Source organism: Nicotiana tabacum, chromosome 7 (assembly GCF_000715075.1).
Source record: "Nicotiana tabacum cultivar K326 chromosome 7, ASM71507v2, whole genome shotgun sequence".
Classification (NCBI taxonomy): domain Eukaryota; kingdom Viridiplantae; phylum Streptophyta; class Magnoliopsida; order Solanales; family Solanaceae; genus Nicotiana; species Nicotiana tabacum.
The window spans coordinates 59,565,572-59,637,660 of NC_134086.1; the positions used below are offsets into that span (position 1 = coordinate 59,565,572).

The 72,089-nt window shown below is 37.1% G+C and overlaps 4 protein-coding genes and 1 long non-coding RNA gene across 9 annotated transcripts; 2 read left to right on the plus strand and 3 right to left on the minus strand.

Annotated features, from left to right (window-relative positions):
* Window positions 1-15,288: 15,288 nt before the first annotated feature.
* Window positions 15,289-16,718, plus strand: LOC107806496 (uncharacterized). The gene has a single exon (XM_016630656.2). It carries the CDS (start codon window positions 15,523-15,525, stop codon window positions 16,360-16,362), a length of 840 nt encoding a protein of 279 aa, XP_016486142.1. The 5' UTR covers window positions 15,289-15,522; the 3' UTR covers window positions 16,363-16,718.
* Window positions 16,719-16,973: 255 nt separating this feature from the next.
* Window positions 16,974-19,551, minus strand: LOC107806495 (putative GPI-anchored protein At3g06035). The gene is made up of 2 exons (XM_016630655.2): window positions 19,393-19,551; window positions 16,974-17,602 (listed from the first exon to the last, which is right to left on the minus strand). The coding sequence occupies exons 1-2, from the start codon at window positions 19,469-19,471 to the stop codon at window positions 17,097-17,099; spliced, it is 585 nt and encodes a 194-aa protein (XP_016486141.1). The 5' UTR covers window positions 19,472-19,551; the 3' UTR covers window positions 16,974-17,096.
* Window positions 19,552-24,747: 5,196 nt separating this feature from the next.
* Window positions 24,748-32,201, minus strand: LOC142182696 (uncharacterized). The gene is made up of 2 exons (XR_012711654.1): window positions 31,437-32,201; window positions 24,748-24,841 (listed from the first exon to the last, which is right to left on the minus strand). It is a non-coding gene; the product is annotated as an uncharacterized LOC142182696 (long non-coding RNA).
* A 12,609-nt stretch (window positions 32,202-44,810) lies between these two features.
* LOC107806492 (glucose-1-phosphate adenylyltransferase large subunit 3, chloroplastic/amyloplastic-like) lies at window positions 44,811-49,879 on the plus strand. Of its 2 annotated transcripts, NM_001325786.1 has the most exon segments (17): window positions 44,959-45,177; window positions 45,672-45,785; window positions 45,859-46,032; window positions 46,114-46,206; window positions 47,081-47,164; window positions 47,264-47,319; window positions 47,458-47,551; window positions 47,639-47,723; window positions 47,725-47,728; window positions 47,730-47,746; window positions 47,988-48,064; window positions 48,271-48,351; window positions 48,525-48,611; window positions 48,695-48,799; window positions 49,300-49,406; window positions 49,510-49,570; window positions 49,680-49,781. In NM_001325786.1, coding segments are annotated over 17 exon segments (1,560 nt in total).
* A 607-nt stretch (window positions 49,880-50,486) lies between these two features.
* On the minus strand, window positions 50,487-57,329 carry LOC107806493 (DEAD-box ATP-dependent RNA helicase 58, chloroplastic). Of its 4 annotated transcripts, none has more exons than XM_016630652.2 (10): window positions 56,946-57,327; window positions 56,254-56,347; window positions 54,067-54,180; window positions 53,839-53,961; window positions 52,875-52,979; window positions 52,336-52,494; window positions 52,168-52,236; window positions 51,735-51,824; window positions 50,940-51,080; window positions 50,487-50,806 (listed from the first exon to the last, which is right to left on the minus strand). In XM_016630652.2, the coding sequence occupies exons 1-10, from the start codon at window positions 57,185-57,187 to the stop codon at window positions 50,543-50,545; spliced, it is 1,401 nt and encodes a 466-aa protein (XP_016486138.1). In that variant the 5' UTR covers window positions 57,188-57,327; the 3' UTR covers window positions 50,487-50,542. The 4 variants fall into 4 exon arrangements, with proteins under 4 accessions (XP_016486138.1, XP_016486140.1, XP_075113344.1 ...); XM_016630654.2 differs by having other exon boundaries at window positions 54,067-54,176; window positions 56,946-57,317; XM_075257243.1 differs by having other exon boundaries at window positions 56,254-56,439; window positions 56,946-57,084.
* Window positions 57,330-72,089: the final 14,760 nt, after the last annotated feature.

A 72,089-nucleotide genomic window follows, 5' to 3' on the forward strand; every position in this document is an offset into this window, starting at 1 on the left:
TGTTAGGCCTGATTCTCTTAGTCCCAATCTCCTTTCTTTGCAAAGTTGAGAGAGGGCAGATATCAACTCCGGATCCGCCATCTAGCATGACTCTATTCACATAGTATCCCTCATATTTAACTATCAGATGGAGGGCTTTGTTGTCGGCAGACCCTTCCGGGGGAAAATCATTTTTGCTAAAGGAAATCCGATTAACTGCGAAGAATCTTTCCGCCATCTTTTCCAGTTGTTCCACAGTGGTTTCAATCGGAACATAAGCTTCATTGAGGGTTTTTATCAACACTTTCTGATACTCAGTTGAATTCATTAACAGATACAATAAAGAGACCTGAGCAGGAGACTTTCGGAGTTGGTGAATTATCTCGTAGTCCACAGTTTTTATTTTTTGGAAGAACTCTTCTGCTTCTTCGGCACTAACTGGTTTCTTGATTGGGAAGCGTTTCTGCTTGGCATTGTTCACTTCTCCCACATTAAAGTATTTCTCAGCTGGGTTAGTTTCATTTGTTTCTCCCAAGATCTCTTTTCCCCTGTAGGTTATTACCGCCTTGTTGTAATTCTATGGGATGACAGTAGATTTGTCATAGGCCTCTGCGATGCGCGGCCAATAACCACGGGATCATTCAGCCTTAGTAAAATTACTGGCCCTCGTACCACATAGGTCCCTTTAGGAACGTACATCTTAGATCCCTTGTTCAGCTCAAACCTTCTTGGAGGGCTCAAAGTCATTTGTTCTTTCTTGTGACCCCGGGGAACATACAAAATGGCATCTTTTAGGGGTGCTGCCCCAGTTTTGGTTTTCACTGTCTTTTCAGTATTTTGAAGGGTGGGTTTACTCTTATTATCCCCCTTGTCTTGTTTTGCAGTAGCCTTTGGCTTCTTCTCGACATCAGCAATTGCAATTATGACTTTTAAAGTAGGATCAAACTCCTTATCCTCGCAAATCATTCCTATAACTGGCTTGTTGTTGTGAGCGGTAATGAGTTGTTGGTCACATTAGGAATGTCTTCATCCTTTAGCACTATCCGTTTTTGTTCTATGAGATTTTCAATAGCCCTTTTTAGAGTCCAACTATCTTCAGTATCATGCCCTTCTGCTCCCGAATGGTAAGCACATCGAGCATTGGCTCGATAGGAGGGCGACTCTAGGTTTTTCCTGGTTTGGGGTACGGGTTGCAACAGACCCATTTGGACTAGTTTAGGGAAAAGACTAGAGTATGACTCACCAATAAGTGTGAAATTCGTTCTCCTTGGTGGATCTCGAGCATGGGCATTGTTGGGGAAGTTATTTTTTGGAGGTCGGGGATTATACTAAGCTTGGTGAGGCGGGTTGTTTTTGGGAAATGGAGCTCGGTTTTGGTTGAACTATGGTTATGGCCGAGCGTATGGATGGGCGTTCATTACTGTGTACGTCTGAGGTGCCATAGCATAGGCCTGATGAGGATAATAATGTTGTGGAGTGTTTGAAGGGAAGTAATTTTTGGGTGGACGGGGGTTTCTTACACTTGAAGTTGTCATCGCCACCTCTTTTTTCTTCTTTCTGTTTACTACACCTCCGGACCAGCCTTGAATTGCTTGGGATGTAGCTCTTATGGCAGATTGGCTCAATATGCACCCCGTTTTCAGACCATTCTCGACCATCTCACCAATCTTGATGGCCTCAGCAAACGGTTTCCCCATTGCGGACATCATATTCTGAAAGTAGTCAGCCTCTTGGGCTTGTAGAAAGACACTCACCATTTCTATTTCATCCATTGGAGGCTTGACCCTGGCCACTTGTTCGCGCCATTTGATAGCATATTCTCAGAAACTTTTCGAGGACTTCTTCTTTATACTGAAACTGTCTGACAAAATCCCGAGCTAGATCATCCCAAATATGCCAACGAGATATATCCTGATCTATGTACCACTCAGATGTGATGCGACCAGACTCCCTCCAAAATAAGCCATGAGAAGCTCCTCTTTTCCACCTGTTCCTCTCAGTTGATTGCAGTACCTTTTGAGGTGGGCTATGGAATCCCCATGCCCATCATACTTTTCCAACTTTAGGGTCTTGAAACCCAGGGGTAAATGCACATGTGGGAACATACATAAATCAGCGTAGGATACGCTCTTTTGTCCGCTCAAGCCCTGTATATTCTTAAGGCTCTGTTCCATTTTCCTCATCTTCCGAGTGATTTCCTCCTGCTCGGGGTTCTTGGTAGTTTTCTCTTGTCCCGTGGTAAACTCGTACCGGAGTTGTTGAGGGTAAGAATTGGTGGCGAACTGGGTAAGTTCTGGTGGAAAGGATGGTACTTGGAAGGTGAAGGATGATGGATCAAAGCTAAGCCTGGGCAAAGTGGGTTGCACCATAGCCGAAGTTGGCTGAGCGGTGAACATGTTGGAGGCCACTCTTGAAATCACCTAGGGGAGAACCTCAGAAGGTGTTCCAACGAAGTGAGCTGAGATGGTGGGGTATCCAAGTGGGGTGTTCGGGTAGCTTATTGGGACGTTGGAGTTTCCACTTGCCCTGGGAAGTAACTCGGGGAAACCAAGTATGGCGCTTGGATGCTCCCTACCATTGGACCAGGCATCCCATATTTCCAACCACACGGAGGTGCAGTACCCTATTCTCCTCAGTAGTTGCTGACTCGGAGGCTGGGATAACAGATAGTAGGCTATCCTCCGGGATAGGAACAATTGGCAGATGACTTTCTGACGACATTTCAACACTTCCTTTTGATCTTGTAAAGTACGGATGTGAAGCCAGATTACCACAAAACCAACCACCTTAATATAGAACCTAAACTCAATAGTAGACAACAAACCGGTTAGTTTGAAGCAATTAACACATAGGTAATCGCACATTGGGGGTGTGATGCACATATACAGTTAAATGTATTTCTACATGTTTTGCACCGATTGCATGTCTTATCCCGGCTTTTGTTTATCTCCCTGATCTTCTCTCTTGCTCTTTTTGCACTCTCATTTTCTCATCTTTTTTTTATTTTTTTTTTGGTTTTTTCTTTTGGCTTTATCTTTCTTTTCTTTTGGTTTTTCTTTCGGTTCTTTCCTTCCCACATTCCTCTTTTATTTGAGTTATTTACAAAATCATGACCGGATCCGATGAAGATTGCCTACGTATCACGACGCCGCGTGAATCAGATCATCACGTAGTTCAAGAAATAAATGCGAAAAAATAAAGAAACAATTTTTTGGGATTTTCTAGTTTTCATTAATAAAAACTCTTAAACTTTTCTATTACAAAAGACTCCAACATACTCTTTCTAGGAATTTAAAAACTACAAACGGACTTGAAACATACTTTAAACTAGAAACTGAAATACAGACTCAAAATAAAAATAAGAACAAATCAAGAGTACATAAGTGATTCTACTCCAGGGGCCTGTGAGACATCGGTTGGTTTTACCACGGGTCTATGTGCAAGATTCCCTTAAAGACGTTCCAAGTCACTCATTATTTGGCGAACAAAGGTCATTACCGCAGCAAAGAAAGTGGTTCGAGTCATATCTTCACATTCATGGCACTTCATGACGATGTAATCAGCAATTGCTCTAACCCTCTCCCTAATAATACCCTTTTCTTGGAGCAAACGCCTGATTTGCTGAGACAGTTGTTGCATATCTTCCTCTACTTGGGACATTAAGGCATAACAATGTTCCCTTTCGGCTTTAAAGTTCCTAGCTTGTTTGGCCATCTCATTTTCGAGGGTAATTAGTTTTTTCTTCAAATCTGTGATTGTTCCCTCGTATTTTCTTTTCAACTGTCGTACAAACTCCGCCCGTCCCTCTGCATTCTTTGTCAGCTCTGCTCGGACTCTTGCTAGATTAGCCTTGAATTTTTCTAAGTCATCTTGATACTCAGATACTTTCCTTCTAAGACCACTTATGAGCCTTTCATCTGCCCGGCTTCTTTCCTGGTTCTCGACAGTTATTTTCATTTTTTGGATCTAGGCTCAAAGGGTTTTGTTTTCTTGAACCAGCTTCTTCTTTTCCCCTTCATCGGCAGCAGCTTGTACGCTATTATCAAATTTGAGCTCCTTGATTTGTCCCTCCAATTTTCTTATCTTGGCCCTGTAATTTGCCTCTTTTGCCAACCAGTCCCATTGCTCTCGCGAATCGCCAGTGAATTGCTGGATGTGGGGTCTTTTAGTAGGCCGTTTGGGCTTTCGAGGGATTTGAAACCTCTTACCAAACCAAGTCATGTAATTAGGGTCTAACTTGCCTTTAGATAAATCCCACACCTGAGTATTTAGTTCTAGAAATCTGCACTCATTCCAAATCTGACGAACTTTTCCTTTTGGGAATACAGCCTTTGGACCCAATTTGATGACTTGTCGGCTCAGATCTTTGTCATGTGGGATAGTTTGAAACCTGCCTAGTTGTCTCAGCACCCTATGAGGAGCATATGGCTGGATGCTCCGGAGACCCATTAAGAGAAAATAGCACACCTCGGCTAACATGTAAATGACTTCAGTGACAAGGAGCCAACCGAAAGTCCACTCAATTTTGTCCGAAGTTAAGAAACTCAAATGCGCAAACCAAGACTTTGTACCTTCTGGAAATTCACAACCTACCACTCGGTTTTCATACTCTTTAATGCAATTCAGACCAGTCATGTCGTAGTTCATGTACCCCAAGAGGTGACAAAGATGTTCTTGTATCCAAAGTTGTAGGATCAAGTTACAGCCCTGGAAGAATTTTCCCCCTTCTCGGCAGATGGTTAAAGCTCGGTAAATCACCGCTAAGATCATTGGAACAAGGGTGCCATTAGTTTTTTTAATCATGACGTCGACCATTCCCACAAGACCCAATTCTATGTTTCCATCTTTTCTTGGGCAGATTATAAAACCCAAGAATGCTACTATTAAAGCTAAACCCCGTCGTGCCTCCCATTTGTCTTTGTTTCCTGAATGAGTTAGGTCAGTATCTGGTGCCTCAAAACCGTGAGGATTGCCATAGCACTGGTACAAGAAATGGAATGTGCAAAATCCTTCGGATAGATTCCCATCTTGAACCTCCCAACTAATGCTCAATAGATCTAGAAACTTGTGAGGAGATACTGTTCTTGGAGCCACCAGGCACCGACTTCTAAGGTTCCCACTAAGACCGGCATAGCCCGCTATTTCCTCCAATGTGGGGGTGAGCTCAAAATCAGAAAAGTGAAACACATTATGAGTTGGGTCCCAGAAAGATATCAAAGCCTCAATCACATCCAACCTTGGTTTGATTTTCAAAAGTCCCACAAGATCACCCAAAACTTTTACCACAATCTCTCTACTGACCTTTCCTAAGTCGTTCCACCACATATGGAGTTGTAATGGGATTTTCTCAAGAACTGTGAAGGGTTCATTTTAATTTGTGCTCATCCTGCACATTTATTAGGGTGATTTGGTTAAAAGATCATGATTTATTTCGACACAAGAGGGGGTTATCAATTTTTCAAAATTTTTTATTTCAAAACAAAAATCTAGCCTTGCAAATACGGCCTTTCAGCACTTCAGGAAAGAAGATTTTAAGGTTGTGTTTGCTAATCGGCCAAAAATTTGAAAAAGGAACCATATGTGGTTGTTCTTGCAAAAATAGCCTTTCGGCGCCCTTTTGGGGACATTTTGGCTATTTAGACAAGAATGGCACCACCTAACTTATTTATGACAAAACAATAAAGTTTTGTTCTTTTTTGGGTTCTTTTTGCAAAAAATCGAGTTGGACCCGGCGAGTGTTGCCTACGTATCCCACATCCGGTGAGAATCAAACTTGCGTAGTTCGGGTAGTTTGACATAATATAAACAATACCACATGTTTTCTTGAAACAAAAATTCTTTCTTCTTTTTTTTCAAAATTTCAGCAGAGTTTCAGTACTTTTGGACGTCGGGTTTTTCAAAACAGGTAATTATCTCTCTCAGCCCTCAAATTGATTTTTCTCTTTCCCAACTTTTCTCCATTATTCATAAGCCGGTCAACATACAATCTGAAGCAAATAAATGCACAAGTAGAATGCATCAGGATGGACTTTTTATTTCGGGTACACCTATCCTAGATAGACTCAACCCATGTGTTGAGTCGCCGAAGTCAAATGCACGTGATGCAAACAAGCGTTCCTACTAGGGATCCGGCATGAGGCTTTGTTATACTAGGTTTAAAAACTTAGGTATATTGTTCTAGACCTGGCTTACCCGAGCGGACAGCTCGAGCCGAGGGGGGCAGCGTATCGGGAATACAGAAGTTTTACCGGCTTTGCAACTTGTCTGAACCTCGTTCTAAATTTAGGATATGACTCTAACAGAAAAGAAGTTACATGAAGTGCACACTTCCCAGATGATTTAGAAAACTTAGAGAGAAGAGAGTTTCGTAGCAATTTATATACAGTCCAAACAATATCAAAGCGGTAAAAGCGACATTTAGCACATTAGGCTCAACATGTACAAATCAGATAATAAATAAAGCCAACTATAACAGTTATTCTAAGCTCGAATTCTTAAACCTTGGTTCAGGGTTTGGATCCCTAGCAAAGTCGCCAGAGCTGTCACACCTCCTTTTTACACCCCTGAGGGTATATAGGGAGTTTTCTCACTTTAAGTGACATTATTCGAAATGGGATTGTTTATTAAATTCAGAGTCGCCACTTGGAATAGTTTAATTGGCGTTCCATGTCACCGATTTATTTTTAAATCCCAAGTCGAGGAAATTCGACTTTCGTTTTAAAGTTTGCAAACCACAAATTCTAAGTAAGGAATTCTGTTAACCCGGGAGAAGGTGTTAGGCATTTCCGGGTTCCATAGTTCTAACACGGTCGCTTAAACTTATTAAAATTGGCCTATTATCCGATTTATTACATGTTTTAGCCTATGGTGCATTTTTAACTTATTAACCGCTTTAAATTATTTTAGGAAGATTCAACTTTATTTAAAACATGCCTTGAACCACACCATATAAAATGCATCGGCGGTTCGCGACACGTTCTATTTAACATTGTTAAGAATTGAAATTGGGTCACATGAAATGTACACTCCGAGTTCAGTAATTAAAGGAAAGTCAATTTAAAGAACGCACCTAAAGCAACTACGAAAATTCAAATTAAAAACAATGTTTGCGAGGGCCATGAAAAATTAAATTGATGGCACACCCCGATTTTAAAGGGTTAGTACTAATTATATGAGGGCCATGGACTTAGGGGTTTTATTCGGCATGACGCGCCTCAAATTACTTCTATTAAAAGGGTTTCTTAATCTAGTCTTGTGATAGCCATAAATTATTGGTTTTAATAACATGGCATACCTCAATCTAAATTAAAAGAGTCTAATTAATCAACGAAGACTAAGGGAATTCGAATTTATCCTAAACTAATGCTCAAACTAACCTAATAAATAATGGACTTGCGTTGAATTGAAATCAAGCATTTGGCTCTTGAAAAGGACTAAGGCCAGCAGTGGGCCTCATTACCTCAAACATAAAAGGCCCAACTGGAACTTCCGGTGTCTTAAGTAAAAGAACACATGGGGGGAGGTTGGATTTCGAACTCACCACTTGGCATGGATGAGCAACCTTTCAGCAATTTAGCTGGGCCCAAAATGAGCCTAACACGTTTCATTAGCCCTCGATCCAAACCTCAAAAATAGGCCAGACTTAGGCCCAACAATTAACGACCAAGCACATATACAGCAGGGGTAAGGGAATTGATTACAAGCCAAGCTAATTGTTAACACATGATAGCATCAAAATCATAATCCATATTTGTTTATCATACCACCACTTTTATGCAGTGGAACCTCCTTACTCAAGGAATTAAAATATGCTACAGCTCTTGAAACCATTGAGCCTATAACTCATGACCATTCATGCTATCAGACATGCTAAACTACCACTCCAACTTTAAACAAACATCCTCAACATGCAATGTATATGACCCTCGAAAGCCTTATGAATCACTGTTATTATCTATTTCAACCATAAGATTCTAAATTATATAAAAAAAAAAACTAATAGTCAATTTCACAATGACTCAATGCCATTAATCATATTAAGATATCACCTTCTGAAATTTACTCAAAATCAACATTATAACATTCACATACATCATCATGCTCACAATATTAAAAGTTGAACTTTCATCCAAAAACAAACTTTGAAAGAAACAGTTCCCAAATAATTACTACTAGGTACAACAAGACTATAAGAAAAGCTCACTGTAGACTGATTGTCATTACTAGTTTGGGAAACAATTCAATCAAACATCACCAAATAAGATGTTACTCGTCTATAATAAACCATGCTACAACAGTCCAAATTAAGTACATGACAAAGAGAGTTCAAATACAGTCCAAAATGCACTATCTAAGCATGATTGAATATAATAAATTTCAAAATAGTAAGGCTAATTCAATATGGAACAACCAGGTAAACTTTGAAGAACATAAACTAGTATTCAGCTAACATTCATCCACAACTATTTGAATCAATTATGGGGCTTCCAAATACACTTCACATATTAACGAGATCCAAGAAATACCTGGTTACAGCAACAAAATAACAAGAAAATAGCCTGAGGTTAGGAGGAAGCAGCAGCAATATATCAGCAACACCAACACAGCAAAAACCAGCTTTTATACCATTTTTGGATCCAAAATGAACCAGAAATCCTTTGAAGGTTTCAAAGTTAAGAAGATTAAAAGAAGACCCTAAGCCAATTTCGAACAAAGAATGCAGAAATTTCAGTATTCTTTCAGAGTATTCCTTCAGCCGTTTCTAAATTTCAGTATATGTCAAAAACTCTACTCATTTCACTGAAAACCAGCCTTATATATAGGGCTTTTAGGGCAACAAAATTGGTTTCCCTATATTATCAATCAATCCTTCCCCAATTTTTATTTTTTCACTTTTAACCTTGAATTTTTAAACCATTTACTGAACTAACCCAAACCCCTCTTTCCTGGAAGTTTCCCATTCAGTATTTAAAAGATTCTCTCAATTAAATTCCCCCAAATACCCTTTAACCCCCTGTTATTTACCCTCATAAACCAAACATGGGTCAAGCTAATCCAAAAATCAAACCAAAACCCTGGGCTCACGACCCGAATGGACCCTCCCCTCTTTGGGCTTCTAACCAACGAAGCCCAAAGTTTTAATTCGAAACAAAACCCATGAAAAGAATAAGCCACCGAAGTTACAAAAACTCCTGAAATCGATAATTCCAAAGAAGACAAAATAAAGGGAGACTGAGCAAATCAGACCATGAAATCAAATGTACTAAACAACATGCTAACCCAACTTAATCCTAAAATGCAAACAAAACAGTTCAAAACAAAAAATAAGAAAGAGAAGGAAAGAATCAGAAAGAGACGAAGACGAGAATAAAATCAAAGATGAAAACCAAAAAACGGAAATACCTAAAATAGGCAGACGGACAATGAGCTTAGACGGAACTCCGATGTTTTCTGATTTAAACCAAAAATAAGTGTTAATTGGCTTGTTCTTGTGAGAACAACCGTCTAACACTCGTTTCAGGCCAAATTTTTCTTCAAAGATGGGAGAATCATGGACTCAGGCCTTTGCATGATGAGTCAGAGGCGGGAATGGATCTAGGGTTCGTTTTAGATCTGAAATTAAAGGAAACTGGTGGGGATTTTGGGAAAATTGACGATGGCTCAGTGTTTGAGGGAGTCTGGGGAGTGTGTGGTGAAATTTTGGTGGGATTTCGAGATTCAACACCGGCGGAAATGGCGGAAGTTTGAAGGGCGGCGGGCTAGGTTTGGAGGTCTAAGAGATAAGGGAAGTGAAGTGAAACAGGGTACTAAGTTTTCTAATAAGGTTTGGACAGTTTTAAACGAGAAATGGCGAAGCATCAGGGTCGTTGGATGGAAGCAAATGAAGGGCTCGGGTCTACTTTTAACCCTTGAACTCTAAAAGACGTAGTTTTAGTTCCATACTACGTCGTTTGAGTTGTCTAAGTGACTGAATGGTTGGACCGGGTTAGGGGCGTGGTTTGGGCCGGATCTTGAACGGGTCTGGGGGGAAATTACTTGGGTTGTGCCAAATTGGCCCAAAAATCAACAGCCTTCTCTTGAACCTTTTTTTTCTTTTCAATTTCCAATTTTCCTTTTTCTTTTCAAATTAATTTAAGACCAAAATTAACTCTTAAACTAAATTAATTTACCAAATTAAGATAATTACTCGTCATAGTATTTACAAAAATTAATTAACTCCTAAATTAAAAGAAGAACTAAAAAATTTAAAATTAAAAAGTTGAAAATGCAAAGTGAGTCATTTTTTGTGATATTTTTCATATTTATAAAAAAACTAATTTACTAATTAACCTAAAAATGTAAAAATAAATCCTAAATGCAAATGTAGAGTATTTTTGTATTTTCATGATTTAAATAAAATTAAACATGCACAGAAAAATGCAAATAATTAAGAAAAATCTACAAAAATTCCTAAAATGGCAAATAATTAAAAGAAAAATCTATTTCTTGGGGATTCTGTAGAAGTAATTCATATATGGCAAAAATCACGTGCTCACATATGCTTCGATAGTTCTGCAATTGATCATTCTCGTACTATTCTTCCTACTTTTCTTGTTTTTCCTCATCCCTTTACCCTTCTTTTCTGGAAAATCTCCAGTTACGCCATCGGTGTTAATTAGAATGAGCACATTTACACAGAATACAATATTCTAAGAACCCAATGAGAAACAACATAGTAGCTCAGCACTGCAAGCGCGCTAGAAGTCACCCTTATTGTGCTGTCCAGGGAGCTATTGACTAATGATCTAAAAAAAATGCGTGAAGCAACATTAAATTGCCCTCTTCATGCTCTTTTAGCCATATCCTCAACTTGAGTAAACTTTTTTTTTATAGATACTTTTCACAGCTATCCAAGGATCCTTTGTTGCGGGGTCTCTTGCATTTATGGCTGCTTTATTTTATGAAAGTGTCAACCATGTTAGAGTTGTCTTGTCGTATGAAAGAATAAAACATGTGATAGACTTTATGCATCAGTTGAGAAAACTACTTTATGTTCAAGGGAAGAAGATCAAGTTGCAGGTAATTATTTTTGAAGAGATAGCTTCATTAAAGCTAAAAACATTTGATGCTTAGAGTTTTATCCAATATTTGGAATCACAAACCTCAATAGGATAGCAGCTGGTATTGGAGGAAACTTAACTTTCAAAAAGAGGAAATGAAGGATTTGTACCAACATAATAGATTCACCCTAAGCATAGGGGATGAGTATTCTATTTCGAACTGCTACAATGTCATTATTGGGGTGCATGGAAGACTGGAAACGGCATGACTTCTTTGGACTGCTGTAGCTCAACCTAAGCACAGATTCATAGCTTGGCTTGCTCTACAAGGTAGACTGTTGCTGAAGGAGAGATTAATCAAGCTACATATTCCAGTGGAAGATATTAATTGTTGTTTATATGATGATAATGCCAAGGAATCCCATCAGCGCTTATTTGTGGACTGTAATTGGGCACAACAATTCGTAATTCCCTATTCCAATGGACTAGTGTTCACAACTCGATTGGTAACTATCAGCAAGCATTAGCCAACATAAAAAGGAAGCACCGGAAGCAAGGTAAAAAGGAAATGGTGGTTGCAATGTGGGAAGCGAGTATATATCATACATGGAGGGCTAGGAACTGGAGAATCTTAAGATGGCAAACTGTGCAAAGAGAGCTAGTAATTGCACAGATTAAAAAGGAACTGTTAGGAAGAATAGATAAACTTAACAAGTCTAGGAAGATGAATCGAAGTAGGAGTTCATACAGAAATCCACATGGAACAACCTGAAGGGTTTGTGGTTCCAGGTAAAGAAAAGAAGGTATGTGAACTTGTTAAATCCTTTTACGGACTAAAACAAGAAGCTAAATAATGGGATGCGAAATTTGACCAAATAATGTTGTCAAATGATTTTAAGATAAATGAATATGACAAATGTGTGTACATTAAAAATATTTCAAATCACATAGTCATTGTTTGCTTATATGTGGACGATATGCTGATAATGAGTAATGACAATGCGACATAAATGCTACTAAGCGTATGCTAACTAGCAAGTTTGATATGAAGGACTTGGGAGTTGCTGATTTAATTCTGGGAATTAAGATCCAGACTCCTCAAGGTCTGGCATTGTCACAATCTCATTATATTAAGAAAGTACTTGAAGCACTAAGGCTTTAAAGTTGCAAAGACTCCAATTGACGTGAATCTTGCATTAGCAAAGAACAAAGGCCAAAGTATATCACAACTGGATTATGCTTGTGTGTCGGGATGTTTAATGTACATCATGAATTGTACACGATCAGATATAGCTTGTGTTATAAGTAAATTGAGTCGATACACGAGCAATCCATGTCAATCTCATTGGATGGCAATGAAACGAGTTTTAGGATATTTAGAACATACCCAGGGCTTTGTTTTGCACTACAGTAAATATCCTGCAGTGATTGAGGGATACTGTGATGCAAATTGGATCACCGGTTCTACTGATTCTAAGTCCACAGAGGAGCGGTATCTTGGAGGTCATCCAAACAAACTTGTATTGTCCGCTCTACAATAGAGGCAGAATTCATAGCCTTAGATAAAGCCGGTGAAGAAGCTGAATGGATCCGAAATTTCTTGGAAGACATTCCATTTTGGCCTAAACCGTTGGCACCAATGTGCATACATTGCGATAGTCAAGCGGCAATTGAAAGGACTGGGAGCGTTATGTATAACGGTAAATCTCATCATATACGATGAAGACATAAAACCGTTAGGCAATTACTCTCTAGAGGAATTATCACGATTGATTATGTAACGTCAAGCGATAATGTAGCGGATCCACTTATAAAAGGCCTAACTAGAGAGATAGTTGAGAAATCATCAAAGAGAATGGAACTATGGCCGAGAACAAGTCATTGTGGCGGTAACTCTACCTAGAAGACTGTAGATCCCAAGATCTAGGTTCAAGGAGATCAAACAAAGTCATTAATGACGGTTCAATATTTCAACTAAAATTTTGGTCCATTCTCGTGATGAGACAATGTTCAGTACCAAGGATAAAGCGTTAAGACTTTTTAATGATTTCTAAATTTGGTACGGGGTATATCAAATAGTGTATCTACGGGATGACACGTTTAGGAATCACCTATGTAAGTGTGAAGTGTAAGCCGCTTCAAGGAGAATTTTGTAAGGCCAGTTCTTTATGCACTTATGAAACCAGGTGGTGTTCATGGCTGAAACGAACACAACAATGAGAACCAAAGACGGTTAAGGGTTGGTTGTGTGACTTATGGTTGTCTAGGTATACACCAAAGTTCGACGGTTCAAAGATATCAAATCTACCGATTGACCGAGTATATCCGACATAAGTTCACTACGGAAAGTTCAAAGGGAAACATATTTATCCAGATACAATTAATCCTTGTTTGCGAATCACACAGTTTTCATGCATATTTCCATGATATAGCCACTTCCCATTCATGTAGAGGATTGTTGGGGTTTTTAAGCATTAATATGGCTTAAAAGTGGGTGAATGGGAAATGAAGGGAAATAAAACTTTTAAGTGAAATTTTAAGTCTCCCCCTCCCCCCAATTGACAAAGGGACATTGTCCCATATTAGAAGAGGAAGAGGTTTTTGATGGGTATATAAGCAATTGCTCTTCTTCTAGCTCTTAGAGAGTTGAGAATAAGGCAAGCCTCACGCCGTCATCGTCGTCGCTCGCTCGGCTCGGCTTCGGCTTCGACTTCGGATTTGGATTTGGATTTAGATTTGGTCAAATGATTGATTGATTAATTTTTTGGACCAAATTTATTTGTTAATAGTAAATATTAACAACAATGTTATTAAATATTCGTTTTAATAACAGAATATTAATATTAATATTAAAATCCAACAAAACCGTTTTCAATTTTTCAGTTGTGTAACTGAAAATTAAACTTCCCTCTTCAATTCCCGATTTATTAATTTATAAATTAGCCATTTATGTTATGGCATTTATGTTATGGCCGTTTTGCATAAACAGTCATTCTGAAGAGTTGCACCTCTTCAGTTTTCAGCCCAACGTTGGCTATAAATAGAAGTCCATTCTCTCAGAATTTTCATACGATTTTCTAAGTTCTCCTCCTTCTTCTGCATTGTTTTATTTTCAAAGAAAGCAACAGTAAGTGTGATTAGCTACCGAGCTTTGTGTTCGCTGAAACATTGGGGTTTGAAGTACCACTACACCAGTGTGTAATTCGTTCTATCCTGGGAGGAAATAATCCATAACCTTGGGTACTAGGAGGGGATTAAAATTCCTTAAGGAAACACTGTGAATTCAGTGGGCTCGGATTAACTTTTGTTTCATTTACATTTTCTGTTTATATGTTATTCTATTTTTTCCAAAATTAGTTTATAAATATAGTATACTAATACATTTTTTAAAAGCACTTTTGAAAAAACTACTTTCAAAATAGCTGATTTCTCCAGTTTGGTCAAACCTGCTATTAGGCTAATGAGCAGCAACTCTTTCGCTAATCAAAATTCTACATAGTAAGCTTATTTTGTTTCTTTGTTTATCTTCCAGTGTTGTAAAGGATAACTTTTCACAATCTCAGTCTCATTATATTTATCCTTTTATCTTATGCTAGCTTTTCTTAAAGATTTTAAGTTACACGTAGGAGTGACAATTTGAGTCCAAACCTATTTGACCCATTTAAGATTGGGCTGGTCATTGATCCGCCCATTTGTTGAACTTAACACATTTTGACCTAGCCCATTTCAATTCTTTTAAAGTTGGGCTAATTTAGCTCAAATTGATCTACAAATAACTTTGCTAAAGTATCTTTAAAATAATTTTTTTTTTGTTTGATATGTTATATACGATCATTACAAAAGAAAAAAAGTCTTATTCGATAATTAAACAATTCATAAGAATATAATAAACATTAATTAAAGATTGATAAGAGTTGGACGGGTTGGGCTATGACCAAATGTTAGCCCAACTTGACCCAACCTATCTCAACCCAAGTTACTTTTAAGGAAATCCGCTCTTTTATTGACTCAACCCATTTTGACCCACTTAAAATCAGTTTAACCCGCTCATTTGACACCCCTAGTTACGTACAACTGATAATAATCATTATTTTACACTTTTTAATATAATTTAACTTATTATAACAAGTTGTGTATTATTTATTTTAGGTTATCAATTAATAGAGTAAATAAGAGTTATCTTATAAATAATATGAGGGCAAACATATATGTTACTTGGTCAATGCACAAAACTTAAACCCAACTCTTTTCTTTTTTTTTTTTTTTTTTGGGGAGGAAACAAGGCTAAAGAAGCCTATTAGAGACTCTGACCCAACCTTACCTTCCTAGACCCAATTACAGACAGATATGGGTTCCAAAAGCCTTACAACTCCCAAATGGAAAGAAATTGATGATCCTCATCTCTCCACGCCTCTGTAATTCTAAAGATAACACTTAAAGAGGAACAAGTACAAAAACAAAAGATAGAGAGGTTAAGTAAAGAAACAAATTTTGAGATCTGGAAATGGCGAGGGGAATTGGGGCATTTTTCATGGCCACACTGGTCATTTGGGTCGTCTCAGTATTATTCTTTATACTATTCAACAAACGCACCGAACTGCTCCCAATCGTTGCGGGCTTCATATTCTACCAATCAGCCAATTGGGTCATCCGCAATTTCTCATCCTCTCGTAATAATCCGCTCTTCGTTAACACCTCTGTATCTCTCCTCCACTCTTCTACTACTTCAGCTTCAATACTCTTCATTTTAGCCAATCAATGGATAGTTATGACGTCATCAAGTGACGTAATTAATCAGATGTTTGAGCACTCACAGCTTGTTGTGCACACGTGGCCGGGGGCGTACACAGCTTTGTGCTTTTCGTGTGGTTATTTTGCTTATGACCAATTAGATATGCTTCTCTATAATCTATATACTAGCCCTTCGATTCTGGTGCATCATTTGTTGCTACTTGTCTGCTTCACACTTGCCTTGTATAAAAATGTCACGATTAATTACCTTATTCTGACTCTAATTTGTGAGCTGCATTCTGTTTTTCTGCATCTGCGTAAAGTGCGACGAATGGCTGGTTTTCGTGATTCGACAAGTAATTTTGTGAAGGTAGAATGGGTTCTTAATTTGACGAGTTTTGTGGTAGCAAGAGTTGGATGTCATGTTCTCATCACTGTGAAACTGATTAGAGATGGTTCTAAGTTTGAAAAGGGTGGTGTGGAGCTTCCTCTTGCACTTTTTGGTATGGCTGGGATGAACTTGCTTAATGTTTTTTTAGGAGTTGATCTATTTAAAGCTTACAGGAGAGAGATGAATCCTCAGAGGAGGAGTTATGAGAATCATCATGATTGACAAGAGAATGATTTTTCCCATGTTCTATAAACAATTGAAGTTAATCGGCCATTCTTGTTCATAGTGGTTGAGAGGTCAAGAGTTCGAGGCTGGTAAGCTGCCAAACAATAAGGACTTTTCAGAAGATTTCAACTTAATGGCCGAACTCTATGACATTCTATCTAAATTTAGTGGATTTGAAATTATTATTATTTGTACTTATTTATTGAATTTTTCAGCACTAGTCTTAAGCCAAAATTACTATAAACGCGCAGCTTGTTGACTAGATTTGCATTTGCAGTGTTAGTGTACTTGGGCTTTGTTTGGCAATGCGAGTTGTAACTTTCAAAGTCAACATTCTCAAAGAATTTTATTAGGCACTATGACCGGGCGTTTAATTCCATGAATGTAGGTGTCATTTATTCTAACTGCCTAGCTATATTTATAAGAAAAAGTTGTAAATTTAAATCTTTCACAATTAGGAAATCCAAATGGGCAATAAGACTTATAGCTTTAGTCCAAAAACATTTGAGGCCTGAGATGAAATTATATCTGGAGAATGAAAGCAAGAAAATAACTGAGACAAGGGAATGTGCTTGTGGCACAGCTTTTAATGTACATTCTCATAGGAATAAATGAATAATAGCTGATAGTCTCGCTCTTTCAATTAGAATATCACAATTAAGAAATCACTTACAAACAACAAAATCAGGTGCCCAGGAAGGGAAAATATAATGTGTAAAGGTTCAGCATTTTCACAGAAAGAGGACAAATGCCGCAACTATCAACACTGCATGAGATATTAGACCAAGCCCAGAGATTAGGTTTGCTGAACTGGTATCTGGCGTAAAGCTTCCCTCTGGGTTGTTTGTGGTCAAAACTACTACTACCCAGTTATCATCAGAACCAATTCCAACACCACTAAACTTGGTATCATTGAGATAATTAGAGTACTGAGACTTCGTGTAGTTGGAAAGAACGAGGTCAGAGACAAGGTTGGGAATGCAAGCTGGCATTATCATTCCGTCTCTTGTGGTTGTGGCGTTCAAGTCGCATTTAGAAAGGAGTTTAGGATAGTCAGAAAACTGAGGTTCGGTGCCAGGTACAGTATTGGCACCTGTTGTATTTGTACATGGTTGATCTTTAAACTGGTCAGCCATTTCATCAGCAAGGCATTTTGCTTTGTCATTCTCGCGTAGAGCTGTCAAGTTTAGGGATGCCCTGTAGCTGTTAATACCTCGAAGAAGGTTGTCTTCCTCGTCTGCACCAAAGTGTCAAAGATGAAACTCCCAAGTGCAGATAATAAACTATATAAAAGATTAACAAGTAGGTTCTAAGGAGGTATAACTTCTAAAGGAAACCTAAACTGCACTCATAATATGGTGTAGAAGTGAATCACAAATTGATAAGATGTTCATAAAATGTTACAAAGCGGGAACAGGTGGTCACGTGTTTCCACTAGTAAACATGATACACCCTCTCTCTCTTTTGACACCAAAAAGAACCAAAAAAAAAAAAAAAGAAGAGAAAAACAGAATTATTCGAAGCTGAAAATAAGTTTCTGCTAAAAAACCCTTTTCACATTTCAATTATTGTCTATTTCTCAAAGCACAACATTAGCAAACTCCGGCCTCCTATGTCCGAGGGAGTTTGGAGTTGACTTGCTTGAGATACTCGTTAGTAAAAGTGCATATTGGTCAAATGAATTTCTCAAATGACTATGCCTTTCCTTTAGTGGAGAATGGTAGAAGATTGGTAAAAATGATCTACCGTGATCTAAGCATATGTTTGATACATATAATGAGCACAACTGGCTTAAAACCATTCATCCACTGAATTTCGAAAAAGTTCTGGTATCTCGGTTAAAAACCATACATCCTGGGGATTTCTGGGTTATCAATGGAAAAAAAAGAAAAAGAAAGAACCTCCGATAGAAAAAACTGACTGGTGTACATATGGCCCGTATATCACTGAAGATGGAGAACCTACAGATCAGATCTCATCACTTATGAAGAGATTAAGTTATATCAGTTGAACCCAAAGGATTGTTCCCTTAATAGAGCAAATGCCATTTTACTAGTGTAAGTTTTGCAACTTCCAAAATAAGGAAGTATTCCTCATTGAGAAGAAAATTGCTTGCAGTGAAAACCAAAAGTCATCAATCTAAAATAAGATTAGCTTTGAATTCAAGTCATAGAACATTTCCATTAATCAGAATACCTCTCCATAAAACCAGGCAAAATTTTCAGCAATTCCCACCCGTTTCTCACATTCCAATTCTGATATGCTAAAGAGGACAGGTCAGCCAGTTATAAACTATTTTTGATCAGTTTCATTTAGCTCAAGTAAAGATCTTGATAATTACTAAAAAAAGGTGATAATTAAACAAGTTTAGAGGCAAATCCCCTAAAGCCCCTCCTAATGTAGGTGAAAAATTTTACGCTAAAAATCCTTGTAGTACACTAAAACATGCCAATGATCTGAAAAGAATAACTGATTTCCAGAACCACTTTAAAGAATGACAACATAAAAGCAGAGATCTGTCTCATTCATCAAGTTTGATTAGCAGATCTAACCCTAATGGTAATATAATCCACACATATATACTTCAATAACTTAATACTAACGCTTGCTCAAGAAAAGCTCAAAACTTCTTAAATTTCCATATATAAATTGGTGTACCAGAAACTTAAGTGCACAATCAGAACACAACAACTTTAGTACTACAACTAGCAAGCTAAATAAAGAATATCAAATTAAACTAAACCACCCCAAATTTTTCAAATTACAAAATCTTGAAATGGGTTACTCAGTGAACTGTGAAACAGCAATACAAATCCAGATCTTTAACCCAAATGAAACAATAGAGCTAAACTGAACAAGCTCAACACTTCAAATGGACAACAGGAAAAAAATCCCATTTAGGAATCAAATCTTAAAATTGAAACAAATAAAGATATGATGAAGGACAAGTGATAATAAAAATTAGTAACTTTGACTCAAAATCAAGAATTCAGCAAAAAATAAAAAATAAAAAGGTGAAGAGTTTACCATCACATTTGACAATGGAGAAGAGAATGGAATGAACAAGAAGAAGAGAGATGAAAAGGTAACGTGGAAGAGACGCCATTTTTATTCTTACTGAATTGATGTTCCTACTTGATTGAGTTTGAGCTTATTGGTTATTTTATAAGAAAGGAAGAGGAAGAGGAAGTTTATATATGGGACAGAAAAGTACACCGAATTGGAAAGCGGCATGCCGACGCCCGAGAGATACGGCGTCGTACTATTTGCTCTTATTTTCTTCCAACATGTTTTGTTTAAAAGAAAGTTGGAAAAAACAAAAAAAGGAAAAGGAAACGACATTAATGGTTTTGATGATGAAGTCAATATTTAGTGCTTGGTTGCTAGATTAAAATGGGGAAAATGACTTCTTTCGCTTATGAATAGATGTTATTTTTCATATAATAATTTACTTTTAACTTTATATTACTTGTATTATTTTTCATATAATAATTTACTTTTAACTTTATATTACTTGTTCTAGTATAAATACCTTTCAATTTGCTAATATTATTATTAAATTTAATATACCTTTTTCTACAAAATATTTTTCTCTTGCCAACCAAACACTGATCCCAAAATTCCGTGAAAAATAACTTTCTTCCTACCACTTAATTAGTAAATGTTACTTATATTATTATTAATATTTGATATATATTTTTCAAAAAATATTTTTCTATCACCAACCAAATACTGATCCAAGAAATATATTTTTCACAAAAAATGACTTTCTTCATATTAAATACACAGTTAATTAGTGAAATTTCTCATTTACTAACCCGATTAAATTGATAGTCTCTTTAGTATCATGGGCATAAAACATGAAAAAGGAAAAAAGGATTGTCATTTTTTAATGACAGTGTTGCTTAGGCCAATTTTATAGTTGTATAGAATATATGTTCAAATAATTTAGTCAATGGAAAAGTTCGTGCGGTCTTGCACTATTAAGCGAGAAAAAAACTTATGGAATACACTTTTAAATACATATATCCTTTGTTCACGACTTCTTCTTGTGATAATTATGCTATCTTATTGTTGCTTATTTAAAAATGAAATAAACTTAGAAATCCAAGAATACTGTTCAAAAAATTCAAAACTACTGCTTATGATATATATCACAATAGTTAATGTCACACCTCCTTTTTCACTACACCCCCGAGAAGGAGTGTATAAGGAAGTTTTTTTCCAACTTAAAGTGACAATCGAAACGGGATTATTTTATTTAAACTCAGAGTCGCCACTTGGAATAATTTTATGGTGTCCCAAGTCACTAGTTCAAATCCTGAATCGAGGAAAAGATTGACTCTGTATTATAGTCCGCGAACACAGAAATCCGGGTAAGGAATTCTGTTAACCCGAAAGAAGGTGTTAGGCATTCCCGAGTTCCGTGGTTTCACCACGGTCGCTCAACTGTTTTATTGGCTTATTATCTGATTTTAACACACTTTTAAACCTATGTGTATTTTTAACTTTAGAACCGCTTTTATTTATTTAAAAAATTGATTCAAGGGTATTTAAAACACATCGCAAAGCCGCGCTACATGAAATGCACCCGTGATTCACGACACGTTCTATTTAACCTTGTTGGAAATTAAAACCAGGTCACATGAAATGCACCCCCGAATTTTAGAAATTAGGCATCACAACTACGTCACGGGAACCGTACTCGTAGCCATGACAATTTTAGTGATCGCACCTAAAGCAAGCTACGATGTTTATGAATATATTTTTTTGAGTTTAATTTTATTCACGTAATCTAATTCAAACTAAAATCAGAGCTCGACTTAATCATTATCAGTATCCAAAATGGACTAATTCAAAGTCGGGCACGAAAGCCAAGCGCTAGCATCACGATTTTACGGATTTAAAGCATTTGCATACATGGTCATAATCCCATTTCGATATTTTAATATTAGGAAATGGAAATCATAACCAATGCATTCATCACAGTAATCAATTAATTTCAACAGATATCTGATACTAATACTCGATATATTCTCCAACAGATATCTAATACTAAACCTCAACATATTTTACTAGACCATTTCATTCAACATATATTTACAAGTTAACCAAACAAAACAAGTACGCGATCAAGAATGTTGTTCACATTGAAATGATCTTACGTGTTAAGGACTACTATGTCTCTATTGAACTTAAGAGTTCAAGAATGAAGCCAACATGAAGAAATCAATAAAGTTGCAGCTTATAAACAGAAGCCTTATGCAGCAATTTAATCCAAATCAGTAAAACCTAACTTACTTATACAGGAAATTAAACATAATTTCAAGTTAAACCACAAATATTAGCACCCAAAAGAACATGTACCTGATATCCTCTCAGTTTGTTCGGCCTTATGAAATTTCAAGGCCTCAATCTTCAACAGGAGCACGATAAAGGAAAGCAACGACAACCCAAAGTCCAATTCCTCATACTCTGATGTCTCCCTTTTCAGTTAAACAAGAAATCGACAGAAGCTCAGCTACTTAACAGTGGAACCAACAGCAAAATCAACAACAATCAACAACACGGGGAAAAAAAACTCCATAAAAAAAACGAACAATTTTTTATTTAATTGAACTGGAGTGAAATCACAAATGAGCTATGCAAACTCGAGAACTCATGACAAGTGGAACCGGCGGCGAACTCGACTCGATCGGAAACGGAATGTCGCTGCAAACGACCTTGTCAACGTCTATTTTTGTGACTGGTTTAGGTGTTTTGAAGTGAGTTTTACAGCTGGATTTAGCTTAGAAACAGCTCCGATTTTTGGGTCTATGTTCCAAGCATGAAGAAGAAGCAAGACGGGTGGTCGATTTTTGGTGTTCGATGGCGCTGCTTCAGGTTTCATGAAGAGGAAGCTCGCTAGGGGGGATCCTGATGAAGAAGACCGACCAAAGGGGGCGGGGTCCTTCTGGTTGTTGATTTGTGAAGAAGAAGACGAACGGGAGGGTCTCTTTTTCAAAAAGTTGCGCTGATTCTCTCATCTCCCCTTTTTAGTGTATTAGGCATTACCTAATATAGGTCTAGGTTTAATGTGTATTTTTTGTGTATTTTGCCAATTAGTCCCTAGGTCTTTTTGTATTAAGTCCTTAGGGTTTTTTTATTTTTTGTTCCAAAGAAGGGTCCCTAGGATTAGCTTAATAGGTATTGGATATTGAGCTTAAGGAATGAGCTAGAAACTTGGGCCTTTATGACTAGCTATGTTGAAAATTAGCTTAATTAACTAAAAGTCTATCCATATAGCAATATTATCAAAAATATTAATTACCCTACTTAAGTAAAATAATTATTAAAATAAAGACTGACCGTTAAAACAAAACTATTTTTTGGTATTTTTAGAGATTAAAAATGACTACAAAACATTAATGAAACTATTTTTTGTAATTTTTATTTTCTTGTAATAAAATAAAGTGAAAGAGTCAAAATTAGTTAAAATAACGCTATTAGGCCTAAATTAAATATTTACATGCTAAAATATAAAAAATCTTGGGGAGGGTCAAATATCACATGTCTACAGCTGCCCCTCTTTGACTGGAAACGCGAAGAGTTTTCAGACAAAGAACGACTAGACATGTTTTTTGACCTGACCCTTATTTGGAGAGACTAAAGCTAAGAGAAAAGGGGAATGTGATCGAGCCCTGGGATCTGAGCTGCCTACATATCCTTGGCTATAAAGGAATCAGGCCACGTGTAGTTCATAAGTGAATGAGATGATGGAGTGTGCCGAGATTGAGAGCCAGTCGAGGTGCCGTTCCGCTGAGGTTCCGGTCTGCAGTCCCGTTATTACATCAAAATCAAAAATGAAAAAGACTAACTAAGCCTATCAGCTACGAGTTACAAGATTCCTATCTATGAGTCTTCTGAAGCTTGATCTTGAGTCTTGGTTGGTTCTTCATGCGGACCCTGATCTGAATCTTGATGTTTGTCAGCTATAGGTGTTGGTTCAATCTTCTTCAGCTTTTCAAACCAAGACGAGACATGCAGAGCTTGTGACATCAGCCCTGTCTTGAGCAGCTCACATCTTTCATTAACTTCTGCAATTGGATTCACTTCTTGTCTTTCTTTTTGTTGTTGTTGTTGTTGTTGTTGTTGTTGTTTTCTATTTTTTTTATTCTGGATTGTGGCTAACTTTTGTTGATCATCTTGGACTGCTGACTCGCATTCTTGACGCGAGCTTCTTTTGTTGCTGACCTGAATTGCATTCTGAATTGAATTCCCCTTTTTTTCTAGGTTGGCGCTTGATTGCTGAACTTGAACCATCTTCTCTTGTTACTTGACACTGTTTTCCCTTGCACTTTGAACCATTTTCCCTTGAAACTTGAACTGTCTTCCTTCGAAACTGCTTTCCCTTGAAACTTGAGTTGTCTTCCTTCGAAACTGTTTTCCCTTGAAACTTGAGTTGTCTTTTCTTGTTCTCCAGGTGGGCGCCTGATTACAACAAAACAGACAAAACAAAAGAACTTTTTTCTGCCCCATTTTGCACTAGGAAGATTTGTAAGTTGTTAGCAAAATTGTAAACCACTTGCACTATTGATGCAATGATGAGAGTAAACTAAAGAATAGACTAGGAAAACTATAAACTAAGCTCTAAAGTAAAAACTCACCCTATTCTCCAGGCGGGGCCCCTGATTTCAAGAAAACTAAACATTGATAACTTAAGAAAACTAACAATTGACCCATTTTTCAAATCCAGACTTCCTTTTTTTTCAAAATATCCTAGGAGAAAATTCGTCAGACTAGGTTTCCTATCTTAAGAGAAAGATTCACCAGACTAAGACATTAATCCTAGGAGGAAATTCATCAGACTAGGTCCTTTTTCTCTTCTCCTTTTTTTTGTTTTTTTTTTCTAGTATCTTAGGAGAAAGATTCATCCGACTAAGATTTCTATCCTAGGAGAAAGTTCATCAGACTAGGTCTTCTATCTTAGGAGAAAAATTCATCAGACTAAAATTTTGATCCTAGGAGAAAGTTCATCAGACTAGGTCCTTTTTTGTTATCTTAGGAGAAAGATTCATCAGACTTAAACGTTTATCCTATGGGAAAATTCATCAGACTAGGTCTTCTATCTTAGGAGAAAAATTCATCAGACTAGGTCTTCTAATTTATTATCTTAGGAGAAAAATTCATCCGACTACGATTTTGATCCTAGGAGAAAATTCATTAGATTAGGTCATCTATCTTAGGAGAAAAATACATCAGACTAAGATATCTATTGGGAGGAAAATCCATCAGACTAGCACTTTTTATCCTAGGAGGAAAAATGTGAAGATCAATGGCAAGATTTTATGCACAATAGGAAGACAAATAAAGGCAAAGATTTGAGAAACTTCCCTTTGTCGACTCTTTTCGTCTTTTCTTTTTCTTCTTATATTTTTTGTTGTTTTTTTTCTTTTTTTTCCTCTTTTTGAATCACTTTCCTTGCACCGCTTTGTTCCTGTTTCATACAAAGAAAAAATTGTCAGTTTTGAAAATGGTGGTCGGTTTGTGGCCTTGAATCTTGGGCAGCTTGGCTTCTGCTCAATCAGCTTAAGTCAGATTCAAGAGACTTTTGCTCTGCATCAACCCTAATTGTTTCACACCTAGTATCATTTGTATTTGCAGCTCAATCAGCCTTATCCCAACTGGAGATCCTTGCTTAGGTGACCTTTTCCGATATCTTGAATGACTACCTGCTTTTTTGAGCAATTTGTCTGTCAGAGAGAATCACCAGTTATCTTTGCTTGCGCCAAGTAGGCTGACAAGAGTCTTTTGGGGAAGCCTTTGCATGAATCCTCAAGGCATGTTGAAAGTAACAACTGAGTGCGCTGGCCAAATTTACTTTGTACAACTGAAAATCTGGTAGCAGATTTTGAAATCTTTTCTTGCTTGTTTTGAGAAGGACTGACTCAGGGTGAAGGACACAATAACGCAAAGAAACAAATATTAACAAGAAATTCCCCTGTCGGAAGGACAGAAGGAAGAATTTTTTTTTTCAATAACTAGCCTTAATGATCATGGCATACATTTTGGACTCAACGGCTTGATCTATCAAACTAATCCAATCTTCCCTTTTAACATTCTTATGACCTTTGAAGTCGGACTTGTTTATGTCAATTCTTTGCATCAGCTTCACGACTCGCTTTCGACTAGTGGTGCCCCGGGGGATTTTCACCAACAATTCTCTCTCATTTATTTATCTCTTCTTACCATCGCCTTACAGTGCCGTAAAGGTTTTCACTAGTAAGACTCTCTCATTCATTTTTTTTTGTTTTCTTTTTTTTCACTTTTCTTGTGCGAGCATCTTGACAGTGTTCTATGTCGTGTGACAATTGTTGCTTGTTGCATGCTTCTCTTGGCATTTTGAAGGCATTCAGGAGGTCTTTATTTGGAAGTTTTTGGATAGGGTTGGACAGAAGAGTCGGCATGAAGGCTTAAAGTAGACTCAAAATGAGAGGTTGCAGACTTACAGCTCTTGGAATCGACTCTTTCAAAAGTGAAATAAAATCTTTGCCCCAGTTTCAGCTATTGGGGATTTTTTGGAATTTTGTTTTTTCTTTCTTTTTCTTTGGATTCTTATTTGGTTGGACAGAACCGTGAGGCTGCCTACATATCCTTTTTTAGGGAATCAGGTCTAACGTAGTTCAAACATCTGACCTAAACTATTTTTTATCTTTCTTTCTGTTTCTCTTTTTTCTTTTTTTCCTTTTGTTTTTCCTTTTTTTTTTCCTTTTTTTTTGTTTGCCCCAACTTCTATTTTTGAGGGCATGGACCTTTGACAATTCTTTTTTTTTGAACTTTCTAAGAATTGCCCCAATTTGTACTCTTGGGACATGGATTTGTTTTTGACTCTAAACTTGATTCCAAAAGAGGGTAGTCAAAGAAAAATAACACAGGCTCAAAAGGGTTAGCAAAGGATATAAAGTGTTTGGGTAGCAGAAAAAGGGTCTCCCAACCTCAAGAACGTCAAACATGGTATCTTTCGCAATCACAGCATTGACGAACATGTCTGTCTTCTTGGTGTGACGTGGTCACAAGACATTTTTTCATCCATTAGTGACAAACTTTCCAACAAACATCAATTGATTAAACATCCTCAAGCCCGATCTTCACAATGATTTGAAGGTGAATTTTACTCGACCTTAGTTCCAAAGTATTCCAACTCTTTATTCATCCTCAAAACTATTTTTTTTAGTTATCGAATTCCAGATTAAATCAGTTCCTAAGATCTTGCCAAAATTTCCGCATACATGTCATGTCATTAGAACTAGCGAGAAAAGAACTAGGAATAGAATGACACAAAAGGACAAACTGTATTTTATTGAGTAAAGGATGAAAGGGTTTTACAACTAAACAAGCAACCTAAAATGCGAGTTACAACACTAAAATAACCCGAATAATAAAAAAAAAGAAACAAAACAGACATACAAGACTTACACAAACAGAATGGAAGGATAGAAGGCTTTGACTCAATAAAACAAATAAAATCTGGATCACAACCCTAAAATAACCTAGATAATAGAAAAAACATCAAAACAAGCTACCAAGATTCCTTCCTAGTGAGGAAGGAAAGACTTTTGAATTGGTAGGCTTGACATTTAGCCACAAATTTGTTCATCAGAATTAGCAGAGCCTTCTCCAATATCAACATCATTAACTTCAATTAGCAAGTTCCCGAGAGGATTCTCATACTCCATATCACTAGGCATCATCCCCACAAAGTGTGCATCATGATGTGCAGGTAAAAGATTCTGCGTGATATTCTGGATGTCACTGCCTTGGATCACAATCAGGTTTTCCTGGATCATCCTTTCTATTTCTCTTTTCAAATCCCGACAGCTTTCAATATTGTGCCCCTGGACATTGGAATGGTATTCACACCTTTTAGAAGGGTCAAAGTTTCTCGCACGTGGGTCCACATGATTTGGAGGAATAGGTGCAATCATGTCATAATGCTTTAACTTCTCAAATAAGCTTACATAGGACTCTCCTATTGGTGTAAAATTATCTTTCAACCTTTGTTCCCCTTTATACCTATGGCTTGGATGTGAGTTATAGGGCACCTAAAAATTTTGAGGAGGCTGTTGGATATTTTGTGATGCTCGTGCTCGCCTTCTAGGGTGTTTTGGTGGCTGGACAACATACTGAGGTAGAGCGACAGAGTATTGAGGGTTCTGAGGTGGATAATACTGCTCAGGGGAGTCATGGAAAACTTGAGGAGGCTGCTCATACCTTCGAGATGTTCTCCTGGGACCTCTTCTCGACCCTGATGTCATCATGATTTCTTCAACCTTCTCATTTGTGTCGCTAAAATTATCAGACTCAACCTGGACAGCCTAAGTTGCGGCTTTAAAAACTGCTTGACTTATAATTTTTCCTGTCTTAAGACCATTCTCTACCATTTCTCCCATTTTGATTGCTTCCGAGAAGGATTTGCCAACTGCGGACATCATGTTTTGAAAATAATATGGCTCTTGAGCGTGAATGAAGACAGTGATTAGCTCGTGGTCTTCCATGGGTGGCTTAACTCTAGCTTCTTGCTCTCTCCATTTAATCGCATATTCCCTGAAACTTTCAGTTGGTTTCCTCTTCAAGTTTGAAGAGGAATTGCGGTCTGGGGCAATGTCAATGTTGTATTGGAACTGTTTGACAAAGGCCTGTGCCATGTCATCCCAGGCATACCAGCGAGACGTGTCTTGATCCATAAACCATTCAGAGGCTACTCCCGTAAGGCTTTCTCTAAAATAAGCCATCAACAATTCTTCATTTCTTCCTGCACCTTTCAGTTGATTGCAATACCTTTTCAGGTGGGCTATGGGATCTCCATGTCCATCATACTTTTCAAATTTGGGAATCTTGAAACCAGGCGGCAATTGGACATCGAGGAACATACATAGATCCTTGAAGGCAACACTCTTTTGACCTGCTAACCCTTCCATATTTTTCAACCGTTGTTCTAAGATTTTCACTCTTTGGGTCATTTCTTCCTGTACCATCTTTCGGGCAGGCTTCTCAATGTTTGTAGGAAGATCAAACAAGTACGAGTGGTACTCAGGAGAGTGGTACTGCTCTTGTTGTGTAGCAAATTGTAACTCATGACGAGGTTGTCCTTGGCTACTGGCCCATGCTTGACACATTTCGGTCATTTGTTGTTTCAGTATTCTATTTTCCTCAACCATAGCAGACTCTTGTTGAACCCTCTGACCCTGAGTCTCTTGAGCATTTGTAACGGCTTCGATGTCAGTTGTCAATGACATTTTTTCCTTGGATCTTGTGTTGTCAGTTTACCACAAACCGACCACTCAATTTTTTTCACAATTCAAAACAGAAACATGTTAGAATGGACTCAGTCGGTCCTTATTATTATCATTCTTCCACTCTCTCTTTTTTTTCTTCTTTTTTTTTTTCAAAGTCATTTGATCGAACATGATGTGGGTTGCCTACGTATCATATGGGGAACATGAATCAGATCTTGCGTAGTTCGGGAAGATTGGGAATAAAGTAAATAAACTAACTCTTTTTTTTTTATTTTGAAATTGTTTTTTCCGAAAGAAATACTTACAAAGAAGAAAGAAAATATTTTTGGATTTCAATTTTTTTTAAGAATTTTGAAAATAAAGACTTCTAAAGAAGAGAAAAAAATATTTTCTTGAATTTTAACTTCTTTTTTTTTTTGAAAATATCGAAAGAAATATTTCTAAAGAAGAAAGGAAATATTTTTGTACTTTTACTTTGAATTTATGAAAGAAATACTACAAAAGAAAAGAGAATTATTTTTTGAATTTGCAAACAAATATTTTTGGATTTTGAGAGAGATTAGAAGAAAATATTTTTGTATTTATTCTTTTTTAAAAAAAAATTGGGGTCTAAAAGAAAGATTTTCTAAAGAAAGAAGTAAATGAAAATATTTTTTGGATTTTTTTTTTTAAAATGGTGTCTCAAAAAAAAAAGACTTTTCTAGAGAGGAAGTAAAGAAAAATATTTTTGGATTTTTTGAAAATTATGGGCCGGAACCGATGAGGTTTGCCTACATATCTCACATCCGACGAGAATCAGACCCGTGTAGTTCGCCCTTTTTTGACGGAACAGGGAAACATGACTTTTTGAAAACATTGGATTATTTTTCTCTTTTGTTTTTTGAATTTCGGGAGAGTTTCAGAAATTTCAAATACCTACCTCTCACTCTTGATTTTTTTCCTTTGATTTTCTTTTTTTTCGATTTTCTTTTTTCTCTTTTTTTTAATTTTCTTTCCCTATTCTAGAAGCTGATCAACATGCAAGCCAAAATAAACAGATGCGCAAGTAGCACGTAAGATGCATCAGGATGGTCTTTTTAATTTGGGTACACCTGTCCTAGACAGACCCAACCCCTGTGTTGGGTCCCCAAAGTCAAATGCACGTGATGCAAGCAAGTGTTCCTACTAGGGATCTGACATGAGGCTGTGTTATACTAGGTTTAAAAACCTGGGTGTATTGTTCTAGACCTAGCTTACCTGAGCGGACAACTCGAGCCGAGGGGGGGCAGCGTACTGGGAATACAGAAGCTTCACCAGCTTTGCAACTTGTTTGAACCTCGTTCTAAAATTGGGATAAGACTCTAACAGAAAAGAAGTCACACAAAGTGCACACTTCCCAGATGATTTAGAAGACTCAGAGAGAAGAAGGGTTTCGTAACAATTTATATACAGTTCAAGCAAAATCAAAGCGATAAAAAGTGGCATTTAGCACATTAGACTCAAACATGTAAAAATCAGATAACAAATAAAAGTCAATCATAACAGCTATTCTAAGCTCGAATTCTGAACATTGAACCAGAAGTTCTGGGTTCTTATCCCCAGCAGAGTCGTCAGAACTGTCACACCTCCTTTTTCACTACACCCCCGAGAAAGAGAGTATAAGAGAGTTTTTTTCCAACTTAAAGTGACAATCGAAACGGGATTATTTTATTTAAACTCAGAGTCGCCACTTAGGATAATTTTATGGTGTCCCAAGTCACCAGTTCAAATCCTGAATCGAGGAAAAGATTGACTCTGTATTACAGTTCGCGAACACAGAAATCCGGGTAAGGAATTCTTTTAACCCGGAAGAAGGTGTTAGGCATTCCCGAGTTCCGTGGTTTCAGCACGGTCGCTCAACTGTTATTATTGGATTATTATATGATTTTAACATACTTTTAAACCTATGTGTATTTTTAACTTTAGAACCGCTTTTATTTATTTAAAGAATTGATTCAAGAGTATTTAAAACACATCGCAAGCCGCGCTACATGAAATGCACCCGTGGTTCACGACACGTTCTATTTAACCTTGTTGGAAATTAAAACCAGGTCACATGAAATGCACCCCCGGATTTTAGAAATTAGGCATCACAACTACGTCACGGGAACCGTACCCGTAGCCATGACAATTTTAGTGACCGCGCCTAAAGCAAGCTACGATATTTATGAATATATTTTTTTGAGTTTAATTTTATTCACGTAATCTAATTCAAACTAAAATCAGAGCTCGACTTAATCATCATCAGTATCCAAAATGGACTAATTCAAAGTCGGGCACGAAAGCCAAGCGCTAGCATCATGATTTTACGGATTTAAAGCATTTGCATACATGGTCATAATCCCATTTCGATATTTTAATATAAGGAAATGGAAATCATAACCAATGCATTCATCACAGTAATTAATTAATTTCAACAGATATCTAATACTAATACTCGACATATTCTCCAACAGATATCTAATACTAATACTCAACATATTTTACTAGACCATTTCATTCAACATACATTTACAGGTTAACCAAACAAAATAAGTACGCGATCAAGAATGTTGTTCACATTGAAATGATCTTACGTGTTAAGGACTACTATGTCTCTATTGAACTTAAGAGTTCAAGAATGAAGCCAACATGAAGAAATCAATAAAGTTGCAGCTTATAAAAAGAAGTCTTATGCAGCAATTAAATCTTAATCGGTAAAACCTATCTTACTTATATAGGAAATTAAATATAATTTCAAGCTAAACCACAAATATTAGCACCCAAAAGAACATGTACCTGATATCCTCTCAGTTTGTTCGGCCTTATGAAATTTCAAGGCCTCAATCTTCAACAGGAGCACGATAAAGGATAGCAACGAGAACCCAAAGTCCAATTCCTCATACTCTGATGTCTCCCTTTTTAGTTAAACAAGAAATTGACAGAAGCTCAGCTACTCAACAGTGGAACCAACAGCAAAATCAACAACAATCAACAACACAGGGAAAAAAAATTCCATCAAAAAAACAAACAATCTTATATTTAATTGAACTGGAGTGAAATCACAAATGAGCTATGCAAACTCGAGAACTCATGACAAGTGGAACCAGCGGCGAACTCGACTCGATCGGAAACGGAATGTCACTAAAAACGACCTTGTCAACGTTTATTTTTGTGACTGGTTTAGGTGTTTTGAAGTGAGTTTTACATCTGGGTTTAGCTTGGAAACAGCTCCGATTTTTGGGTCTCTGTTCCAAGCATGAAGAAGAAGCAAGACGGGTGGTCGATTATTGGTGTTCGATGGCGCTGCTTCATGTCTTGTGAAGAGGATCACTAGGGGGGTCCTGATGAAGAAGACGACCAAAGGGGGGGGTCCTTCTGGTTGTTGATTTGTGAAGAAGAAGACGAATGGGAGGGTCTCTTTTTCAAAAAGTTGCGCTGATTCTCTCATCTCCCCTTTTTAGTGTATTAGGCGTTACCTAATATAGGTCTAGGTTTAATGTGTATTTTTTGTGTATTTTACCAATTAGTCCCTAGGTCTTTTTGTGTTAAGTCCTTAGGGTCTTTTTATTTATTTTTGTTCCAAAGAAGAGTCTAGAAGGGTCCCTAGGATTAACTTAATGGGTATTGGATATTGAGCTTAAGGAATGGGCTAGAAACTTGGGCCTTTATGACTAGCTATGTTTAAAATTAGCTTAATTAATTAAAAGTCTATCCATATAGCAATATTATCAAAAATATTAATTAGCCCTACTTAAGTAAAAATAATTATTAAAATAAAGACTGGCCGTTAAAACAAAACTATTTTTTGGTATTTTTAGAGATTACAAAATGACTACAAAACATTAATGAAACTATTTTTTGTAATTTTTATTTTCTTGTAATAAAATAAAGTGAAAGAATCAAAATTAGTTAAAATAACGCTATTAGGCCTAATCTAAATATTTACATGCTAAAATATAAAAAATCTTGGGGAGGGTCAAAAATCACATGTTTACAGTTAACATGACTGTATCTATTGCACTTCGGTTGTCGGTGCAATAATAGGTAGAAGTACGTTATGGCAGGATCAGTCACCCGGGCAAACAACCTTCCTCCAAGAAGAATTGTGCTATGCCCCCGATCCCTATAGAGCGAAAGAGCTGCCTGGTGATCCCTACGTCCTATCGTTAACTCCTCGCGACAGCCGTAAAATCGATTTTCAATGGAATGAAAAAGACATATATGTCTCTCCATGATAGATGTGTTCCTCCTCATTTTTAATAACAAATTCAAATAGGCTTGACCCTTCTGCTGGAATGAAAGAATTAGAGTCTTGATCCTCTACTTAACCTGAAATAAAACCTCTCAAGACAGGGGAAGATTGACTATCGGGTTTATTTCCGAGTCAAGACAGAAAGAGGCCAAGAGTGACTACTTGACAGAAAAGGGGTTGCCCCTATGAATAAGGGAAGTGACTGGCCTTCTTTCTTAGGGCAAGGAAGGATGTAGGGAGCGATCCCCTACTTCATTGGATGTATGATGAAAATGGGGACTTCCAACTGAGATTCATAAAGAGAATAGAGAATACAACGTCACAACCTCTGAACACTACAAATACAGTTTTGATCCCTTTCTCTTAGAGAATCTCGACTAGATGAGGGAGATATAAAGGTAACGTTGACGCTACGAAAAAGAAAGTCATTATATAAGTAATGAATAAATGAAAGGGGAATCACATAAAGTATGCAAATTGAAGAAAGATTTGTATGGATTGAAGCAATCCCCGAGGGCGTGTGATCACGCCCAACTCTGCCTCCTCAGAGGTCTAGCGGTCATTACAAATATAATCTTGATTACAAGTTCATAGTCGAATCCCACAGGGAATTAACCTACTAATTACAACCACTAGTTTCGCACGAATTCAAGTAATCAACCTTCTGAAATATTAAATAACGATTTGAATGTTTACTAACTAAGAGCAAAGTAATTAAAATGTAGTAATTTATAACTAACAGAGCAATATTGTGGACAAAATTTGAAAAAGTCTAGGGTTATGATTACCCCTATTGTCGGAATCTCCCGCGCCATGTTTCCTATAAATTCGCCTAAGTATTCTCTACCGATCGTGAGTAATTTGGGTGTTGTAGCTCTCTCTTGAGCAACTACCACAATTTACTAGATGTATTCTCTTGAACTGCGTTAGCTGGCGCTAATTCACTGTTCACTCCAATCGCACCAAGGCTCCGTTATCTCTAATCCTGCCTTTAAACCCTCTGTATTGTTCTCTCAAGTACGTTAGAGTGTTGTTGTTCAACAATTACCTAAATATGTACTCTCTCTTAAGCAATATACATACTAAATAAGCATAATTGATTGAGAGCTCTTCAATCAACAACAACAAAAATATTGTTGAACAAGTAGAGAAAGATCAACGACAAATTTATATTAAACATAGTGAAAAATCACCCTTCATTAGGTTCATAAAACCCTAGATGAGAGAGTTTAGCTACTCATAAATGTATCAACAATCATCATGATGTTCAAAGATATTAAACTATAAATTAAAGAGATAAACGGAGGAACAACTCGTTTGATTCTTGCTCCATAGTGTTTTGTAGCCTTTTTCTTCTCCAAAATGATGTCCAACCCTTTTCAACTTGTTTGGGGAGTATTTTTATGTTAGGGCCAAAATCCCACGGTCTAAATTCGGGATGCAGTCTTTTAACCCGCAACTTTTAATCACCGGGCTATAGACCTCGCGAGGCTAGGCTTATAGCGCGGTCAACCTGGCTATAGAGCTGGCTACGCCTGGCCTGTAGCGCGGTCAAGCTGGCTATAGAGCTTGCTATACTTGGTTTGTAGCGCGGTAAAGCAGGCTATAGAGCTGGCTATGCTTGGCCTGTAGAACGGCTTGGGTACTTGGTGATTTTGTGCTCTTTTCTTGCATTCTCAGCCTCTTTTTGCGCAAATTTTATTCGATTCTTTCTTCCGATGCTCCTACACATAAAACAACACAATTTAGCTCAAATGGCGCACAATTAATCATTAAACCAACAAAATATAGGGCGAGTAATGTACTAAAAATATAACATATTGGTCGAACATCAGCGTGGTTTGAGAAGTAAGGCCATAGTTTAATTTGGCTACAAAAGGCGTGCTTATGATCACACACATTTCGTAATAAAGGGTGAGAAAGTAAGCCGATTTAAAATTGAGAATTTCATTTTTCATCATTTCATGTTAAAGTGAGAAGCTAATATCTGTTTTAAATTTAACAAACTTGTTGTTGTCTGAACAGACTAGTCTATAATCAGTCCAGAATTTGAAGATTTAGGTATACATTTTACGAAAAAGGGCAAAAACTGCCCCTAACCTATTCGCTTAAGTTTAAAAATACCCTTCGTCCACCTATTTTGTAAAAATTGCCCTCGCCGTTAAAAATTTGGCCCATTCATGCCCCTAACATCAACTTTTCGGCTCACTCATACCCTAAAAACTAACAGCCCTATTTTGATTAAGAAAAAAAATTATTATTTATTATGTGTTAATTTCCTATTGGCTTAAATTAAAACCTCATCCCATATCCACTTATTAGCCTACTCCGTCTTAGATTTTCACCCTTCAACACCCACGGATCTCCATCTCCATCTCAGATTTTTCAGCATTAATTTAATTTTTAAATTAACATTTTTTATTAAATCAATTTTCTGAGTGAAATTAGGTACTCTTTGAAATTAATGCTTCATTGTAAGATTTTATGGTTTAATAAGTTATCTTTCCGCCAACGTTATACTTGTTGTGCTACCATGTAGCTTTTAAGAGTTAATTGAAATCATATGAGCAAATTAGCTTCACAGTTCATCGGTATTGATTTGGTTGGGAAACTGTAGGCGATGATTAAGATGGGGAAGATGAACAGGGAAAGGGACCAAATAATAAATTAATAAATAAAAAAATATAAAATTTTAACAAATGAAACCTAAATAACAATTGGATCATGAGTCGGGTATGGAATCGAGTGGTTGAGGGACTAAAAAGAGTTTAACGGGTTGGGACGACTAAGATTGATCATTGTTGGGTTATATATAGATAATATATAGGTTAGAATTAGATTTTTAATTTTGACCAATATGCAATTGTCACGCCATATATAATAAAATAATTTTTTTGTTTCAGCAAATGTCCGCCTGAAATAAGGCATGAATGGGCTAGATTTTTAACGATGAGGGCAATTTTTACAAAATAGGTGGGCGAAGGATATTTTTAAACTTAAGTGAATACGTTAGGGACAGATTTGGCCCTTTTCCGTACATTTTATGATCTTTGTTTTAAATAACTAAATGGGCTATGTTGACTCACTGTTTATAAATGATGCAACCATCTTTCATATATGGAGGATCCAGAAAGAAGAGGGAAAAAGAAAAGAATAGGAAAGAGTTTAATAGAGTGTATTTAAAGGTGCAAGTTCGGTTGAGAAGAAAAGGACTGGATACCCATACCATAGGAACTTGAGACTTGAGAGGGGGGAAAGGGAGGGGGGGGGGTCTTTTTTTATTTTTATTTTATTTTTAGGAGGGGGTGGTTTTAGTTCTCAAATATTAGGTGTAGAGTGTAAAAAAGGACCCCCACTTCCAACCGAGAGGTTGTGAGATCGAGTCTCCCCAAGAGCAAGGTGGGAAGTTCTTGGAGGGAAGGATGTCGGGGGTCTACTTGGAAACAGTCTCTCTACCCTAGGGTAGGGGTAAGGTTTGCGTACACACTACCCTCCCAAGACCCCACTAAGTGTGATTATACTGGGTTGTTGTTGTTGTAGTGTCAAAAAGGAAGTAGCTATATGACTAGTGGCCTACGGAGGCTCCAACAAACCGAAAAGTGTATTTGGATTCCATTTTCGCATTGTTTTCTTTTTTAAGAAAATAATACTCACTCCGTCTCATAATACGTGTCGTGGTTAGTAAAAATAGTTGTTCCAAATTATTTAATAAAGGTAAAGTAGTCAAAAATTATTCTTAATATCAATTGCATTCACATTTAGTAATATGGATAATGTCATTGATAGAAATGACACATAAATTGAGAAAATATTTAATAAGGGTAAAGTAGTCAAAAATTATTCTTTTTTAAGGGGCATGCACAAGAGAATCACGACACATATTATGAGACGGAGGGAATAGTACGGGAACATTTCTTTTGGGAAATCTAGGTCTAAGTGCAGCATGTGAAATTTTGTATTACAACATTTGTGGTTCTAACTTCAAAATGGATAGAGGTTGATATACAAACTAATTAACTGCAAGTTTGTGCGTTTTCACTCAATCTTTAGTTTTATTTAAAGAAAATATTGGACGTTTTAATTTGTTGATATTTCACTTTGGACAGAAGTCAGAAGTTATAAGATTAATTTCATCTTTTTGTACACTAAAAGCGATAATAACCGTCCCTCGTTACACACGTACATAGAGACTATTCTTAAAATATATATCGATGATTTCAAGTACTAAAACCGGAAAAAAAGAGATAGCAAACCTTCTATCAAGGGTTCAAGGTTGCTTGTTACCTCTCATAGTCCTACATTCGCGACTTCTTTAACTCTACTTTTCTATAATATATAATTAGAAACCTTTTTTATAGCATAAAAATTGATACAACGGTCGTACTCATTCACTAACTTATAATTCTAAATCCTCTTCTAATCATGCATCATTTTCAATAGAGGTAACAAGGTTTTTATACCATTCTTAATTATAAAGAAGGTTTAATTAATTGAGGCAATTACTGAAATAATATCCATAAAGTTAAACTAAGAATAAAAATATTTTGATATGAAATCCTAGACATATTAATTTGCAAATTGAGGGAATATTAACTTTTTTCGTTTTAAGAACACTGAACTGACAACAAGACTTCCGTGGCGCTAAGTTTTGGGGAAGTGACAATATCCAGATCGATTGAAATGTGCTTGTTTGGCCTTTTTATTTGTACAGGTGTAATTGAAAATAGATGTTTATATTCGGAAAGTATCTTCTTTCGTTTGGAACTTCGGATAAAATGTTAACTTAAAGGATCGTAAATATCAACATCAGAGAATATCTTTTTTTTTTTTAAAAAGACAAAATGCCTTAAGGGTCTCCAAATGTATTCACTACTTGCTTAGAAATTAAGAAGGTGACTTTCCACCTATTAATATAAGTTACTTTCTTCTGTGCATTATAAAATGTTTTTCCCTCTTTAAAATATGTCTCATCAAGACCAGGAGTAAATAATGTTTTTTAATTTATTCTTCAATTTTGCTTTATAAAGCCGAGTGTCATCACGGGGAGGAGGGGCGGGGTAAGAGAGCTAAGGGAGCTACTAGGCTAAGAGTGGGGTCTTAGAACATAGGAACTTAGACTGGAATGTAGAGTTAGCGAAAATTCTCGAAAAAAGGAAAATTAATATAGCTTGTGTAAAGAAGACTAGATGGGTAGGAGATAAGGCGCGTGATGTGGACAGGTTCAAACTATGATTTTCTGGGAGGGTGAGGGGCAGAAACGAGGTAGGTATCCTGGTTAATAAGGACCTCCGTGAACTAGTCATGGAGGTTAGAAGGTGAATGACAAGCTGATGTCTATTAAGCTAGTTGTTGGAGGTTTTACTTTGAACATAATCAATCTATACGCACCCCAAGCAGGCTTGGATGAGGAAGTCAAGAGGCGTTTCTGGGAGCATTTGGATGAGATGGTTCGTGCTATCCTGTATACCGAGAAGCTTTCCATAGGAGGAGATTTCAACGGTCACATTGGAGCGACGTCTGGGGGTGTGATGATGTACATGATGGCTTTGGTTTTGGAGATAGAAACAAAGGAGGAACGTCTCTACAGGACTTTGCTAGAGCATTTGATTTGGTGATAGCAAACTCAAGTTTCTCAAAGAAGATGGAGCACTTAATCACCTTCCGGAGTTCGGTGGCCGAGACTCAAATTGATTATCTACTCTGCAAGAAGACCCATAAAGGTCTTTGCACGAATTGTAAGGTCATCCCGAGTGAGAACCTCTCGACCTTTCATAGGATCCTGGTCATGGATCTTGCGATAACGAAGAAGAGGAGGAAGAGGGAGATGTATAGCCAACATAGGATCAAGTGGGGAGCCTTGACATAAGCTAAAGCGCAGGAGTTGGGGGTCAAGCTGCTGACTATAAGGCCTTGGAGGAGTAGTGGGGATGCAAGCTCTATGTGGACCACGACTACACAGTGCATTAGGGAAGCTGGGGGAGAGGTATTAGGGGTCTCAAAGGGTTACTCTAGTGGTCACAAGGGAGACTGGTGATAGAATGAAGAGGTACAAGGAAAAGTGGACACCAAGAAAGCAGCGTATCTGAAGCTAGTGAAAAGTGTAGACGAGGAGGAGAAAGGGGCGAATAGGAAGCAATATAAGTTGGCTAAGAAAGAGGCAAAGCTAGCAGTTACGGTGGCCAAGACTGCAACTTTTAGTCATTTTTATGAGGAACTCGAGGGTCGAGGTAGGAATAAGAGGTTGTTCAGGTTAGCCAAAGCGCGAGAAAGGAAGGCTCGTGACTTGGACCAAGTGAAGTGCATCAAGGACGAAGAAGGTAGAGTTTTGTTGGATGAGGGGCTTATCCGTCGGAGATGACAAACCTACATCCATAGTCTCTTGAACAACGAGGGGTACATAAGCATTGTACTGACTTGGAACTCTCCAGGAGTCGTTGTGACTTTGGGTATTGTAGGCAGATTAGAGTTGATGAAGTTGAGGGGGCTATGCGTAAGATGAGCAAGGGCAAAGTGATCGGGTCGGATGGAATCCCAGTAGAGTTTTGGAAGAGTGCGGGCAAGGCGGGATTGTAGTGGCTCACTAGGTTATTTAACATTATTTTTAGAACATAGAAGATGCCTGAAGAGTGAAAGTGGAGCATGATGGTTCTTGTATACAAGAGCAAGGGTGATATCCAAAATTGCAATAACTATCGGGGTATCAAGCTGCTTAACCATACTATGAAAGTTTGGGAAAGCCAGTTCGGGTTTATGCCGGGGAGTTCGACTATAGAAGTTATCCACCTTGTTAGAAGATTGATGAAGCAGTATAGGGAGAGGAAGAAGTACTTGCATATGGTGTTCGTCGGGTTAGAAAAGTCGTACAATAAAGTTCCATGAGAGGTTTTGTAGAGATGTTTGGAGGCAATAAATGTACCTATTGCCTACGTTAGGGTGATTAAGGACATGTATGATGGAGCAAAGACCCGAATGAGGATAATGGGTGGGGACTCAGACCATTTTTCGGTTATAATGGGGTTGCATCATGGGTCTACACTCAGCCTTTTTTTTGCCCTAGCGATGGACGTACCGACGCGCCACATCCAAGGGAAGGTGCTGTGGAGCATGCTATTTGCAAATGATATTTTATTGATTGATGAGATGCGAGGCAGTGTGAACGCGCAGTTAGAGGTATGAAGGAAGACCCTGGAGTCTAAAGGATTCAAGTTGATCAGGACCAAGACTAAATACTTGGAGTGTAAGTTCAGTGGTGAGACCCAAGGAGGGGAAGGAGAGGTGAGGCTGGACTCATAGGTCATCCCTAGGAGAGAAAGTTTTAAGTACCTTGAGTCTATTATTTAGGAAATGAGGAAATTGATGAAGATGTCACACATCATATTGGGGCGGGATGGATGAAATGGAGATACACTTCCTGTGTTTTGTGTGACAAGAAGGTGCCACTGAAACTTATAAGTAAGTTTTACAGAGTGGTGGTCAGACTAACGATGTTGTATAGAGCTGAGTGTTGGCCAATCAACATCGCTTATGTCCAAAAGATGAAGGTAGCAGAGATGAGGATGTTGAAATGGATGTGCCGACACACCAGGTTAGATGGGATTAGGATTGAGGTTATTCGCGACAAGGTGGGTGTGGCCCGTATTGAGGAAAAGATGTGGGAAGCGCGGCTTAGGTGATTTGGTCATGTGAGGAAGAGGAGCACAGACGCCCTGGTGATGAGGTGTGAGAAATTGACATTGGAGGGCCTACAGAGAGGTAAAGGTAGGCCAAAAAAGAGGTAGGGAGAAGTGAATAGGCAAGACAAGGCGCAGCTTCAGCTGACCGAGGACATGACCCTTGATAGGAAGGTATAGAGGTCGAGGATTAGGGTAGTAGGGAAGATAGTCTAGTGTGTTCATAATAGTAGTATTGGCACGCAGTCTCGCTTTTTGTTAGTAGTAGGTTTTTATGACTAACCATTATTTTCTTTCATTGTTGATCACTTAACTATCTTCTTGTTTTTATTTTGCTTTTATATGGCTTTTTGGTGTTCTCCCTTCTTGTCTATATTTTTATTAATATGGTGCTTATCCGTTCCTGAGCTGAGGGTCTATTGGAAATAACCTCTCTATCCTCACAAGGTAGGGATAAGGTATGCGTACATGCTACCCTCCCCAGATCCCACAGTGCGGGATGATACTGAGTATGTTGTTGTTGTTGTTGTTGTTGTTGTAAGTCGATGGTCTATCGGAAACAGCCTCTCTACCTTCAAGGTAGGGTAAGGTCTGGGTACACACTACACTTGTGGTATTACACTGGGTTTGTTGTTGTTGTTGGTTTGACTCGGCACGGAATTTAAAAAAAGAAAACCATATGACACTATCAGAAGTTCTGCACTTGATGACGTCATTTGAATTTTCAATAAAAATTGATGTTCTTTTGATGAAAATTGGAATGAGATAAATGTATTATCCTATTTATTAGGCAGATGAAATATGTTACACCCCATGTTTTCGTACTTAAGAGTACATCGTAAGTTAATTGATGTAAGCTCAGAAATGAAATCATCTTTAAAAATTTTATAAAGTAAGTTAATCATGTTACCGTGAAAGTTAATAATATATTAGATCATGAATAACAACTATCAAGATGGTTGGAAGGCTTAGAAGCTAAACGAATTGAAGAAGATAAGTTTTGTCGAAAGTCGACAAGTTTGATGTTACACCCTGTGCGTTCTAAGGTAACGTATCATGAATATGAGACTTGTTAATCATGATTGAATGAGTTTAAAGTCATAATATAACTATATATGATGTTTGGACATAAAATATAATATTTTGGAAAAATTGGATTTAACTTAAGGAAAAATCGAGTTAAGATTTGCCTTGTAACGAGCCGTTTTGAGAAATTAAATTTGTAAGCTTTATAATGTCATTTTGGGACATATATCATACCAAAATGAAGGTCTTGGAACCTAGTTTCCAACGGTCTAAATCATTTATCCATACAACATCGAGGTAGAGAATTATGGATTTTTAAAGTAAGGGTCACCAAGTCACGTTGCCGCACTTCGGAGAAACTTGCAGGTTTATAGGCCAAGTTACGACGCAGTTTTCTTCCAATATATTGAGAGTTACACGGAGATATTTACATGGAATTAAATCCCTATGTGTCTAGTTTCCAACGCTATAAATCATTTGTCAATACGATATCGGAGTAGAGAGATACAAGTATCTGAAGTGGCACTGCTCAAGCTGCCAAGCAGGCAGCTTATCCACTTGCTTGGAGAATTGAGGTGGTGGGCTTATAAGTTGTCTTTATCCATTATATTTCGTCAATATCCAGAGATCAATTACTGTAAAACACTCTCAAACTCTCCAAGAACTTGTCCAAGGTTCCAAGAACTAAACTCAAGAGAAATCAACACAAATCTTCATCAAAGGTGTTAAAGACTATAAGAGAATACTTCTATGATGTTGTGGTGTGATTAGGGGCTATTGTGAGCTAAGTTGGGATAGATTTCGAGTTGTAGATAATGTCCAAGGTATGTATAACATCTTCTTGATTGTGCCTAAGGTTAATCTTGTGTTGGTTGTGTTGTTTGAGTGAAAAACCATAAGATACACTTGAAGGAACATGGGATACGGTTGTCTTTTTGGTTGAACTGTTTTGTGGTTAAAAATATGATTTGTGGTGGCTTAAAATTGTGAGAAATAATTTGATAATGTTGTGGCTGCTGTTGTTAAGATTTCTTAGGTGATAATTAAGTTGATTGAAGAAGAAAAGATGAAAAACAAGTGATTGACGATAAAAATTAAGGTGCTAGACGTATGTGGTTGTTTTGGAAGGCATTTTGTAGAGGTTTTAAACTAGAAATAATATGGTACATATAAGTATGATGTTCTGAAGGTTGTAAACTAATTTATAGAATAAGAGTTGGATTTAGTTTATATCTTGTTATGAGTAAAAAACGAGCTTGGCGCTCAATATGCTTGTTAAGATAATCGGAGAAACTCATATTGGATTATATTATTGTTGTTGCTAGTGTTGGTTATATTTGTTGTCGTTGGGCTATTGATGACCCTTAGTGGTCTTTGGGATGTATTAAAATAGGGGAGTTGTTGCCCGATTTTTCTTAAGTCATGCGACTAGCCAAATATGATAGTACGACATTATATGTTAACGACAATATCATTTCACTTGTTGTAGATGCAAGAAGTTGTGTTGAGCTTGGTTGAGTAATAAGGAAGAGATCATACAGGTATGTTAAGGCTAAGCCCTTCCTTCATTTTGGCATGATCTCGTAATTACACAAGTTTGATAACGAGGCATAAAGAGAAATTCATATTCCTGAATTTATGTACATTTTTCTAGTCTCATAAGTTATAGTATTCTCCCTTATCATATTCAATTGAGTATTGTCTTCTTCCAGTCAAGAGAGCATAGAGCCTATATATACAATATTACAGTTTTTTCATTACCATCGAACTATAATCGATGGGCAGACCCCTATTGGGCAACCTTTGATCAGATGGTAAGTTATATGCCGAGCCTACTGTGGCCGAGCGCCTATGAGCGAGCCCGGAATGGCCGAGATACAGAGCCTAGTATGGTCGAGCGCCTATGAGCGAGCCTACTATGGCAGAGCAATTATATATATATCGAGCCTTATAGGGCCGGACAGCTATTTTACTTACTATATTGAGAGAGTTGAGTCAGTATCAGCATGTAAACATATCTTCAAATTATTTTTGATTCTTAGTTACTTTCAGTTATTATATTATCAGCTCAGTTTCAATTTTCAGTTATTCTGTTGCCTTACATACTCGGTACATTATTTCATACTGACGTCCCTTTTGCTGGGGGACGCTGCATTTCATGCATGCAGGTCCTGATAGACAGCTGGATAGATCTTTCTAGTATACAGAGTCAAACATCAGCTTGGTTGGTACGCTCTACTTTCTCGGAGTTACCGGGTCTATACCTTGGAGACTATTTTTTATATATATACAGGTTTGATGGGTAGGTCGAGGCCCTGTCCCGATCATGATACAGTTCTGTTATCTCTAGAGGCTTGTAGACGAGTCTTGTATATTTTGGTCTATCAGTAGACGTTCATGGCGGCCTCATCAGCCTGCACAGTTTTATATATATATATATATATATGTATATATATATATATATATGAGCTTTTGGGTATGTTTACCCCTCAGATGAGAGAGATGATATTTTAAGATGATTCAGAGTATGGCCTCATCGGCCTAAGTTAAGGGTACCCCTCCAGAGTTCACAGTTACAGAGTGGTACGCTCGGGTCGAGTATGGCATCGGGTACTCGCGGCCCATTGATTTGGGTCGTTACAAGATATTTCAATGTCATTTTTTTAAAGATAGAGTTGAAGCATTTTTGAATTTCTTTTTGAAGTTTTTCAAAGAAATTCTCAACCAAAGACCATTAAAGAAAAGTTTCACTTTTGTAAATATTGAAAAACCCTACAGTAGTTTTTTAGATTAAAAAGTTCTAATTTTTTCAACCGAAAATTGGGGGAAAAAATCCACTAAAACTTTTTCACCACTTTTTGAAACAAAAAGCCACCTAATTATTCTAGGGAATATATCATACAAAGAGGAAGAAACCAAATTAAAAAAGGCAACTTGGTAACCATTTTCTGGGCTCTACTACGCTCAAAATTTAAAAATAAATAAATAAATAAAAAGAAGAGAAGCTTTAGTTCTATAATCTATATGAAGAAACCAATAGAATATTCGTATACCGTAGTAGTTAGCATTTGCAAAATCTTGGTCAAGGACTTCTCTGCAAAATAAGAAAAGAAGAAAAATCACGGAGATTTTTCTCTTTGTGAAAGTTCACAGGAGACAAAAGAGAAAATTGGTGGATACAATTGAATTTGGATAATGTGGCTCAGTCCACAAATAGAATACACCCATGTAAGCATACTCTTTAGGCAGGCCTTTAACTGGTTCCTCGCCTTCTCATCAACATAAAATCGAAGACATTTACTTTACACCACAAACTACAAATATATGCAGCTTGTTGCACTTTGTTTTTCTTCTCAGTTGGCATAGAAAAATGGCGGTTGCCGCCGACAGCCGTTTCGCCTTATCAGCGGCAGGCCAACTTCATAACACAACTGCAGCATTGACAGGGAGAAACTTAAGGGTAGTGAAGTTCTGCAATGGAGAGTTGATGGGAAAGAAGCTCAAGTTTACAAAATTTCAGTTAAGGAGCAATGTGGTGAAGCCTAATATCTGCATGTCACTTACAGCTGATGTTGCAGGTGAGGCTAAGGTGAGTGGTTCTACATTTTCTCACATGGCTCAAACTTGCCATGTATTTCTTTGCTTTCTTTACAATTGAATTGAATGAGCATGGGGCTACTTAATAAAGAGATGGGCCACTTCTCAACATAAAATGTGATCTCACAACCAAATTAGATCAAATGATACGTCATGAATTAATTTCATAAGTTCCGTCAATGAAGTTGACATAATCATGAGATAGGCTAAATGAGCATAAATTGCACTAATTTGAGCTGAAGACATCATGCTAAAACAACTTAAACCAATCACCCGATATGCAATTGAACTCATGAGCAGACGTAGAGATGTGATCGCACTACCCTCAACTTTAAATACAACATTTATGACAGTTTAAACCAATCAGCATTATCTGGTAGTGTGTGTTAGCATTTAACAAAAAAGAACTTAAAATCTTGAATTCATCTCTGAACTACACTAACTTTAGAACAATGCTTAGTTTGACCGAGTGTGGAATGTGGACAGTTAAAGGATCTTGAACCGGAGAAGACTGATACAAGGACTGTAGTAGCAATCATTCTAGGAGGGGGAGCTGGAACTCGTCTTTTCCCCCTCACCAAGCGCCGTGCTAAGCCTGCTGTAAGTTTTCTTCAGATTATCGAAGAAAATATTACCCGCACCTCACCATTGAGTCACTATTAATTCGTCTCAGGTTCCAATTGGAGGAGCATACAGGCTAATTGATGTACCAATGAGCAACTGCATCAACAGTGGCATCAACAAAGTTTACATTCTCACCCAATTCAACTCTGCCTCGCTTAACAGGCATATTGCTCGGGCTTACAACTTTGGCAATGGTGTCACATTCGGAGATGGCTATGTCGAGGTAAACACCAATGTTTATTTTCCTGTATAGTTCAGGTTTTGATGATATTGGCAACATCATGGCTGATAAGTTGTAACATAGGTCTTAGCAGCAACTCAAACACCAGGTGAAGCAGGTAAAAGATGGTTCCAAGGTACTGCAGATGCTGTTAGGCAATTCCACTGGCTTTTTGAGGTACTCACTCTCCTTTGTATCTGATCTCCTGGTCACATTGCATTGCAATTTCCTTAGATTCATTTAGAAAAGACCCGATACCAAGTAAGAGCGCACTAGCTGGTCGGTGTGAATAATAAAGTCTTAAGTCAGTCTTTCTTGAACGCCACATCCTAGAATAGCAACATCCTTCTTATTACAGCACAAACCACAAAAAAGGAATTGCCTATAGAGAGGAAGTAGGCTTTAGACAAAAAGTGCCTCTTGTGCCCCTAGTAGGGAAAGAAGCTGAGAGAGAGAGAGCAGCTCTCCCTTAAAGTCCTTTATAGATTTCTAGTCGGGAATAGAGCTGTGGCTTAGATCCCCTGATCGAGTAATGGGCTTTGTTTTTCTCTCGTTCACGTTGATAGCCCCAGTTTATCCCAATAGTGAAAATAACTCCAGATTCCTGCACTGCAACATTTTTGTCTTCCTGATATTCATATATTAGTTCGTATCAATATGCCCTTCCTCTCAGGTTTCTTTTTATCTTCCTCCCATGTTTTTCTTCAATATGTAACAATTGATCTGAAGAGGCATTGAAATGCATATATTCATATGTTGTATCAGGATATTTCAATAGTATATGACCACAACTCAACCTTTAGACTGAACAAGGTCCAGCAGTAACTTGCACAATGAAAAAAATGACATATGCAAGATCAAGTTAACTGAGCTGTGTCAGTTTACTTCCAGGAAAACTTAATCACATGCGAAAAATACAGAACTTAACAGCATGTAAATACAAGCAATATGTTCTCCACGCTCAGCTATGACCATCACCACAATTATCTCATCATATGGCTTAATAGTAGACATCAGTTAATGAAATTCACATTGATTTTCATAACTGAAGGATCAAAGAAGCAAGGACATAGAAGATGTGCTCATTCTCTCTGGAGATCACTTGTATAGAATGGACTACATGGACTTTGTTCAGGTAAGGCTATAGACTAATATATACCTTGCTTGATATCATTTTCTCGGAAAGATTGTCTATTACTCAAAAGTGAAAAAATCCATCTCCACTTCTTGACAGAGTCATAGGAAAAGTGGTGCAGACATTACCATATCAAGCTTGCCAATAGACGACAGGTAGTTTAAGAGGGATAATCAAAATCCTAGATAGGCTATTCTTCCTCTCAGCAATGGCATGCTATGTCAAGTATTGCTTTGATAATCACTACAAAACATAATTTCTTCTACTGAATCACTTGTATGTTTTCATGATAGACGTGCTTCAGATTTTGGCTTGATGAAAATTGATGACACAGGACGGGTCCTGTCCTTCAGCGAAAAGCCAAAAGGAGATGACTTGAAGGCGATGGTAATTCTTGAAAATTTGACAGTCTCAGAGCTTAACCTACTTCAAAAATTTTAAGTTGCTGCAATCAATTGACAACAAGTACTTCAGGCAGTAGACACATCTGTTCTGGGATTATCCCCGGAAGAGGCTAAAAAGAAACCTTACATTGCTTCAATGGGAGTTTACGTCTTCAAGAAGGAGATTCTCCTAAATCTCTTAAGGTATGTAACGAGCTTCTTCTTCTATAGTACCTTATTTTAGAAGGTGTCATGGTCAACATGCAAATGATAGAAATTTTGGAGAAAGCGGGCCAGAAAAAACAAGAAATCATAGTCATCCAGATAATAGGGGCAGCTACGTTCAAAAGAAGCAAATTGTGGTGGCTATTATAAAACAAGTAACATGCTGAAGATATCAGGTAAAAGAAGATCATTAACTGCTTACTCTTTGTCTTCTTTTAGATGGCGTTTTCCGACAGCAAATGACTTTGGTTCAGAGATTATTCCTGCCTCTGCCAAAGAATTCTGTGTCAAGGTTTGTACCACTTCATTTCTGTTTGGCATTTACACAAGACCTTGATCTGTTTGTTCAAAAAATTTACTACGACATCCAATCTTCTTGTTTCCATCATAAGGCAAGATATTCAATGTTGTTTCAATTCACTATTCTGGCTATGATCTCCTAAACAGCTTAACTTCAACCTCTATGGTGACTAAAGCATTCTTCACCTGATTTTGCAGGCTTACTTATTCAATGATTACTGGGAAGATATTGGTACAATCAGATCCTTTTTTGAAGCAAACCTTGCACTCACTGAACACGTAAGAATCAGAGAACTATATGTTTTTAGCCTTTAAATGGTCTTGTTTCTTCAAACAATCTGAGTAAGATAAAAGCTGGCTATTGGACACCTGTATCAATCTCATTTGACAATCTTAAACATGATTGTTTACAGTAAATAATATGGCCAACTAATTTTTCTTTTTCATTTCAGCCACCAAGTTTTAGTTTCTATGATGCAACAAAGCCTATTTACACATCAAGGAGAAACTTACCGCCGTCAGCGATTGATAACAGCAAGGTTTAGACAAGGACATAGTACTTCAATCTTAAGCAGAATTATCTTTAAATATTCTTCCACTAACCAAGTCTAAATGTTGTCAGATTGTTGATTCAATTGTATCACATGGTAGTTTCTTGACCAATTGCTTCGTGGAGCACAGTGTTGTCGGAATCCGATCCCGTATAGGCTCCAATGTTCACTTGAAGGTTAGTCTAGTAAAACTGCACACTAAATGAAATTTCAGCACTATGCTTTTGAAAAACAAAACTAAAATTGGTTTTCCAACTAGACTCAACAAACAAAACTCCATGTAGATTCAACAAAAAAATGTTTCATATTGAAACAAGAAGTAGCACATATATACCCATGCAAACACGTTTAGCAATCATGTGGGTTATTTGGAAAGAAAGAAATAGAGGGCATTTGAAGGGGCGGAACAAGATATTGTAAAATTGCAAAATAGTCTTTTGTTTCTTGTTTCTTTTTGGTGTACTCATGAGGTCCCGATTTGTATAGAGGACTGGGGCTATCTTGTTGAGAACCATATTTTGGTATAGGTTCTCTTCTTTTTGGTATACGGCTTGTATACGAGGTTTCCCATAAAATTATTTACCTTTTCAAAAAAAAAAAAATTACTTCTCTGCTTACTTGATTTTGTAATTTCTGCTAATTCCTCATACACTTGGTTGGTGTGAAATCCGTACAGGACACAGTGATGCTTGGTGCTGACTACTATGAAACTGATGCTGAGATTGCCTCACACCTAGCTGAAGGAAAAGTGCCTATTGGAATAGGAGAAAATACAAGAATAAAGTAAAAACACTAAGATGTTTCTCCTTCTGTGTCATTCAGCTAGAAATTGGATGTGACTGATCTTAATTTCAATTCTGACGTTGTTATTTCAACTAATATGCAGAGAATGCATCATTGATAAGAATGCAAGAATTGGAAAGAACGTAGTTATTGCCAACTCAGAGGTACGATCCTCCCGTACTCCTACCAACAGCAAAGGGATTAAATTTTATTTCAATTTTATCCTGTTCTTACTGGGACTCACTTATTTTCCTCTACTACATCAATTTGCAGGGCGTACAAGAAGCAGACAGATCCTCAGAAGGTTTTTACATTCGATCAGGCATAACAGTCATATTGAAGAACTCAACAATTTCAGATGGATTAGTGATATGAATTGCAGCAATGATTTGTCTTCTTTTCTTTCATGTAGTGTTGACACAGAAAGTTGTGAAATTAAAATATGAGCAGAAGTAAAAGTCTCACATTCTCAACTTGTCCACTTCCAGCGAGTAAAGTTTGAACTACAGGCTGATGCTAAAAATAAAAGTTGTTTATCCCATTCATGAATTTCGATCAAACAATAATATGCTTGATATAAAGTAAATGTTTTCAAAAAACCGGCCTGCGATGACACTAACAAAACACTATAGAGTGTTGACAGTAATATTTTACATTAGTCGAGAACAAGCTTCTTCTAGTCAGAACCAAAGAAGGATAAAAAGTTTAGACTTACAGGTAAGACCAGTTAAATGCATCAAAAAACCTGCACAGTGTTTCACTAGATCGCATCATTATTCAAATATTTCTTCTGTTTTCTCACCTGTTTACTGGATCCTTACCAACATTGCTCTGAAATTTTAGGTGGTAGTTAACAATTTGGGTAAAAGATAAAGGAACTTAGTGTAACATTTTTGAAAGAGCACTCGAAGATAACCATTCAATTATAACATTTTACCAATTGACCTTGCAAATGTCTTGCTTAAATTAATAAAATTACGCAGCTGTTTAGAAGTTATGAAAACCAAAGGGACTAATGTACTTTCTAATTGATGGTATCAGCTGTTAATTTATCTTGTCCTTCATTTTTAAATAAGCAAGACAGAGTCAAATGTGATTTTTGAGGCTAAGATTATGGAGAAGAACTCACAATACAGTTAAACGAATAGCTGTTCACAACAAAACATTAATTCGTTCTCGAATCTCTGTAACACAAACCGCTCTTCCACTGTTATAATGCTGGTAACAAAACATTTTTTATCTGAAAATGGTTTCCTACCAGTCCTGCCAGCTCGATGAAGGTAATTTACCGCATCTTTTGGGATATCAAAATTGTATATATGTGTTGTCTCTGGTAGATCAACTCCTCTAGCTGCTATATCTGTTGCCACCAATAGATAACCTCCTCCTCCTCGAAGCTCCTGTATCTCAGCAACATATAAACCATGTACTAAAATATGAATTACATTATATACAGAAAGACGAAGATTAAAGTTCCATTTCCTAGAGTCTAATAAATTGACCAAATATAAATAACATATCAGCACAACTTACAGATAAGGATGCCGCTCGTTTATTGAAATTCATATCTTCCTCTAGAAGAGAGACATTGGAAAAGCCTCCAGAAGATGACATTAAAAAATCTACCAAAAGAGTTATCGGTGGTGCATTTCCTGCCTTTTTTGACTTCTCAGACTGCTCAAAAGTTAAACAATATTGTTCAAAGTATACAACTATTTAATAAGTTAAACTAAAATATCAAAAATTGCACAGATAAGTAATAGTCATTTTTTTATCTATGACCATAGTTCCTTTCCAATTCAAAACAGTAACTCCATTCAATTAGACATGTGATGCACCGACAGCTGATTTTTCAACAATACATGCAGTTGAAAGGAAACTCTGTGTGTGTGTGTGTATATATATATGCATTCCCATAATGAAATTTAGAAGTTCTGTGTAGTTCCCCAAATAAAACACCCATTTAGAAAGACAAGTAAAAGGAAGCATAAAAACAGTCTTCTTGAAAGTCCAAAAGCAACCCAGCAAAGTGAAAACCTTTTCCAGCTTCTGGTGCAGAGGGATGAGAATACTCATACTGCTATTCTCTACAAGATCATTCCGGATAATAATCTGGAAACTCATCCAACCTCTAATTCCACAGTAATTCTTGTGTGTGCTTTCATAGACTATGAATAAAGAGGGGTCTCAATACTTGAAAGTGATCAACATCACAATTGAATATTGATCACACTATTCAAGGAATTATGGTTCCCTGTCATTCTAACTAGTAACTACACACAAAGACAATCTACTATATCGAGACTCAACAGGGTTAAAGACACTAACTTGCTCGCTGACAAAAATTATGGCAGATTCAGGTGAATCCACCTGCAGTAAGGAGAGCAACACTTGATTCTTTTCCCTTTTGGTGCATACCTGCACGTGAAAAGTCGGAAACAATTACATAGAAATAGAAATAAACAAGGGACAGAGTAAGTAAGATCCAGCAACGTGAAAGAGAATCATCTAATTTCTGACGATCAAGTTTTTAGCATGCATGTTCCTCTGGTCCCACACAACGTAATAAAAGATTGCTGGTTTAATTTTTTTTTTTTTTGTGTATGTGTGAAGGGGGGGGGGGGGGGATCTGATAATTTTAGGATACCGTAAACCTGTGAAAGTGACAATATACAATCTACGTAAATGGAATTTGTAAGAGAGGTAATTTGCAAGGAAAAAAAAGGTTAAAGAGAGCTGTATAAGTTTATGTTAGTCTCACCACAAATCTATGATGGAGGCACGAGGGCATCGGCTCTACTGAATTCACATGGACATGAACTACGTCAGCCTATCATTATAATTTAGATAAGTACATCTTTTATGTGATTATCATCAGGTAATTACAAGTCATAATAAGAAATCAAAATGAATACTTGTGCCAGCTCACTTTGGTCCATTTTTGCTGTACACAGTCATACAAGAATCTCCTGTGCTGGGGAATTGAAGCACTAGCAAATATAGTTTGACGGTTCTTGCTGGATGAGTAGGACGTCAATAGCCTTTTAAGAGAGCTGATCTCTTTTGAAGAGTTGAACATGAAATCAACCTAAAATTATGTAATAATGAACATTCTTTCTATTTTGCGAATTGAATTGAAGTTGAGCAAAATAATTGCAAAATACAAGTAGAAGATTCAACTGTTAGAGACTTAAGTATGATTAAATTAGATAGCTTGTTCATGATACAGAAGCATTTTAGAAATATTGTTCCCGGGCACTTTTTCAGAGAAGAGTTTATTCTGACAGGCGACAGCTCTTATCAAAAGAAGCAGAAAAGAAAAAGTTATAATTGCGCTGACAGCATGGTTTTAAATTGCTCGGCAGCATCATGCTGATATCATTGAGCTCACTCTTCATTGGATCCCATTCTAGTAAAGTTTCAACACAGACAGAGAAATATATATGATAGAAAATGCATCTTGATTACCTCATCGACAACAAGTACTTGGCAGGAATCTAGCTTTAAAATATGTTTCTCAAGCATTTGACACAAACTCCCCATAGTTGCAACCACAATAGTGGGTGGCTCAGCCTGTAACAGCACAAGCATCTCAGAATCAACACCAACACGTAAAAAAATATGCTGAAGCTTCCTCTTAATTTCTTGGAAAAAAGAGCAGTAGTAAACAAAAACAGAGGTACTGGGAGAGAGGCAACAGAAGTTAGAACAAGTTCACAGAACATCCTGAAAAAGAAAATTGCAAAGGTGCAACAAATTGAGTTAAAGATCCACAACAGTATCTTTAGAAAGATGACGTACACTACTGCAATACCACCTGTACTAAGAAATCTATAGACTGAGTCCAACCCAGTGTTTTGTGTATGTTTGTGAATCTCGGTGTGTGCGTGCCCGTGTGAGAGAGTGAGCGAGAGAGAGAGAGATTATGGATAGTTAATACATAGTTATTTATTGCTTACAAGGTGGTTTCCATTGTGCTTGATTCAGTTGTAGACAAGATTTGTTCATATGCGGTTCTGGACTTATCTTTCATTTTCAAGCAGTAGGGACATTTGAAAATTACACATTTCATGATGAACCACAGTGAAGAGTGTAAACTTCAAGATGCAAGACAGAACAACAACAATAAGCACCGAAAATAAGGAAATTTGGACAAAATGAAATAAAGATTTCAAGGTTTACTAAGAGGGAACCAGAGGAAGGAGACAAAATATTTTTTTTTTTTTTTTGGGAATGGTAACAGAGAACAAAACACAAAATCCTAATTAAGAGTTCTGACATCAACATATTCAAGTGAAGGCTGGGGCAAGTAGATGAATGTCAAGATGATTTTGACTCTAGGGATATATGAGTAATACAAGTTGAGAGCACTAGTTTAAGCTTTCCTCATTCAGTGATTGAAATCTACAAGGAACAATAATTTCTATGGTACCTTTAACCAACTCTTGTGTCTGTTTAACATCCCCCCATCTAGAAGAGCCATAACAGTGCATGATTTCGGTCCTGATTTAAGTTCTGAAGGCTTTGCAGCGAGTGTCCGAGCAACCTTCGTAACCTAGCTAAAGCAGAGTTAACTTTCAATGCATCCCTAGAGTTCCTTCTTTCTGCAAACATATGCTACAAGTAGAATGCAAAAAGGAATAACTCCACAAAATCTTACTTGCATGCCAAGCTCCCTAGTAGGCACCACAATCAATGCTTGTACTGCTGACCTTTGACTGTCAATGACTGACAGCATTTGTAGCAGGTATGCCAAAGTTTTTCCAGAACCTGTCTAGTGGGATAAATAAAAAGCAAACGACTTCCAGAATTTCATTAACAGCATACGAAGCCAGTTGGAAAATGGGACAAGAGGAAAAAAGGCAAAAATGATTAAAATGGGTAAGCAAATGGGTCATTTATTGCTAAGATCTTGTAAATGAGTTTTCGTCGCCTTTACATTTCATCTTTCCAATTTCAACATTTTGTTTTAGAAGTAACAACTTGTACATTTTCCTACTAGAAAAATTAGACCTTTCAAATGCCCTTTTAACAGTATTTTTCCCCTGAAAAACAATGATATGATGGATATCTTTAAATGATGAAATGGCAAGAAAAATTAAGAAACCTTTCAGCCCTCTCCGTCGCAAGTAAGGAGTCGGGCACAAAGAAACAAAAAGAACAAAAAAAAAAAGGAAATATGCTCAAATGATAGAAGTTTGTGACATCCACCCCCTAGGATCTGTAAGAATATTGTCAACTTACATGGTAGTATGGTACTAGAATCATCCAATCTATACATTCATATAATCCTGATCTTAGCGGAGATGATGTGGCACCTCTCTTAGACTAGGATTCTTATTTATCTTTTACCTCTTTTTTTCATTTTGAGCAACTCCACTTTTTTTCTTTCCTTAATTATATTCATTCTTCCCATTTTTTCAAAAACACTTAATACATCATAATAATTCAATGGATGTAGTTTCCTACAACTTGAGGATTCTTTATTTCAAAGCCAGTGGTGGAAAAACTTTGGCAATTAGGCAGATGGAAAGTTAGTAATTCTTCCCAATGACTGGTACAAAGTGACCTATGTACAATTTCTCAGTCTGAATATTTGCCGGCATCTATATCTATGGATGCTTAAACTCTCCTGTCAGAGATGCAAGTGCATTCTGGAGAGATCTACACATATAACATCTAATGCTACAAGAAACAAAGAGATTTCTTTGAGATCTCCTGCATCATCTTGAATGAGGAGTCCTTAACCCCAGTCCCAAGCATTGATATCTCCGCTTTTGTGGTGGTTTTGCTGGAGGCATTGTCAGTCAAGCACCCATAAGCAGTGGCAATGGTAAAGGAGAAGATGAATTTAAGCTGTTTGAGAAAATAAACGTCATTTGGCAATCGATAACGCAGACGAGCTAAGGGAACGGATAGAAGTGCACTGTGAGAGAATTATTCATTTGATGCAGCAGTGACATTGGCAGATCTAGCTAGAGCATGTGTGGAGGATGAGCCGTCATTAAGAGCAAATGCTGAAGAACTTGTGGAAAAGTTACCTATTCTAATCCATAACAAAACTTCAGATGTATGCTTAACAAAGTGGATAACCAGAGGAGGGAGATTCAACCCTTAAATCTTGCTAAGACTCGAGCTAACTTGCTCTTCACCTTCCCGTCCTACATTGAATCCTCACATTCTCTTTTTATATACGGAATGAAAGTGTATGTTTCTGTTTTTCTGTATATCCTTTTTGTCTGCGTATAATTAGACTATAGCAATTACTAATGATTATTGTTAGACCGAAACATCCTCTCTTAAGCATACAAATCGAGTTGAGAGTACCCGAATTTGGTTGGACAAGACAAAAAGGTTTAATATCATGAACTTAATTGAAGTTATAAATTTGTCAGTTTAGATTATTTTTGTGAGAAAAAGAAATTTTTAGTTTTTGCGGAAAAATCTACTTTTTAATATTTGGGTATTAAAAGAAGATCTTTTCGCAGATTTAATGAAATCTTTCACGACTGTGCGATGCACGGGTAATACACTAGTGATATATAAAAGATGATGTATGTATTGTTATAGTTCAACAAATCAAGAATAATGTTCTCCCTACCTAGAGTAGCTCACCATTCACTAAATAAGAGCTGCTACAAGCTTACAAACAATAGAATGGCTTCAAAGAACATTGAAGTTAGAAAAATGAAACAGCACTCCTTACAGAAACCATAGTTGTGAATGTTTCAGGAGCAATGCATAAAACACATCTTAAACAAAAAGTCCTTCTCACACAAAAATATCAAGAATCACGCAATCCAGCTTCAACAAGTACAACACTGAAAGCAATGTCCCATAAGTATACCTGAGCATGAAGCACACAATCACGTCCCGAATAGAGGAAAGGCAATGCCAGTAGCTGCACTTCTGTAGGTATCACATATCCAACCTCTTCCACCCTGCAATTTGTGCTCCATATATCATTTCTCCTTAGATCCAACTCTTTAAATAATTCAAGTAATTCTCACTTTCTTTTTTTCCCAAAGACAATCTGAAATTACAGTGCACGGGTTGAATTAATGATAAAAAATTATTATTTCAATCATTTTCTAGTAGACTTTCCGCTGCCTTTATTACAAAACCCAAACTTCAATCACTCTATATTCAGAAAGTTCAACCAGAATAAACTAATGGACGGAGATAGTTAATAAATATTGTCTAAAGCTTTACAATTTGAAGATTACCTAAGAATTACTTCACAAGCTCAAAATATTAATAATTTCTTAAATCAAAATTTTGGTTCTTATGAAGTACCAATTATTGTAATATCCACAGCGTCAATTAAAAACTACTCCTACTTTTAATTCAATGTAAAAAAAAATCACACTTTTTACATGCGCAACTTCGATATAAAAGCTCTGTAAGTATCAATTGAATCAATATTTGGAGAAAATTCTGTAACAAGCACTAGTCCTTCTAGAAAAATCCGGAATATCAAGCAATGTAATTCAACAAAGCGATGAGAAAAGAGTTGAGTGTTAAGGAACGGCAGCTAACCGGCGAATCACGTGCTCGGGCACGTGACCATGACAGAGTTCCCGGGGCGTTGCCGTTGATGAATCCTTCGTTTCAGTTCTAGCTTCGATGTCGGAGGTGCTGAAGGAAGCTATCAATGGCTTTTGACGGAAGAGAAATTTCGGAGTCCGATAGGTATAGTTAGGTTTGAAATGGTGGGAGGTACGGTTCAACGATGAAGTCCATAAAAGAGTATGCAGCTGAGTTGCAGAGAAACACGCCATGGGAAGTAGGAACTGGACGCTCGAGAAGAACGCAGAAGTAAATTTGATGAAGATGATGAAACAACAACAACAACGGGCCCGAGGGGCGTAGAGGCCGTTTCGAGGAGACCGTCTGCTCGGGAAAGCAAGGATACATGATATATTAGTACAATCAATACAATCATACTAAAATAATACGAAATAGGCGGAAGGTAGAATAATAACGAGCATTAGTAGATAACTAGTAGCGTCTAAGACTAATTCTTAACTGGCTAGTCTCACTCTAGTGCGTCGTAAAAATATTCACAACTTTCCCCTAATTTATAACTTTAATGTTCGACCTCCATAATTTCCTGTCAAGGGCCATGTCCTCAGTAATCCTAAGTCGCGTTATGTCCTGCCCGATCACCTCTCCCCAATACTTCTTAGGTCGCCCTCTACCTCTCCGCGTGCCCACTACAGCCAGTCGCTCACACCTCCTCACCGGTGCATCAGTGCTCCTCCTTTGAATGTGCCCGAACCATCTGAGTCTTACTTCCCGCATCTTGTCCTCCATGGGGGCCACGCCCACCTTCTCTCGAATATCTTCATTCATAATCTTATCCATCCTTGTATGCCCGCACATCCACCTCAACATCCTCATCTCTGCTACTTTCATCTTCTGGATGTGTGAGTTCTTAACCGGCCAACACTCAGTCCCATACAACATGGCAGGCCTAAAACCACTACTCTATAAAACTTACTTTTTAGTAATGGTGGCACTTTCTTGTCACACAAAACTCCCGACGCTAACCTCCACTTCATCCACCTCACCCCTATACTGTGTGTGACATCCTCGTCGATCTCCTCGATCCCCTGAATAACCGACCCAAAGTACTTGAAACTACCCCTCTTGGGAATGACTTGAAAGTCAAGCCTCACATCCACTCCCGCTTCCATCGGCTCGACCCCAAATTTGCACTCGAGGTATGAAGATGATGAAACACAATACGAAAAACAGTACGATGTCGTTATGAAAATGGCGGAATACAAATATCTTTTCTCTTTAAAAATGGCATATATGCTATGAAAATATTATGTTATGGACGTCCATTTAATACTCCATTATAGATAATCTTTCTTTTTCTTTTTTTATTTATAGACCGTGGTATCTACATACGACAAGGTTCCCAGAAAAGTTCTCTATAGATGCTTGGAGGCAAAAAGTGTGTTGTTTGCCTAAATTTGGGCAATTAAGGACATGTATGGGGGGCTATGACTCGGGTTAGGACAATAAGAGGCGACTATGAGCATTTTCCAGTTATTTTGGCGTTACACCAAGGCTCCGCGCTCAGCCTGTTCTTATTTTCCCTGGTGATGGACGCGTTAACACATCATATTCAAGGGGATGTGTCGTGGTGTATGTTATTCGCCGATGACATAATTCTTATTGATGAGTCGCGAACCAGTGTTAACGAGAGGTTGGAGGTCTGGAGACATGCTCTTGAGTCTAAGGGTTTCAAGTTGAGCAGGACGAAGACGGAATACCTGGAGCGGAAGTTCAGCGCTGAGCCAAGGGAAGTTGACGTGGAAGTGAGGCTTGAATCACAGGTCATCCCATGTAGCTGTAATTTCAAGTACCTTGGGTCGGTTATCAAAGGGGAAGGGGAGATCGATGAAGATGTCACACATCGTATTTGGGTAGGGTGGATGAAGTGGAGGTTAGCATCTAGAGTCCTGTGTGATAAGAGAGTGTCACTGATACTTAAAGGTAAGTTTTACAAAGCGGTGGTTAGACCGGCCATGATGTTCGGGGCTGAGTGTTGGTTTGTTAAGAACTCACATACCCAGAAGATGAAAGTAACAGAAATGAGGATGTTGAGGTGGATGTGCGGGCACACTAGGATGGATAAGATTAGGAATGAAGATATTCGGGAGAAGGTGGGTGTGGCTCCCATTGATGACAAGATGCGGGAAGCGAGGCTTAGATGGTTCGGACACGTACAAAGGAGAAGCCCAGATGTTCTGGTAAGGAGGTGTGAGCGCCTGGTTTTGGAGGGCACGAGAAGAGGTAGAGGACGGCCTAAGAAGTATTGGGAGAGGTGATCAGGTAGGACATGGAGAGGGTTTAGATTTTCGAGGACATGGCCCTTGATAGGAAGCTGTGGAGGTAGAGTATTAGGGTTGTAGGTTAGGAGATAGTTGAGTCTTTCCTTACTTCGTCCCTTTGTGAGGCTAGTCTGGTAGGGTTTCTGTCGAAGTCAGCTAGTGACAATGTTGTGTCTTACTACTATTTCATTTTTCCATAGCGTCGGGTCTATGTACTGTCTATCGTTTTTCCTTTGCATCTACTTTCTCATTTTCATGATGTTATTTTTCCTATATTTTCTATTGGTGGTACTAATATTGTCTCTTTTCGTCTTCTTGAGCCGAAGGTCTTTCGGAAACAGCCTCCCTACTTATTCGGGGTAGGAATAAGGTCTGCGTACACACTATCCTCTCTAGATCCCACTAGTGGGATTCTACTGGGTCGTTGTTGTTGTTGTTGTTGTTGTATAGACTGTGGTATCTGCAACTTAGATAGATAGGAAGAAATCAATTACACATTTTAATATTTGGAAACAATTCAACTTTAAACTTTTTATTTTACCCACTTTATTCTTAATGAAAAGCTTTTATAGCCACGCAAATGTCATAACCCTACAAATCTTTTACCCCTTAAACTTTTAAGATCACATATTTCAAAAGTTTTCTTTTTTTTCTTAAACTTTGTGTCAAGTCAAATTATCTCATCTAAATTGAAATAGAGGGAGTATAATTTTTTGCCTCTGCTAGGATTTGAACCTGAGACCTCATGGTTCTCACCCACTTTATTGACCACTAGGCCATACCCTTGGGTGATTATAGATAATCTTCCTAAAGAAGCTTATCCATTTAATACTCAATTATAGATAATTTTCCTGAAGAAGATTATCCATTTAGAATTCCGTTAAAGTTTATCTATAAGAAGCTGGCAAGCTGCAAGTAGTTGAAGCAGACTGGTTGCAAGCAACTCAATGAAATGACTTGCAACAACTTCTTATTAAACAGGAAGGTTGCGAGCAGCTCATGCAAACAGTTTATAAGCAGCTCAAGAAAAGTCTCGCAGTTGCTTCCTAGAAAGCTTGTACATGCTTTCTTTCTTCTATAAATAGAGGAGGTTTAGTTCATTATGTACATTAGTTTGAAATTGAATAATATATCAATCTCTCTTTATACTTGTATTTGATTTATTTACTTTACAATCTTTATTTTATAACACGTTATAAGCACGAGACTCTGCCATTTCGAACAAATACTTTGAAAGTATCAAAGGTACAAGCTTTCTTTTTCTAAACAATGACAAATCTTTATTGTAGCCCTGAATATATCAAGCAAAAGCAACATGTCTTGGGTGATTGATGTTGGAATTTATCTTGATTCGATGGCTTTGGCAAACACCATTAAAGATAAAAATCGGGCATCAAACCAAGATCGTGCCAAAGCAATAATATTCCTATGCCATCACCTTGATGAAGGCTTGGAATGAAATATCTCACTGTTAAAGTTTCACTTATACTGTGGAATAATATGAAAGATAGATATGAATACCTGAAGATGGTCGTTTTTTCACAAGCACGTTATGATTGGACTCATTTAAGTTTAAAAGATTTTAAGTCTATTAGTGAGTATAATTTTGCTATGTTTAAAAAATTTCTCAATTGAGATTATGTGATAATAATATCACTGATCATGATATACTGAAGAAAACTTTCACCATTTTTCATGCTCGACTATGCTCATGCAGCAATATCGAAAGATGGGATTCAAAAAATGTTTGGAACTTATCTCATATCTTATTATGGTCGAGTTACATAATGCACTATTAGTGAAAAATCATAAAAACCGCCCTATTATTCTTGTCCATTTCTTGAAGTGACTAAGATAAACTTCCAGCAAGCTAAGCATAGAAAGGGTCGTGGCTCCAATCGTGGTCATGGTCGTGGTCAAGCAAAAACTCTAATCATAATAATTATAACGCACCAAAGAACCCTCCTCGCCACTAGCAATGTCCAAAAGCATGAAGCGGTGCAAACGATAAATACAGAAAGTGCATGCTATAGATGTGGAGGAAAAGGGCATTGGTCACGTACATGTGGTACGCCAAAGCACCTGGTTGAGCTTTATCAAACCTCCCTAAAGAAGACAGACAAAATGCGGAAGCAAATTTTATTTGTGAAGATAATGTTGACTTCATGCATTTGGATGTAGCTGATTTCTTTGCACTTCCAGAAGGAGAAATAAATCATGTGATCAGTGATGGATCTGTAGAAACTTGAATAATTTAATTTTGATTCTCTGTATTAGCTAGTATGATCATGATAATATAATTTCTATACGTAAATAAAAGTCATGCTTTGATAATAATATTTACTATAATATTTATTTTGTTTATATCATTTCATTTTCAAGAATATGGACATTCCTTAAAATATGTTTGGATCAAAAACTAATCATGAAGATATTTGTGTGATTGATAGTAGAACAACCCATGTTATAATCAAATATCATAAATACTTTCTTATTTGCATAGAGAAAAGAAAAATATTTTTACAATTTTTGGTGATAAGTTTAATTGAAGGCTCCGAAAGAGCCACTATATTTCTGCCTAAGGGAACAAAACTTATTTATAGACAATGCATTGTTCTCTTCTAAGTCTCGAAAAAACTTGTTGAGTTTTAAAGATATACGCCGTAATGAATATCATGTTGAGACAATAGATGAAATGAATGTGGAATATCTTTGTATTACAAAGAATGTCTCTGGCCAGAAGTATGCTATAAAAATTACCATCTTTATCTTCTGACTTATACTATACTAAAGATTAGTATAGTTGAAGCACACTCTATCGTAAACCATAAGTTTAGTGATTCAAATACTTTTGTGCTCTAGAAAGGTGGCTTGAACCATCCTGGATCAATAATGATAAGGCCAATTATTGAAAATTCAAAGGGGCATTTATTAAAGAATCTGAAGATTCTTACAAATGATAAATTTTCTTGTGATGCTTGTTATCAAGGCAAAATGATTACTAGACCATTATAAATGAAGGTTGGCATTGAATCCTCAGCTTTTTTATAATATATACATGGGAATATATGTGGACCTATTCACCCACCCAGTAGATTATTTAGATATTTTATGGTCATAATAGATGCACCTTCAAGAAGGTATCATGTGTGCCTACTATCATCTCGCAAACTGGCGTTTGCAAAGCTATTAGTACAAATAATTCGACTAAGGTCATAATTTCCAGATTATCCTATAAAGGCTATTCACCTTGATAATGCTGGAGAATTCTCGTCTCAAGCTTTTGATGATTATTGTCTATCAGTTGGGATAAAATTTGAACATTATGGAGCTCATGTTCATACTCAAAATGGCCTTGCAAAGTCATTTATTAAACGCTTACAATTGATACCAAAACCAACACTTATGAAACATAAAGTTGCCCACTACTGTTTGGGGTCATGCTATCTTGCATGCAACTTCACTTGTTTGTCTTAGACCGACGCATTATAATAAATATTATTCGTCACAATTAGTTTTTGGTCATGAACCAAATACTGCTCATCTACGAATTTTTGAATGTGTCGTATATGTGCCATTATCACCACCATAGTGTAGTAAAATTGACCGCCAGAGAAGGTTAGGAATATACTTTGGACTTAAATCTCTATTATTCACTATCTTGAACTATTGACAGAAAATTTATTTACTGCTCGATTTGCAGATTATCGAGTTAATACAATTTTTTCATAATTAGAGAAAGAGAAAACAAAAATCAAAAGAGAAATTATGTGGAAGTTTCATCATTGTCTCATTTTGATCCAATTACCCATATATGTAATCAGGAGGTCCAAAAGATCATCCATTTCCAGAATAAAACAAATCAAATTCCAGACATTTACTGATTTGAAAAGAATAACTAAGTCACATATTCATGTGAGTTGGGTTTAGAACGTCGTGAGACAGTTCGATTCTCGTTGAGAGATCTATTAGTGATTGGCCACCCTTCCTGGCAAAGAAAGAAATGCAGGTTCAGGCGATTGATAAAAAAAAGTAATTCATCATCATTCAATTAGGATCAATCTAAACCAAACAATTATATTATGTATATGATTCAACATGCCAACTATTAAATGAGTTGTACAAGACAGCCAATTAGAAATGTCATGAAATTCCCCGCTCATCCGGGGTGCCTTCGACGTCCAGAATGTGCATATCTGAATTGATGTCCCAACAGGACAATCTTCTAGTGTAGTAGCTAATGAATCTTATGCACACCTGAAGCGTGGTAGACTATTAGGTTCCAAGGATAGAAATCCTAAGAAAAGGAAAAAGGTAAATGAACATTATGGCATAATAAAAGGATCTCTTAATGATATTCAAGATCTGATTAATCCTGATATTTTTGAAGATATTAGTAAACCCGAGACTCAAGTGAATGAGGAATTATTAATGAGTTCCATTGATGATAGGATAAATTTAAATTGATCGAAGATAGTTGTGGATAATATTTTTGCATATAATGTTGCACTTAATATTATACAAGATAGTGAGGATCTTGAGCCTCAATTTGTCAAAGAATGTCGACACATATGTGATTGGCCAAAATGACAATAGGCAATTCAATCAAAATTGAATTCACTTGCCAAACGTGAAGTAATTGGACATGTAGTCCAAACACCTAATGATTTTAAACCAACTGGATATAAATGTGTCTTTGTGTGCGAAAGAAAAATGAGATAAATGAAATTATAAGGTACAAGCCACGTCTTGTGCACAAGGATTCTCACAAAGACCCGGTATCGACTATGAAAAAATATATTTACCAGTTATGGATGGAATAACATTTCAATATCTCATAGTTGTACATGGATGCCTTGAAATACATATGATAGATATAGTTATTGCTTACTTTTATGGTTCACTTGATAATAAAATTTATATGAAGATTCTGAAGGATGTAAAACACCTGAAGCATATAGTTCAAAGTCTCGAGAAATGTACTCGATTATATTACAAAGATCTTTATGTGGTTTAAATAATCAAAGTGCATGTGGTATAATTTACTCACTGAATATTTGATTGAAAGTTATATAAATGATGTCATTTGTTCATGTTTTTTTATAAAGAAAACAACATAAAAGTTTGTTATACTTGCTGTTTATGTTGATGACATAAATCTCATCAGAACTCCAGAAAAGCTCCAAAAGGTATTTGAATATCTCAAGAAAGAATTTGAGATGAAAGATCTTGGAAAGATAAAACTTTATCCATTGAGTAGACGGGATCTTTATCCATCAACCTGCCTATACAGAAAAGATCTTAAAATGTGTTTATATAGATAAAACGTACCCATTGAGTACCCCGATGATTGTTCGTCACTTGAAATGAATACGAATTTGTTCCAATCTCCAGAAGAGAATGAGGAATTTCTTGATCCTAAAATACGCTATCTCAGTGCAATTGCTGCACTTATGTATCTTATTAATGTTATAAGGCTTGACATAGCATTTTCTGTTAATTTACTAGCAACATATAACTCTTCTCCTACACGGAGACATTGGAACGGAATTAAGCATATATTGCGATATTTAAAGGAAACTCTTTATATGGATTTGTTTTATGCTAACAAAGGTAGTGCAGATCTTGTTGGTTATACAGATGTATGTTATTTATCTGACTCACAGAAAGCTCGATCTCAAACATGTTATCTGTTTATACACGGAGGTACTCAATATCATGGCGATCTACAAAATAGTCTATTGCTACAACTTCCTCAAATCATGCTGAGATAATAGCTATTCATGAAGAAAGTAGAGAATGTATATGGTTAAGATCAGTGATACATTTCATTATAGGGAGATGCGATATGAAATGTAATACCAAAATACCTACAGTTTTATATGAAAATAATGTTGCATGCATTGCCCAACTAAAGGGATGATTCATAAAAGGAGATAAAACAAAATACATTTCACTAAAGTTATTCTTCATGCATGATCTCCAGAAGAATGATAATATTGATGTGCAGCAAATCCATTCAAATGACAATCCGGCAGATTTATTCACTAAATCTTTATCAACTTCAATTTTTGAGTAGATGGTATACAAGATTGGAATGCAAAGACTCAAATATTTGAAATAAGGTTTTCATCAGGGGAGTAAAATACATGTTATACTCTTTTTTCTTACTAAATTTTTTTCTACAAAATTTTTCTTGTAAGGTTTTTAATGAGGCAGCTAGCAATGCGTATTACTAAATATGTGTACTCTTTTTCTTTCACTAAAATTTTTTTCACGGGATTTTTCTTAGTAAGGTTTTAACAAGAAACTTAATAATGAATATCCAAGGGGGAGTGCTATGATAATATTATATTGTGAATGTCTATTTAATACTCTATTATAGATAATCTTCCTGAAGTTGATTATCCATTTAATACTTTGTTATAGATAATTTTCTTGAAGAAGATTATCCGTTTAGTACTCCGTTGAAGTTTATCTATAAAAAACTGGCAGGTTGCAAACAAGTGATGCAGATAGGTTACAAGCAACTTAATAAAATGACTTCCAGCAGTTTCTTATTAAATAGGCAGGTTGCGAGTAGCTCGTGCAAACAACTTACAAGCAGCTCAAGAAAAATCTCGCAGATGCTTCCTTTCTTCTATAAATAGAGAAGTTTTAGTTCATTATGTACATCAATTTGAAGTTAAATAATATATCAGTCTCTTTTTATACTTGTCTTTGGTGTAGATAACAATATAAGAGTTCTACGAAGTACTATTAAACACGCTAAAAAATGTTTCCTCTATTTTGCCGAATATATAAAGAAGAAAACTCAATTAAGAGTTAAGGGAAAATGTCAAAATTTGACCTAGTACCATTCGAAACTATTCAATTTTATCTTTTGTTATACTTTAAATCCATTTATACTTTTATATTAGCAAATTTTTGTATTTGTCTTTATCATTAAGGGATATTTATAGTGAAATGGGTGAACGCCACATATAAAAATACTTTGAGAATATTGGTTTAAATTTACTCTTCTGCTTTTCACTACAATTTAAAATTACTCTTAGATTGGAACTTCATCTGCGTTGAAGGAAAAAATAGGATTTTATTTATAAGACAAGCATTTCTATCAATTAAAGAAGATCATAACTGTCACGCCCCAAACTCGAAGAGCACGACCGACGCTCAACCGAGTGAACTTGGTTAAGCAAGCTTGTTGAATACTTTCTATCCAAACTCATCCATGATTTAAAGAGAATACATAACATTGTTAATTAACCAATAAGGAGATCATGTAGACAATACCAAATTTATTACCATTAGTTACTTCCTTTAATAAGTCTCAAAATACATAAACTTTCATGGTTCGAAGTGGAACAAGTGATTCAATCAAAACACAACTTGTTTGACATTCCCATCACCCATATACAACCTACACTATGTCTACGGAGCCTCTAAAAGATACAAAAGATATTATGATAGTGCCAATAACAAGGTTCCGACTATACCTCAAAACGTGATAATATAATGAACAAAAGAAACATGACACCGGAATGAAGTGGGGCTCACCAAGTCTGCTGGGAGGAGGGTGTACCACTATCGCTGATCAACGCCATCTACTATGGAACTACCTGTATCCATTAAAGATATAGCGTCCCCGACAAAAGGGACATTAGTACCGTCGAATAGTACTAGTATATATGACTAAATACCCTCTCAAAAGAACGAACAGTAATGCAAGTAACGACAATCATAATATCAATTAAAGCCTAAAACAATTACCAAATATCAACTTAGGGATAAAATAAGTTTTCAATCAAATTCCCATGTTTTAGTTGGGAAATCTTTAGTACCGATATATCACCATTCACTATTTCGATTACAATTTCCAACACGGTCACCATCATATGTGCGACATAGCATCCGATCACGACCCAATCGGTTAGGCCATCTTATGTGAGACATCAACCACATTCACAATTTCAATTACTATTTCCAATACAGTCACCACCATGTGTGTGGCATGGCATCCGATCACGACCCGATCGACCATGCCGTCTTATGTGAGAGGTCATCCTTTTCCATCAATCATTCCATTTCATACTTCTTGCACATCTCTTCATTTTATTGGCACTAATGGTCACAATTGTAGTATTTCTCTTAGCACGTTGGCCGTGTTTCATATTTTACATTTCGTATTTCGTGCTTTGTATTTTATATTTCGTATTTCATGCAAACCTTTTCACTTTTAATTATCATCATAGACTTTTTAACGACAAGGCATTTCTATTCAAGACATTTAAGCACACATATGAGCAAATAAGAGTCATAAGCGTATTAAGATTTCTTACACAATGGTCATTAACTTTCAATTGAAACACAACTTGAAGTCATGGCATTTAGATATGAAACACATACTTTGAACACATTCTCAAATAGTAATACAACATAATAAGAGCATTTGAATACATGTTGAACACATACGTATTTTGACACAAAGCTTATCTGGAATAATAAATTCATAACGAGTAACTCGAGACTTACAAGGACATTGTGGGTTCAATTCTAAGAGAAGAGTTTAGCCAACATACCTCACTTGAGATTTCTTAAACTCTAAAGTATTCCGGAAATCTTACCAACTTCAATCTATTTTATAAATATAACAAATTGAACTAAAAATTAGGAAGATGATTATGGTTCTAGCTCATTTGGGTATTTTATCAAACACTAGGTGCGCATTAAGGTTTCAAGGTCTTTTTATGGAGGATTCCGTCATCCCACAACCTATTCCTTACCATTTTAGCTTAACAGTCTTCCTACACCCTTGATAACACATGCATGCAATATAAACAACTCCCATACCCAAGAATTTTCTTACTAATTACCCATTTCTAGTTAAATTTCGAAATTAAGGGCTAGGGTGTAGAATCTTACCTTTTGGTTGAAGACCTTGTGAGTTACTCTAGAGGAATCTTCAAGGTTTGGGCAAAGATTGATGACAATAGCTTAGAATTCCTCTTATCACTCTAGACCACCTTCCTCTCTCTCAAAAATGTGAGTTTTATCCTTCTAAAATGACCCCTAATAGTGTTTTATGAGAAAGGGGTCGAGTTATAAAAACACAAAACCGAAGCTTCGGAACGGAATCTACGATCACATATTCGACTGCATAATGCTTCTGCGGTCCACGAAATGGGCCGCAAAAATTAGCCTCCGGAACTGGGCATCACTGACTAGGTGTGCGGGTATTCTGTGGTCGCAAAATTGGCCGCATATTCTCCTCCCAGAATTCCTCACACTGATTTTGTGATGCAATCTGCGGCCCGTAAAGTAATTCTGCGGCCGCATAATGGTCCACAGTTTTTGCTCAAGTTTCTGCTTCAATCTGCAGCCATTCTACGGCCTGAAGAGTGATTCTGTGGCCGCATAGTGGGCCATAGAAATGTCTTTTTCTACCAACATTTTCCTTTACCTCGGCGCCACAGAACCTCGGGTTTTAGGTAAAATTTTACGGGGCCTTACAATAACAAAATAAGTAGTTGCTGACTATTCACAACCTAACTATGACTACACCCTCATTTAACAAGCAATCTGGTAACATTATATCGAAGAAAACCAAAATGAAACTAAGGAAAGGAAGTCAAATACAAGAAGAGCTCTTTTCCACTTTGGGATTCTGTCTCCCCATGTAGGTCTTATTTGCTTGAAGTGTATCACTTTGAAACCTTATTATGTTCCTTTCTCTCCATATCACATAAGTGTATGAGGAAAAATATGATATGACACGTGGTCACCTAAAGGAAGGACACATGGAACCTAAGACATAGATGGTCACCGAATGCATCTATTTCGCTTGTCACTGGGAGGGAATGTTAATAAAGATGTATTAAATGTTTTGCGTCCGATAGCATTTAATAGAGAATATTCTGCAGTATTAGGAATGGCATCCCGTTATAAGGAATTTGGCATTTATTCCACCATTACACCTTCATCAATGACCCTCATAATTGACATTAAAGGAGGGCACTATCATAGGACCTCATTCCCAAGATATAGCTATAAATAGAGAGTAATTATCATTGTAAAGGACACGAATTTTCTGACAAACTTATACTACATTCTATACAAAGCTTTATATCATTTACTTTCTTGCTTTTTGATCTCATTATTGTTGTGACCAGAAGTCTTGCTCCCGGAATCGCCATTTCTGCTATTTTATCTATATTTTGTGGCTAAGTATTGCATTATTCTTCAATTGTTTATTATTTCTGGATCAAATTAGTTCACTTGTCTAGAAACCACGTACAAATTTAATTTTACTATTTTACGGGAAAATAGTTTGGTGCCCACTGTGGGGCCTAGACAGTCGTGTAATTAAATTGATCCTTGTCTTTTTTACTAACGTACTTTGATTGTTTTGTCTTAGAAAAGAAAAACCATAAGAAATGGTAGATAATGACGTTAATAACACGCACAACCCCGAGATTCAAGGAGACCAGCCTCACTTTGAGGATTCAATCAATGATACTCGTGATGAGGAGAATGATGCCACACCGGTCCATAATAGGAAGTATCCTCGACAAGTTTGGGAGGCAACTCCCGATGATGCTGATGATGAACATGTTGTTGATGCGGTAAGAGTTTTACAAGAGCAATAAGAACTCATCCTAGGTCATCTCACGCGACATGATAAGGTTATAAAGGAGTTGAAGCAAGCACTGTCGGGTGCCTCCAATAATGCAAATAGACGAGATCTAATTCCTCCCGGTGTCCCCACAAATCAAACAACGACAACAACACTCCCAGGGGTGAAATTGGCTCCGGCGAGGCTAGGGGGAGCGGATCTGGTCTCAACAACGAAAACGATCCTTTCAAGAATAAGCTTTTACAATTTATGAGGGAAGTAAACTCCCGCATGGACCAAATCCCGGGTGCGCCACCAGTATTAAAAAGCCCGGATTAAAAGAAGTATATTTGATTGCCGTACAAGTCGAGTGCTACACCAAAGTTGATCCTAAAACGGTTCAAAATGCTTGAAGTGCCAAAATATTATAGAACTTCGGATCTGCATGAGCATATTACTAAATACACGATGGCAGTAAAAGGAAATAATTTAGCGCCTAACGAAATTGAATATGTGTTGCTAAAGAAATCCAGGGAAACTCTCACGAGAGGAGCTCTGACGTGGTATTCGTTATTACCCGAGCATTCTATATATTCCTTTGAAATGCTCATGGATTCCTTCATTAAGGCCCATGCCGGGGCTAGAAAAGTGCAAGCCCAAAAGGCCGATATATTCAGGATTGCACAAGGAGAGTCCGAGTTGCTACGCGAATTCATCATCCGTTTCCAGAAGGAAAGAATGTTGCTCCTGGCTGTCCCGGATGAATGGGCGACTGAAGCATTCACTAAAGGACTGAATCCGAGAAGTTCAGATGCTTCCCAGAAGTTAAAGGAAATCTTACTTGAGTTTTAGGCTACAACTTGGGCATATATCCACAACCGATACGAGTCAAAGATACGAATCGAAGATGATCAAGTTGGCTTTCCATCATCGGCCAAAGGATGAGAGAAGGATAGAGAAAAATCAAAAGATGACTATGACAGATGGGCTTTGAGGGGCCGGTTTCTGCCTTACGAGCGGATTGAAGGCCGTAGCAGAAATTTCCGACCGATCGCGGTCGGAAATCTTACTTGAGTTTTAGGCTACAACTTGGGCATATGTCCACAACCGATACGAGTCAAAGATACGAATCGAAGATGATCAAGTTGACTTTCCATCATCGGCCAAAGGATGAGAGAAGGATAGAGAAAAATCAAAAGATGACTATGACAGATGGGCTTTGAGGGGCCGGTTTCTGCCTTACGAGCGGATTGAAGGCCGTAGCAGAAATTTCCGAATAGCAGATAAGTTCACCGTTAACATAAAGACCGATCGCGGTCGGAACATAAATTACTGCAAGAGAAAGAAATGTTAAGGTCATGGGATATTTCTTACCCCAGGTTATTGAAATACAATTTGAACGTTAGTATAGTGGAATTGATGTCAGGAATGAGAAACATCAAAGAGGCATGGTTCCCGAGACCAATGAGATCTGATCCCGGACAAAGGGATCCTAACTTATGGTGTGAATACCATGGGACAAACGACCACTGGACAGGGGACTAGCGATACCTTCGAGAAGAAGTGGCAACGCTATTGAAGAATGGTCACCTTAGAGAATTCTTAAGTGACCGAGCCAAAAACAACTAAGATCAGAACAGAGACAATGCGGAACCCTCGAAAGCAGGAGAAGAACACCATGCCAAACGATCAATATGATCTTCGGGGGGAATAAGATTAATGGGGTCACCTTTTCGGCAATGAAGAAGATGAAAGTTTTAATAACTCATAGTAAAAGGCTCCGGGAAGATGACATCACTTTCACAGAGGAAGATGTAGATAGATTGCTGCTTCCACACAACGATGCACTGGTAATTTTTTTAAATGCATTAGATTTTAAGATTAAAAATGTTCTAGTGATCCAAGAATTTCAACTAATATCATACAATGGAGAGTACTGGAGCAAACCAAACTCACCGAAAGCATTATTCCAGCAACAAAGCTCCCCACTGGAATCAACCTTGCAAGCGCGACAACTCGGGGAGAGATTTTGTTGCTCACAAATGCTATAGGAGTAATGAAGACAACTCTCTTCGAAGTTGTAGACGGAGACATGGTACAATATTATCCTAGGAAGGCCATGGTTACATGAGATGAAAGCTGTAACTTCAATGTATCACCAATTGTTGAAATTTCCGACACTTGAGGGGATCAAGCAGATAAAGGGTGATCAACTGGCAGCAA

Coding starts and splice junctions, on each gene's coding strand:
- LOC107806493 (XM_016630652.2), bottom strand. CDS start 57,187: ATGGCGTGTTTCTCTGCAACTCAGCTGCATACTCTTTTATGGACTTCA. Junction 54,181..56,253: donor ATTGTGTGCTTCATGCTCAG/GTATACTTATGG, acceptor TTATCCCACTAG/ACAGGTTCTGGAAAAACTTT. Junction 50,807..50,939: donor AACGAGCGGCATCCTTATCT/GTAAGTTGTGCT, acceptor GCTGAGATACAG/GAGCTTCGAGGAGGAGGAGG.
- LOC107806492 (XM_016630651.2), top strand. CDS start 44,959: ATGGCGGTTGCCGCCGACAGCCGTTTCGCCTTATCAGCGGCAGGCCAA. Junction 46,033..46,113: donor TCGGAGATGGCTATGTCGAG/GTAAACACCAAT, acceptor GTTGTAACATAG/GTCTTAGCAGCAACTCAAAC. Junction 47,320..47,457: donor AGCTTGCCAATAGACGACAG/GTAGTTTAAGAG, acceptor TTTTCATGATAG/ACGTGCTTCAGATTTTGGCT.
- LOC107806495 (XM_016630655.2), bottom strand. CDS start 19,471: ATGGCGTCTCTTCCACGTTACCTTTTCATCTCTCTTCTTCTTGTTCAT. Junction 17,603..19,392: donor CTCCATTGTCAAATGTGATG/GTAAACTCTTCA, acceptor ACTTTGGTGCAG/ACGAGGAAGACAACCTTCTT.
- LOC107806496 (XM_016630656.2), top strand. CDS start 15,523: ATGGCGAGGGGAATTGGGGCATTTTTCATGGCCACACTGGTCATTTGG.